We start from the raw sequence: 71,564 nt of genomic DNA, 5'->3' as shown, positions 1-71,564 counted from the left end.
AACCCACAACTGTGGTGTAGTGAGAACCAAGCACAGTGCTCCACAGTGTCATCAATGGGATCATTCTCTTATCAAATGGTTTGATTCCTAAATCAGATCACAACCTGATCCCCCAAGACATCAAATACAGTCAGAGTGGAGGAAGGCAACAACACACACGACTGGTTGGATTCTGACATACAGACAATTCTGACCTTCATTCAGTTGAGTCAATCTTCCAGGAAATCCAGATATTCCCACTGTCTTTAATACAACACAACAACACACTGAACCCCATGACAAGATCCACCAACAACACCTGACTCACCTCTAAAAACAACCAACTCTTTACAAATCTGGAAGATCCAACCAAGAAACTCTACCTCACTGAACCATCCAATCAGATTGACTGTTTTTCAGGCCAGACATCCAATAAGGAGGCAGGAATTGAGCGAGGAGACGTTGATGGGGGGGTGGGGGGTAATTTGGGGTCAATCAATAGAGCTGGCCTCCCTCTATCTTGTGGCTGCTCACCGTGCTAAAATCAATAGGAAAGCCAATAGTTCCCAGGCTGGGTCTAGATTAGTGAGCACACAACTAATCAGGCAGTCTGTGAAACTGACACCACGGCTATTAACCTATTGATACGCCAGGAGACACCAGTTGAAAATACACAGATGCGCCAACAGTGACACACGCATTCCACCACAGATTGACATTCTGTCAGACTCTGACTCCCTGTAAGAGAACTTCATACTACCGTTTAGTCTAAAGTGGCACTCCAGTCTCCTTTTCAGCTCATTTAACACCTGATCTTCTTAACAAAAGGCACATCTCAATAGGTGGTCCAGGTAAGTAATGACATGGTACAAGTGTGTGTGGGGGGGGGGGCTTTCCTCTCTTGTTCTCTATTGCGCCTCTATTATTCCTCAAGAAAGGGGGAGGCTGATGACATCAGAGGGCTTCATCAGACAAACTCCTCGAATGGCCTAATCCATAAAGTTACCACTTTCTTAGCTCAACACTATTTTCACCCCTGGGTGAGTGTACATTACTGTATTTACACGTAAGATAGTGTCTTTCAACAAGAAAAGTTCCAAAATAGCTGGAGTGCATCTTTAATACAGGTCCCATGTGGCTCAGTTGGTAGAGCATGGTGTTTACAACACCAGTGTCGTGGGTTTGATTCCCACGGGGGACCAGTATGGGGAGGGGGTTAGAAAATGTATGCACTCACTACTGCACGTTGTTCTGCATAAGAGCGTCTGCTAAATGACTGAGATGTTTGTCACGTTCTGACCATAGTTCTTGTGTGTTTTCCTTGTTTTAGTGTTGGTCAGGACGTGAGCTGGGTGGGCATTCTATGTTGTGTGTCTAGTTTGTCTGTTTCTGTGTTTGGCCTGATATGGTTCTCAGGTGTTAGTCATTGTCTCTGATTGGGAACCATATTTAGGTAGCTTGTTTTGTGTTGGGGTTTGTGGGTGATTGTTTCCTGTCTTTGTGTTTTCTGCACAAGTTAGGACTGTTTCGTTTTTGCCACGTTTATTGTTTTGTGTTCTGTTCATGTTTAGTTTCTCTTATTAAAGAACCATGAACTTTAACCCCGCTGCATTTTGGTCCTCCTCTCCTTCCCAGGAAGAAAGCCGTTACAATGTTTAAGTAAATCTAATGTATGTCTCCACCACCCCCCCCCCCCCCCCCCCCCGCAGGGTCAGAGAGGGGACTCAAAATGGCTGTGAGTAGATGGCAGTTTCACTCTAATGCAGGTGTCTCCGATTGGTGCACTGGCCTCCATTAAGGGGAATGAGAGTGGACCGTAAGTGTATTCTCATAAATAGATATCCATGGGTTATATTTCTATGGTAGTAACTCGATCAATGGTAATTCACACATTCATGCTTTTACCACTGAAATAAATATTTTGTGAATTATGTAATTGTCATTGACCATCAAACAACATAGACCTATATTTTAATCAAACTGATAGAAATGATGGTCATGACATACAAATTGCTCTGCAAAACTAGAAATATAGCATCTTTCAAATTTGTTACTACTGTGTTATTCAGTCTTCAACCAAAACTAGCCACAGTCTTCTCAAGTAGCAAAACATTATGTACCACTACCTGTCTCTTTAGGGCTGCACCACACAAGGATCATTTGTCAAAAAGAACAGCCGGACTAGCTTTCATCCTTTACTTTTTAAAGCCCTCTTGTTTTTATAGATTGCCTCTCCTTCCTCTGTTCCTCTTCCTCTCCTTCCTCTCCTCCCTCTCTCTCCCTCTCTCTCTCTCTCTCTCTCTCTCTCTCTCCTCTCTGTCATGTTTTAGTTTTCATATGTTGCTTTTGTTCTCTTCCTCATTTTCCCCTTGTGTAAAAAATGAAAGGCTGAAAACAGGAAGAGTTACAACAAACACAGCAGCTAGCCGCAGTACATCAGTGGGATCGCTCTGACAGACAGTTACAGGCTACATCTAACAGCACAGCCCAAAATCAAACTCATATACATGATATTTAAAAAGCTCAATCATATTCATATACATGGTATTCAAAGGGATAGCCATCTCCAGATAAACAGGGTTCATTTATGAATTAGTTTCAATCTACTGCATTAAATACATCCTACAAATCATATCTTCAAAGCTAAGTAGGATTCATGCATGTTTGGAAATAGATTTTCTGCAGATCTGTCAAATCATAAGGATATTCATGATAAAGACAAACATAAATCATTTTAAAACATGATATCTCCAAAGCGCAATAGGATCTGTGCATTTGTGTTGGGAATTTGATACTCATCCATACACATTGGACTGTGACAGCTCAGGCAAAGCACCCAACAGAGCTTTCTCTCTCTTTCTTTCCGACATCCTTTTCACCAATCCCTTTTCACATGTTTAACACACAGGGAAAATGAAAGTGAGAGGCGTATGAATTGAACTGGATTTATTTTCCAGTCAGATATACTTCCATGGTGTTGTCTATCCAGCATAGGTCCATCATGGACAGCATGCAGCTAGGGCATAACAAACATGATTCTGCTTTACAGCCTAATCATAACCCTTCCCTCTACGCTGCCATGGCTATGATGGGGAAGGAGATGTCAGGGGAAAGGGAAGAAGGAGAGAGAGAGAGAGAGAAAGGAGACAGGCAGGGGAGAGAGGGAGAGGGAGAAATGGTGGGGAGGCAGAGAAATGGAGAGAAAGAGAGAGATGGAAAAAGGGCCTACTGAGAAGAAGGGTAGAGTAGTCTGGATGCATTGGTTCCGTATAACAGACCTATTTCAGTCTGACAGACACGTGTTGCCATTATAAGGAAACGGAATCCAAATGTCTCGCATTAGGTCCAGTATCTGCACCATACAAAGTAGGAGGATATGGGAAATGATCCAGACTCAGTATTTGGCTCTCTCATCCCTCTCAGAGATATTTTCCCCTTAAGCGTCTTTCTCCGAAGCTCTTTCGTCTCGAGTCTTTCATTGCTTGCTTTACACAATGAAATGCTGCACTACTGAAACCACTGACAGGTTTTAAAAACAACATTCCATTTGATATGATAACCGACTGACAGAGCCACGGATCCCACCAAATCAATTTAAAAAGAGCTGAGGTATATGTTTAAATACAGTGTATTGGCACTAACCATAACCCTAACCCTTTTGAAGTGGCCATTTAGAAGAGTATAGACATTTAATCCCAATGATACATCTCTTATGTTCACATAATTGATTATATAAAGGTAAGAACACTGTAATATCAATAGTTATGTTTCTTTGTACCACAACAGAATCCAAACACAATAGAAAGAAACACTGGCCAACTGGAGAGACTGACGACTGCAGCCAAATCACAGAAAATTGAACACATTCTACAAAATGGCTGCAGAGTCTAAAATGGGTGTGAGCTCGATATTGCCAGGCCAAGACAAAAACACTCTCCCCTAGCAGGTACACTGAAGAGAATGAGGTTCAGACTGTGGTAACAAACTCTATAATAATGTATAAATGTTATAATTGGTTTGATTTAATTCACTTAAATAGCAACTGAGTCAATGGTGATTGTGGCATTTTTGTCACAGCCTAACAGAGTAATATGAACTACACGTAGAGAAACAGAAGAATACGAGAGGTAAGCAGCAGATGAGAAGAGACCAAAACAGTATGGATGAATGATGACAAAGAAGAAAATTAAAGACTGAAAGGAGTAGGCGGCAGAAGAGAGAGAGAAAGAAAAATAAAGAAATGTGGGAAAAATAGACTAATTAGTTTAGCACAGCAACATTAACTGCTGCTACACTACTAGTACAACTACCACACAAAAAAACATCATAATAACATATATGCAGTACTTGTACTATCCAATCATCAGCATCACTATATCTGAAGTGTTTAAAAGGGGTTATACTGAGAGGTGGCATGTTTGGGAGTGATAAGAGGAGGAGTAGAGAGAGGCAGAATCAGAACAATTGAGACAGGGGTGGTGAGAGAGATATATTTGGGATTAAGGAACAAGTGTGTGGAAAAGGACGAGGATTGGGGGAGTGAGAAAGAGAAGGACAAAGTAAGAGGAGGAGTGAAGGAAGAGACAGACAAAGAGCTTTGACAGAGAGGGCAGGGATAAAAATAGGTATTTTTCTGCTTCATCTATTTTCCTTCCTCTCCTCTGCGCTGCTCCCTACCTCTTTACTCCCTTCTCTGTCTAACTGGGAAGATCATTAGGAAACCCAACTGAGCCAGACCACCTGCTCTCTACTGCTACTCACAGGTCAGAGGCCGGTACTGCACCATGTAATGACCGAGGGACCGTTGGACCGTCTATCACACAGTGTAACCATCAGTCCAGCAGAAGAGAATGAGGTTAGGAGACTGGACTGGACTGGGGCTAGGGTTGGAGCAAGGGTATTGTCACACCCTGACCATAGTTTACTTTGTATATTTCTATGTTTTGGTTGGTCAGAGTGTGAGCTGAGTGGGCATTCTATGTTACATGTCTAGTTTGTCTAGTTCTATGTTTGGCCTGATATGGTTCTCAATCAGAGGCAGGTGTTCGTCATTGCCTCTGATTGGGAACCATATTTAGGTAGCCTGTTTGGTGTTGGGTTTTGTGGGTGATTGTCCTTAGTGTCTTGATGTCCTTGTTCTGTGTTAGTTTACACAAGTATAGGCTGTTTCAGTTTTTGTTACGTTTATTGTTTTTGTAGTGTTTTTGTAGTGTTTGTGTTTAGTGTGTTTTTCATTAAACATGAATCGCAATTGACACGCTGCATTTTGGTCCGACTCTCCTTCTCATACAGAAAACCGTGACAGGTATATTGAACCCAGGGCTTGAGCAAGGGACGGGACTTGGTCTAGTGCAAGGAATGGGTCTGGGGATGGGTTTGGGCTGGGGCTAGGGATGGGTCTGGGGCTAGGGTTTGAGCTGGGGCTAGGGATGGGTCTGGGGCTAGGGATGGGTCTGGGGCTGGTTTGTGGGGGTGACAGCTGCTTTACCTCTCTGGTCATTGTGTTGAGATAAGATTATTATTATTTCATGGTCATTATGATCTAAGGCAGTGACACTGAGATCTCTCAGGGTTGTGACTGTGGGATTAGAAGGCAGGATCTGGGGGCTGTGACTGTGGGATTAGAAGGCAGGATCTGGGGGTTGTGACTGTGGGATTAGAAGGCAGGATCTGGGGGTTGTGACTGTGGGATTAGAAGGCAGGATCTGGGGGTTGTGACTGTGGGATTAGAAGGCAGGATCTGGGGGCTGTGACTGGGATTAGAAGGCAGGATCTGGGGGTTGTGACTGTGGGATTAGAAGGCAGGATCTGGGGGTTGTGACTGTGGAATTGGAAGGCAGGATCTGGGGGTTGTGACTGTGGAATTGGAAGGCAGGATCTGGGGGTTGTGACTGTGGGATTGGAAGGCAGGATCTGGGGGTTGTGTGTAAAGAGAACCCTCCTCTTAATCCACTTCCTCATATATTCACTATGCAATTCACCACACTGTGTGCTAGTAAGTGTGTGTGTGTGTGTGTGTGTGTGTGTGTGTCCAGGCTAGATAACACACATTTGCTGCTGCTGGGGGTAGCTGTGTGTAGCAGTGGGAAGGGGAGTGGGGTCAGAATCCAGGGTCAGGTGTTAATTCACTGCATCTAGCAGCAGGAGGGACCACATCCAGACCAGACCGCTGCTGGAACATACATGGACAAACCAAGTTATAGTCAATGATCATCCCTGTGGGTGGATCTGTCTGTCTCTCTATCTGTCTCTCTCTCTCACCTCTCCCCTTCAACTCCCCATCTCGTTTCTTTCCCCCTCTCTCCTCATCTCCTTCACCCTGTCCCTGGGTCTCCTACCCTTTCCTCCTTCTCTCCTTTCCCTGTCCATCTCTCCTTCTCTGTTGTCCTCTCTCTCCTCCCACACCCCAGTTTAAACGCAGAGGTCACTGTCTTCCAGGGTCGTGTCTGTCTGGGATGATCCTGAACTCTGACCCCAGTATAGATCATATTCTAACCACACACAGACCACAGACACACTCACAGAAAGGGCATGTGTGTCCTCACAAGAGTCCGTTTCACTGTGGTCATTGTTGATCAATTTATCACTTCTTTCCTGTCACGTATTTAAAACCTATTGGTAGATAAAGCTCGTTTGGCAAGAAAGTCAACGCTTTTGCCAATGCGAAAATGTCGGATGATTACAAGGATTTATCAAGCCAATCGATCGAGCAATGATCGGGATTTAGTCACGAATTAGATAGGAATCGGATACTATTCAATAGTCCAACGCTGGACGGTTCATGACATTTCTATCATGTGGTGTGGAGTGGAAAAAAACAATCGGTATCTTGAACAACCGCAGCATCAAATTATCACAAAAACAAAAGCACCACGTTCAATAACATTAACATATATTACAATAGGCGAATAGTCTACATTCCCAAAAAATGTGCTTCATATTTCCACTGTTATTCATTCATCCACTTTACCTATTTAATATTTCCCGAAAAATATTTCCAACTAAAAACAATGATGGCCTACTGACTAGGGTATGTAGCAGCTTTTATAAAGGCATAGCCTACAACTTCTAAAATATATGCCTCTTTAAATAGACCTACTGCAGATATTTGATATTGCTAAATTACTTTATTGTAATGTATTGTAGTATATATATATATATATATATATATATATATATATATATATATATATATATATATATATATATATGTTAAATACAATCCAACCAAACTAATTGACTTAACCCATGTTTGAATGCATTTTTAAGTCGAACAAAGAGAAAAAGTATGGTGGGGAAAAAAAACGTACAGCAATATGGCACATATCCCGAGGTCTAACGGTCAACACTGGTCCCTTCTTGTCGCAGAAAGGCTACGACGTGCAATTGCAATTTTTCCGCTTTAATTGAGGGACTGACCAAGCGGCCTTTGACCCGCGGGTCATTACTGCATTGTGCTCCGGGCCGCGGAGAGACCCAACACCATTTGCTGGGAGAATCGTGCACAGAAAATTGATTCATTTTAGTACGGCCTGTGGTGCTGATAATGATCGGAACTATACGAAAAATCTATAGACAATGTATCCTCGTTTTATAAGGTATCTTAGCATATAAAGTTAAGACACTGAAAATAGTTGGTGCAATAAACCTATGAGGATTTGTGAAGTACACCTGCAAACTGAGCTCTAATCTATAAGGTCCCAAGAAACGATTTCGGACTTGGTTTCAGATATTAGGCTACATTGCATAGCCCAATCATTTTAGTCTACTCACCGACCATAACCACCATTTTAGATCAATTGAGGGTTTAGTTTTGAAACATCAAAAATAGCTTACTATACAATTGAAAGACTGTTTTAAAAACATGTGTAACCTCTAACACAACAGGCTACGTTTACCCTATATTTGGATAGGTAGCCGAAGCATTCTCTGACAGACAGTAAGCCTAGAGAACATATTTACAAAAGAACAGGCCAGGAAAATAGATTAACAACAGTTTGTTTCACATCACTTTGATTGAATATTGCATGTCGTATGGTAAGTATAACGACGTAGATTTGTAGGCTACACAGCTTTTCCTTATTGGAAGTATAATATCGTAGTTTATTTAATTCTGATCATTAGTTCACGTTCAAAGACATTTGGTCCGATAGCATCTATTGTAAACGACGTATCAACACATTTTAGTTAATGTTTGTGGTATAGGAGGTTTGTGTTTAAAACTCATAATCTCAGAGATTTTTTTAGATCGATTGTCTAGAGAATGAAGACTCTGACATTCCTTCCGAATTATTATTTTTTAATATGCAAGTTTCATTGCAATGTGGTTAAACTTTGTCCCGTTATGCATGGTGTATATCTTGAAATTCGAGCAACAATAAATTAGTACAAACTGTGTAATTTTCTCCATTAATATTGCACAGGGCAATATAAAATGAAAGCATTTAAAATATATATGTAGATTTGAATATTATGGATAAAACAATTCTCCATTCATCCTCCAAAAATGTTTTATTTTAAATATCTATCCTGTGTCATTATGCTAAACTAATGCAGATTCTTTCCAACATGTTATAGGCTTTTTTTACACGTGATAGGCTTTTTGCAGCATCTGAGCTTCATGCAATTATTTACGTCATGCAGGCTAAACTTAATAATTATAGGGAAGCCTATGTGAACAATCTGCTTTTTTAAGAGAAGTCCAATGTCTTTGAACGCGTGCGAAAGAACGCACACCAACAAACACATGGTGCAAAACACCTTGCAGATAGTGTCAAAGTTACAAAACGCAAATGAATAAGCAGAATGAAACGTAATGTAGCCCAGTGCACAATAAGAAATACATATAAATATACAAAACGAATATAGGCCTACATAGCTAATGCTAAGGAATATATATATTCATCTAACAGCAATAACATCGTTAAAGCCTTGTTTCATGTTTTTTAAATGTTCCAGATATAGGCATAAAAACACTGAAACTCAGAACAGCCCTACTGTGGTTGGAATCAGGGAATTGAATCACATTGCCTAAGCATTTTAAGACATGCTATGTGGAACATTTAGTGTTCCAGGGAAAAGGAGGGCTTTTTAAAACGCAATATCGTTCCATATTCACTGATACATGGGTATTTTACATGTCTGCATTAGGAAATACAGCCTGTTATAAAAGCATGATAGGGAAATCCTAACGTTCTCTGGTTTAGGGTTAGGTCGTCATTTTAGAGAGGCCTACTTTGATCCTATGACTTTCCTAAAACCACAATAATATGAACATTCTGAAAATTACCTCTGGAATTTCTGGGGGTTCTTAAAACTATATTACATCCAATGACTTTCCTTGTCTCATCTCTCATTTGCGTTCAAACAGGCCTGTCGTATTAAGAGCATTACATTCTGCATTCAATTATTATTATTATTATTATTATTATTATTATTATTATTATTATTATTATTATAGGGTAGTGTAATTGTAAGACTTTCCTTGTCTCATCTCTCATTTGCGTTCAAACAGGCCTGTCGTATTAAGAGCATTACATTCTGCATTCAATTATTATTATTATTATTATTATTATTATTATTATTATTATAGGGTAGTGTAATTGTAAGACTTTCCTTTCGTTTTTTGTATTACCAACTGAATTTTTAATGCAAATATGCCTATGTTGTTACATAACCATATTCAGCAAACCGTGTTTGTTGTATTCCAGTGCACATATTCAAGTGCTTTAACACACACACACACACACACACACACACACACACACACACACACACACACACACACACACACACACACACACACCATCGTTTTTCACTTGACGTTTAAACTTTGCATATTATATTCTTACTAGTTAAAAATAGATGTATAGCCTAATCAAACAACCAACACTCAAATTATCATCGTTAGTCAATTGACTGGATTAAGAACAGAGCTGAGTGGGCTTTCCCTTTACCGAATTTAAAAGAGATTGGGGAATAACGCTAACCAGATTTGCTTCATATGCTTATTGAATACATAGCCTATGTATCTGCAGGCTAACTGAATAGTTTTAAAACTCATCACCATCACGACTTTGAGATGTAAAACATGAGAGAGCTATACAGTATAGGCCTACTTTATGTGGAATGTATTAAATCACATTGGAATATTCTAGGTGCACACAATTATTTCTCCATTGTTACCAAATAACTAATACACTAATGCACTACACACGAACATTCAATATTTTTTACACCACATTATTATATAATATTGTAGGCCTATGTAGGCAGATAAAGAGATGTCAGCCCATAATATTAAAATAGCCTACACTGGACTGTAGACATGTGTATTGTGTGGACTTTACCGAAATATAGCCCATATCAGCAATACCGTTAATATTTAAACATTATATTCCAGCTAACAAACTATCACCCAATATCTGATTAAATGTGTGTTTGCGTGGTTGACAATTAGGCCTATCCTAATGCTTCTCTCTGTCTCGGCTCAAACCCTGTCTGAAACATCTATATCTGAACACTGACCAGTGTCTGTTGCTCATTAACCAGTGGACTACGGTTTGTGGGGGGGGGGGCTTCCTGGGGCATCTGGGGAATATTTTGTGTATCATGTCTTCCTGTGTCTTTTTCTCTCGTACCTGTCTGTCTGTCCCTCCAAGTTCTTGGTCCCTCTATTTACACCCAACGTTGTCCGTGAATCAACCACTGCACGTGGAGCCACATAATGGCCTCTAAATGGCAATAGGTTCTCCGAATGTTAGCGGCCCAACACCAGTAATATATGGACACTTGCACATGCACGCACACACATAGCAACTGGGCAGCAGAGGTGTGGTGTGTGTTGTAGACACACACTGCTGCCCAGTTGCTGTTATGTGTGAGAAGACTGTGTTTCAAATAGCAACGATTCCCAGGATGATGCAATCCTTAATATTACATTACATAAAAACACAAAACACAACTAGCCTACGTGACAATCACCATTTCAACACAGTGATCAACGCTGTATTTCATGAATAGATTTTGGTTAAAAGAGATAAGATCACACTGCCTTTGTTCAATTACATCACATGGATCGCTCAGTTTGCTAGAGTCAGGAGCGAGATGGAAGAGCAGAGCCGGGCGGACAGAGGATGAACCTCCGCCAGCCCTGCAGGATGAGGTGTCCGCCCGTCCCCAGCTCTCCTCCTCTGCGGGTGCTCTGTCTCAGTGCTCGGCCTTATAAAGGATAAATTCCCTCCTCTTAATTGATTTTCTCATAATTAACTCACTCTGTCCATCGATTTCCCTTCTGCGGCCTATCTGCCCTACAACCGCACTACCACTCTTACTGGCGGTGTAGGGGCCGTGTTATTGTGGTAGGTAGCCTATTATATGCGGCGATCGGGAAGCTGCCGAACAAATATCGACCACATTGATTAAAAATCCCACCCAATAACACTAAATACACATAGTCTTTATACTGTCACAGTCAAGGGCAAATAATAGCCTATTCGTGTCCATTGAGTGGGTGAACATATAGGCTTTTCTCTCATGGCAGACATTTGAAGACCATACACAATTAAACAACAAAAGGCTCATAGCGGTATCAAGGGATTCCACTGAATTCGGGTTGTAGCCTATTTCTAAAACGACTTTCAATAACCACTCACGGTTATGTAAACGTTCCGGCTGGACATCTGAACCAAATGACTCCTCGCAAACCCGTCATGAAAGCAAAAATAAAAATACTCTTGCTATGTAAATATACATTATAATCCCAGCACACAGCATATCATATCAATAAACGATAAGAGGAAACATTCTGTGCGTAACGTTCGCATTCAACGATTGCAAGCGCAGACAGACACATGATGCACGTGCATACATAATGTAGAGCGAACTCATATTCCAAATCAAATATTCGCGCGATTCACAACCAGAAATACAGCATGCAGAGCAGGTGAATGACAGCGCCATTCACCCACCGAGAGAAGGAGAGCGGGGGTATGAGAGGGACAGAGGGAAAAGGTTGCCCACATGAATTCATTTATTTTCTAATCAATAAAAATAAAAAAAATCCCTGCCCGCGCAAGAAATCATAAAGGCCGTTATTTCTCTGTCCATCTCCTTCTCTCTCTCCCTCTCTATGACACAGGCAAGTTTGCCACAAAATTGGACTTAGGTCTTTCTGGTTGTGAATTGAAACAAAAAAGCAATATACTTGAGAAGGTGGATGGTTTAGAGAGGATGGGAAGAGGCAGAGGGGAAACATGGGAGGAAGCAGAATGCAAAGATAAGTTATCATTATGCAAAGTTGAGCCCTTATATGAAATCTTTATCTTTTTTTGGAGGTGAAAATTTACCAGTGCTTCCATCGGTGAACGTCTCGATCCCCGCCATGCGAGCTGCCTGTCTGAACACGAGAGGGATGGAGTGCAAAGATGGGGAGAGGTGTGTGTATGGGGGGCCAGAGAAAAAGGGAGGAAGGAAGGGCATAAGGGGAACATAATCTGGGGTGGGGGCTGTGAATTAGAAATTGGGGAAAGGTTAGAGGTGAAGGGGGTTTGGCAGTGTTTTGGGGTGCGGGGTTGGGAGCACGCGCGCCCGCCCGCCCCGTATGGTAGGTAACACCCTAACCTACCATGTCTCCCTTGCTGTCCTCATTGTGTCCCCCTCTTTCTCCTCTGCCCTCATCTCTCGCTCTTTCTCCATCTATCCCCACAACTCGCGTTCCCCTTCCCATCTCTCACTCTCGACATCTCTCAGTGGTTTCCATGGCGACGTGGTGTTTGTGGCGCTGCTGCTGAGGAGAAAGAGGCGCGTGCATGTGAGACCGGGAGAGCAAGAGGGATAGTGTGTGTGTGTGTGAGAGAGAGAGAGATGCAGAGATTGTCGTTGTGAGGACAGATTTCCAAATTTCTAAGAAATCTCATTCAAAATGAACATTTCATAATATTGTAATAACACACAGTAAAATAATCAGTGTTGGCTGTATTCTACAGAATAGTATGATTTCATACAGTATAAAGACGGCATATAGAATAACAGGTATACGAAAAAGGTTTCCTGACATGCTTATGAGAGGTGACACATTTGTTGTCACAGATCATTTTGAAGGGCCAGTGGCTCTTAAAAGCTGATTAATTAATAGACAATAGCCTATTAATAGCATATCAATCAATTAATATTAAATTGTCAATATTCATGGACCATTAATTCCTAAAACGCAATGACCTGGAACAGAAGTTAGATCCACAGCTCCTATACCGGACATATAGGCCTAACTCTGGATATTCAGTGGGGTTTTTTCTCTATGCAGCTCTCTTCAAATGGACTATTCACCTCATGCTGCCATCTGCAGGACAGAAACAACATTATTTAACAGAAAAAAACAATGAATGAGCACCTTGTTTTTGGTGGATTTACTTATTTTTGTAAAATATTCCTTGATAATAATGATAATAATAATCTGTGTGCATGAACATAGACACAACAGAACTGACCTCCCAACTGGATGGGAGACAGCCTAGCCTGCTTCAGGTGGACATACAGTAATCCCTTCCCCAGAGAGCTTCAGCTCTATTATCTTTAGACCGTTGAAGACCTATCCCCCAACAATTGTGAGCCCGGTGTGAAAAAGCACATTAGGAACACCTGCTGTTTGCATGACATTACAGACCAAGTGAATCCAGGTGAAAGCTATGATCCTTTACTGATGTCACCTGTTAAATCCAGAAGGATTTTTAAGCTTTGAGACAATTGAGACATGGATTGTGTATGTGTCATTCAGAGGGTGAATAGGCAAGACAACAGATTTAAGTGCCATTGAACGGGGTATGGTAGTAGGTGCCAGGCGCACCGGTTTGTGTCAAGAACTGCAATGCTGCTGGGTTTTTGCCACTCAACAGTTTCCCGTGTGTTTCAAGAATGGTCCACCACCCAAAGGACATCCAGCCAACTTGACACAAGTTTGGCAAGCATTTGAGTCAACATGGTCCAGCATCCCTGTGGAATGCTTTCGACACCTTGTAGAGCCCATGCCCTGGCAAATTGAGGCTGTTCTGAGGGCAAAAGAGGTGCAACTCAATATTAGGAAGGTGTTCCTAATGTTCTGTACACTCAGTGTAAATCATACAGTATAAAAACACACAACAGATAGAAATGTTATCATGAAAACAAATACTGCTTTTTATTCATTGCTCTGTTTTGCTCGACATGCAAGAGAAGAAACAGCACCCTCCACTCCAACAGCGTCCAGGCTTCTCCTTCTTCTTCTCATCCCCCTCTTCCTCTCTCACTGCATTCTCTCGCTGTTCCATAACCAGCTGGCAGCACGACGACTGGGGCGCCATGGTCATCAGGCTCTGAAGCTCCTCCGCCTCCTCTCCTTCCACCTCTGTCACCATGACAACCACCTCATTGACCCCGGTGACATGGATGTGGATCTGGCTGGCATCCCTGGTGCTCATTGGCAGAGGGCTGCTGGGCTGGGAGAGCAGAGTGGTGGCGTCAGTGGGTTCCATGGGGTCGGAGAGATGCGCAGCGGCGGTGGTGGGAGCATCGAACTTTACCACCTGGGGCCAGGGGTGGGATGGGCTAAACCCTGGCTCAAAGATGGAGTCACGGCAGAGCTGAGAGCGCTGAGCCTGTTCCACCTGTGGCAGGGCATGCTGGGATAGTAGCGGTGTTGTCGGGGCTGAGTTCGGGTCCAGACTGAGGTTGTTCATAGAGCCCCTGTCGGGTCCATCATCGCCCTGGGTGGATCCACAGGCTGGTGAGTAACCAGGAGGGGGTGCGCTGGTAGGCAGCAGCAGGTCAGTGCTACTTATACCACAGCCTGGTCCGAACACTTCAGGGAACATCTGTGACTGGAAGAGCTCCTGAAGGGAAGGGGCAGTCTCAGCGGCCAGGTCCACAGGGAAGACAGTTGGCGGTTGGCTTGGAGAGTCAGGCCCAGGGGTGGTGGTCTCCAGGAGCATGGTGTTGGTCACAGCAGGCTGGGGCTCCTCCATGGTTGAATATGTTGCCCCAGAGTTCTCCAGGCCTAGATCCCCTAACTCTTTGAAAAAATTGTTTTTTAGAGAGACAGGGTCTTCATTAAGGAAGTCACTGCTCAGAGCTGGACCATCGAAGCAGCCTTTCAGTTGACCGTCCAGTTCTCTGCTGAAGTCAGAGTTGGTGCGCATGAGCCTGGGTGTCCCTGGTTCCTGGCTTGGTGTTGAGAAGGACAGGCCTCCAAACATCTCTCTGCTCATCAAGGGATTCCTCTGGCAGTCTGGCTGGCCATCGAATAATACCACCTCTGAGAAAGGCAGTGAAGGCCCAATCAAATTTTTCTCTGGGGGTTGGTCCCCCTTGCTGTTCTCCATTTCTGCTGATCAAACTATGAAGACATTTGAAAATTCCTAGGCTTTATTAAAGGTGGGCGTGGTCAGAACGCAACATTATTACCCATAACATTGTTACATCAAAGTTGTGATCCACAATAAAACAAGGTAGTCATCATAGCTGTGAACCGCGAAACACGTAATAATGTGTTTCACGGTTCTAAGACTTTTACCGTCATGGCGGGAATGGAGAGAACAGGAAAATAATGAATTATGTTTTCATGTTTTCAAGCCCATAGAAAGGTGGTTTTAGGCCAAATGCGGAGCTTTGGGTCTCTATTTATATGTAACCAAATTTACACCACATATTTTTTGTACAGTAAATTTGCACACAAAATGGATGGATCTTCCTACCTTTTCAAATTCACTAGTCACTCGCACAATGACCACAGGCCCACATGGAAGAGATGGGTAGATTATATTTGAACCTTGGTTGTTTATATTTGAACAGTGCATAATATAGATTTCAGTACCTTGAGTTAAGAATGCTGCAATATTATTTTAGTCTTTCTAACTTTAGATAGTAGCCTATGTTGAACATTAGAAACACCGTGGAACTAATTGACCATCATCAGTGAGTCCGCGCGGATTAATTGTATCGTTGTTGGACACCTGATATTATTCCTGCTGGCACCGTTCGAAAACCTAGATCCCAACCATTGTGAGCGCGGGCTGAAAAAGCCCACGTCCTTTCTGGAGATGAAAAGCGAGAACCAGAGTAGAAAGACCAAGCTTAATATCCAGAATAAGACCAAGAGGTGAGTTATGAAATATACATATACATGTATGTTTAGCTTATCCCTTTTTAAACATTGAAAACCTGTTAGCTCCAATTTGCATGCGTCTCGGCTCGGACCAAACATGTCCAGAACTGATTAAACAAAACAGCAACGCTTCCATTTCAGTTCAAGTTTGGGTATGAAATTAGAATTTATAAAATGGCAAGTTTGTAGGAAATTGCAGCCAACATTCATGTTTTAAGCACATCTGATTTTTAAGAAGACGTTTGGACACAGGCGCTCTGGATCCGTTGACGATGCCGACGATATCTCATCAAACAGTGGATGCCTTGGCACTAAAGAGTTTCTGTTTTAACTAAATTAGTTATGATTAAAGACCTTTACCTTTAGGTACAGTTGAAATCGGAAGTTTGCATACACTCAATTGGCTGTGCCTTTAAACAGCTTGGAAAAATACAGAAAATAATGTTATGGCTTTAGAAGCTTCTGATTAATTAATTTCTAATTTCTATTTCTGCTAATTTCCATAATTTGAGTCAATTGGAGGTGTACCTGTGGATGTATTTCAAGGCCTACCTTCAAACTCAGTGCCTCTTTGCTTGACATCATGGGAAATTCAAAAGAAATCAGTCAAGACCTCATAAAAAAAATTGTAGACCTCCACAAATCTGGTTCATCCTTGGGAGCAATTTCCAAACGCCTGAAAGTACCACGTTCATTTGTACAAACAATAGTCCCCAAGTATAAACACCATGGGACCACGCAGCCGTCATACCGCTCAGGAAGGAGACCCGTTCTGTCTCTTAGAGATGAAAGTCCTTTGGTGCAAAAAGTGCAAATCAATCCCAGAACAACAGCAAAGGACCTTGTGAAGATGCTGGAGGAAACAGCTACAAAATATCTATATCTATATCCACAGTAAAACGAGTCCTATATCGACATAACCTGAAAGGCCGCTCAGCAAGGAAGAAGTCACTGCTCCATAAAAAAGATAGACAACGGTTTGCAACTGCACATGGGGACAAATATCGTACTTTTTGGAGAAATGTGCTCTGGTCTGATGAAGCAAAAATATAACTGTTTGGCCATAATGACCATCGTTATGTTTGGAGGATAAATGGGGAGGCTTGCAAGCCGAAGAACACCATCCCAACCGTGAAGCATGGGGGTGGCCGCATCATGTGTGGGGGTGCTTTGCTGCAGGAGGGACTGGTGCACTTCACAAAATAGATGAAGCAGGAAAATTATGTGGATATATTGAAGCAACATCTCAAGACATCAGTCAGGAAGTTAAAGCTTGGTCGCAAATGGGTCTTCCAAATGGACAATGACCCCAAGCATACTTCCAAAGTTGAGGCAAAATGGCTTAAGGACAAGGTTTTAGAGTGGCCATCACAAAGCCCTGACCTCAATCCTATAGGAAATTTGTGGGCAGAACTGAAAAAGTGTGTGCGAGCAAGGAGGCCTACAAACTTGACTCAGTTACACCAGCTCTGTCATGCGGAATGGGCCAAAATTCACCCAACATATTGTGGGACGCTTGTGGAAGGCTACCCAAAACATTTGACCTCAGTTAAACAATTTAAAGGCAATGCTACCAAATAATAATTGAGTGTATGTAAACTTGTGACCCACTGGGAATGTGATGAAAGAAATAAAAGCTTAAATAAATCTTTCTCTCTTCTGTTATTCTGACATTTCACATTCTTAAAATAAAGTGGTGATCCTATCTGACCTAAGACAGGGAATTTTTACTAGGATTAAATGTCAGGAATTGTGAAAAACCGAGTTTAAATGCATTTGGCTAAGGTGTATGTCAACTTCTGACTTCAACTGTATACTCTACACATGCATCTAAATCTATTTACTTTGTTTTAGTCCAAAAGTCACCAGACGACTGAAAAGGTGTCTTTGGATTTTCCCACCTCTTGACCTGTGAGTAAGTGTGAATAGGCTACACGTGCCTGTACTGTACTGTTTTCTATATAAAAGGTAGACTCTGCAAAATGACCTTGGCACAAGCAGCACCACAGATATTGAGATGAGCCAGATGCAAGACTTTCCTCCCCATAGACATTAAAACCATTAGAGAGCGATAGCACCGATGTCATCCTCGTATCCCTATGGAAAAATCACAATGGCTCATGAAGCTGGAAATATTTGAATTTGAAACACCCCATATTGCTGAATGGGTCATGACTAGATGGTATCTGGCTTTTGTCAAATTAGCATCACAAGTTGAATCTTTTTGGATTTTAGATAACTAACCCGTTTCCTAACCTTACCTTAACCTATATATCCTAACCTGCTGTTAATTATCCTAACCTGCTGTGTAAGTTCTCCTAACCTGCTACGAAGTCAAATCTGATGTTAATTTGTCAAAAGCTGGATCCCTTCTAGTCATGACCTGCCTAATAGGGCTGAATGGCACCAACATTTCTAAAGATAATCGAGAAAGTGGCCAAAAGTAGCAAAGGACACATGCAAAGAGCTTGCACGAGGGCGCACACCTCTTCGTAGCCTGGCGGCCTGTGATTGGTCTGTGTCAGTACATTGGTCTGGTCTGTGTTGGGTTCCCGAGTGGTGCAGTGGTCAAGGCACTGCATGTCAGTGCTAGGGGTGTCGCTACAGACACCCTGGTTCGAATCGATGCTGTATCACAACCAGCCGTGCTTGGGAGTCCCATAGGGTGGCGCACAGTTGGCCAGTGAAGGCCGTCATTGTAAATAAGAATTTACGGGGGTCTGGCTCAGGGGACGGGGTCTGGCTCAGAGAGAGGGACTGGGTCTGGCTCAGAGAGAGGTACTGGGTCTGGCTCAGAGAGAGGGACTGGGTCTGGCTCAGAGAGAGGTACTGGGTCTGGCTCAGAGAGAGGGACTGGGTCTGGCTCAGAGAGAGGGACTGGATCTGGCTCAGAGAGAGGGACTGGATGTGGCTCAGAGAGAGGGACTGGGTCTGGCTCAGAGAAAGGGACTGGGTCTGGCTCAGAGAAAGGGACTGGGTCTGGCTCAGAGAGAGGGACTGGGTCTGGCTCAGAGAGAGGGACTGGTTCTGGCTCAGAGAGAGGGACTGGGTCTGGCTCAGAGAGAGGGACTGGGTCTGGCTCAAAGAGAGGGACTGGGTCTGGCTCAAAGAGAGGGACTGGGTCTGGCTCAGAGAGAGTGACTGGGACTGGCTCAGAGAGAGGGACTGGGTCTGGCTCAGAGAGAGGGACTGGGTCTGGCTCAGAGAGAGGGACTGGGTCTGGCTCAGAGAGAGGGACTGGGTCTGGCTCAGAGAAAGGGACTGGGTCTGGCTCAGAGAGAGGGACTGGGTCTGGCCCAGAGAGAGGGACTGGGTCTGGCTCAGAGAGAGGGAATGGGTCTGGCTCAGAGAGAGGGACTGGGTCTGGCTCAGAGAGAGGGACTGGGTCTGGCTCAGAGAGAGGGACTGGATCTGGCTCAGAGAGAGGTACTGGGTCTGGCTCAGAGAGAGGGACTGGGTCTGGCTCAGAGAGAGGGACTGGGTCTGACTCAGAGAGAGGGACTGGGTCTGACTCAGAAAGAGGGACTTGGTCTTGCTCAGAAAGAGGGACTGGGTCTGGCTCAGAGAGAGGGACTGGGTCTGGCTCAGAGAGAGGGACTGGGTCTGGCTCAGAGAGAGGGACTGGGTCTGGCTCAGAGAGAGGGACTGGGTCTGGCTCAGAGAGAAGGACTGGGTCTGGCTCAGAGAGAGGGACTGGGTCTGGCTCAGAGAGAGGGACTGGGTCTGGCCCAGAGAGAGGGACTTGGTCTGGCTCAGAGAGAGGGACTGGGTCTGGCTCAGAGAGAGGGATGGGGTCTGGCTCAGAGAGAGGGACTGGCTCCGGCTCAGAGAGAGGGACTGGGTCTGGCTCAGAGAAAGGGACTGGGTCTGGCTCAGGGAGAGGGACTGGGTCTGGCTCAGAGAGAGGGACTGGGTCTGTCCCTCTCTCTGAGCCAGACCCAGTCCCTCTCTATGAGCCAGACCCAGTCCCTCTCCCTGAGCCAGACCCAGTCCCTCTCTTTGAGCCAGACCCAGTCCCTCTCTCTGAGCCAGACCCAGTACCTCTCTCTGAGCCAGACCCAGTACCTATTTCTGAGCCAGACCCAGTCCCTCTTTCTGAGCCAGACCCAGTCCCTCTTTCTGAGCCAGACCCAGTCCCTCTTTCTGAGCCAGACCCAGTCCCTCTCTCTGAGCCAGACCCATTACTTCTCTCTGAGCCAGACCCAGTACCTCTCTCTGATCCAGCAGAGACCAGCAAGCCCCAGCAGAAGGCAGGAATCTTCAACCCACCTGCCACAAAGCGACTGAAGAGGACCAGGTCAGGTTACACTTTAGTCATAGTTATTTCATACTATATTCACGCCATTAGTTAGTTGAATCCCAATTTCTAATTCCACATTGTCAATATTGTTTTCTATTCTAAGATTTTATTTTGTGTCAATTGATTGAGAACCATATCAGGCCAAACATAGAAATAGACAAACCAGACACACAACATAGAATGCCCACCCAGCTCACGTCCTGACCAACACTAAAACAAGGAAAACACACACGAACGATGGTCAGAATGTGACAGTACCCCCCCTACAAGGTGCGGACTCCGAACGCACAACCTAAACCTATAGGGGAGGGTGTGGGTGGGCATCTGTCCGCAGTGGCGGCTATGGCGCTGGACGTGGACCCCACTCCATAATTGTCTTAGTCCACCTCCTTAGCGTCCCTAGATAGGCGACCCTCGCCGCCGACCTTGGCCTAGTAGTCCTCACCAAGGGCCCCACTGGACTGAGGGGCAGCTCGGGACTGAGGTAGCTCGGGACTGAGGGGTAGCTCGGGACTGAGGGGAAGCTCGGGACTGAGGGGAAGCTCGGGACTGAGAGGAAGCTCGGGACTGAGAGGAAGCTCAGCACTGAGAGGAAGCTCAGGCAGGTAGTTGGCTCTGGCAGATCCTGGCTGGCTGGCAGTTCTGGCAGATCCTGGCTGACTGGCGGATCCTGGCTGAATGGCGGATCCTGGCTGACTGGCGGATCTGGAAGATCCTGGCTGAATGGCGGATCCTGGCTAAATAGCGGATCCTGGCTGACTGGCGGATCTGGAAGATCCTGGCTGACTGGCAGCTCTGGCTGCTCCATGCAGACTGGCAGCTCTGGCTGCTCCATGCTGACTGGCTGCTCCATGCTGACTGGCGACTCTGGCTGCTCCATGCTGACTGGCGGCTCTGGCTGCTCCATGCTGACTGCCGGCTCTGGCTGCTCCATGCTGACTGGCGGCTCTGGCTGCTCCATGCTGACTGGCGGCTCTGGCTGCTCCATGCTGACTGGCGGCTCTGGCTGCTCCATGCTGACTGGCGGCTCTGGCGGCTTCTTGCAGACTGGCAGCTCTGGCGGCTCCTTGCAGACTGGCAGCTCTGGCGGCTCCTTGCAGACTGGCAGCTGCTTGCAGACTGGCAGCTCCTTGCAGACTGGCAGCTCCTTGTAGACTGGCAGCTCTGGACAGGTGGGAGACTCCAGCAGCGCTGTGAGGCGGAAGGCTCTGGCAGCGCTAAACAGGCGAGGCGCACTGTAGGCCTGATGCGTGGTGCTGGCACTGGTGGTACTGGGCCGAGAACACGCACAGGAAGCCTGGTGCGGGGAGCTGCCACCGGAGGGCTGATGCGTGGAGGTGGTACTGGATAGACCGGACCATGCAGGCGCACTGGAGCTCTTGAGCACCGAGCCTGCCCAACCTTACCTGGTTGAATGCTCCCGGTCGCCCTGCCAGTGCGGCGAGGTGGAATAGCCCGCACTGGGCTATGCAGGCGAACCGGAGACACCGAGCGCAAGGCTGGTGCCATGTAAGCCGGCCCAAGGAGACGCACTGGAGACCAGATGCGTAGACCCGGTTTCATGGCACTTGGCTCGATGCTCACTCTAGCCCAGCCGATACGCAGAGCTGGAATGTACCGCACCGGGCTATGCACCCGCACTGGAGACACCATGCGCACCACAGCATAACACGGTGCCTGCCCGGTCTCTCTAGCCCCCCGGTAAGCACAGGGAGTTTGCGCAGGTCTCCTACCTGGCGTAGCCATACTCCCTGTGAGCCCCCCCCCCAAGACATTTTTGGGGCTGACTCTCGGGCTTCCGTCCGTGCCGCCGTGCTTGCTTCGCCAACTCCATTCTCCGATAACCTTCCGCGTACTGCTCCATCGAATCCCAGGCGGGCTCCGGCACTCTCCCTGGGTCGACCGCCCACCTGTCTATCTCCTCCCAAGTAGTATAGTCCATACTCTTGCTGTCCATAACGTCCTCCCATGTCCATTCCTCCTTTCGCTGCTGTTGCCCGTTACCACGCCGCTTGGTCCTGTTGTGGTGGGTGATTCTGTAACGGTTTTCTTTAGGTGAAGGAGAGTCGGACCAAAACGCAGCGTTGTGATGATTCATGTTTGTTTAATAAAGGAAAAATGATACATGAATAAACTACAAAATAATGAAATGAAAACCTAACAGGCCTATCTGGTGCAAACACAGAGACAGGAACAATCACCCACAAAACCCAACACCAAACAGGCTACCGAAATATGGTTCCCAATCAGAGACAATGACTAACACCTGCCTCTGATTGAGAACCATATCAGGCCAAACATAGAAATAGACAAACCAGACACACAACATAGAATGCCCACCCAGCTCACGTCCTGACCAACACTAAAACAAGGAAAACACACACGAACGATGGTCAGAACGTGACACCAGGCCTTCTCTCTGAGCCACCAGAGAGCATGAAGTCAAAGGAAATGGAGATCCCAGGTCCACCTGCCCAAAGAGACTTAAGAGGACCAGGTCACTCTCCAGTTCTCATATTATAGTCACACTATTATGTTGTCAGTTGAATCTCAATTTCTTATTTTCAGATTATATTGTCCACATTGTTTTCTGTTCTAAGATATCTGTTTAATTTGTGTCTGTTCTATCATGTTCTACCTCAGGAAGTTGAAGCCAGCCCCTCTCTCTGAACTTCCAGACACCAGGAAGTCAAAGAAGAAGAAAATAATCCTTGGCCCACCTGCCACTCAGCAGGTGAAGAGATCCAGATTTCCTCCCAGCCCCTGACCACTAACCCAGTGAAGACTAGACGTAGGCCACCTTCAGCCACACCCCCTACCTGTGAGATAGGTGTAACTACGTTTACCTTGAGATCGAAGGTAGCGACAAGCCCTACCTTGATGTCAGGTGTAGTCACATCCCCATCTAGCGGTGAAGCATTTTCCACATCCCCTGAGAGGAAGAAGATGAGGAAGAAGAACCGGAAGAGGGCTAGGTGCTGTCATGACGTTGGCCTCTTTGGGTATAGCAAGCCCATCCCCCTCTCCCTGCCTCCCCCTTTCCTCCTTCAACTAGGTTGCTGTGGTCAGAGAGACGTCGTAAATTCCTGAGAATCTCCTCATGGACACACAGTATAGAGAGAGTAGATTTTCACGGAGAACAAAGGAAATCATTCCACCTCACAGAACTTGAGGTACAAACAAATGTCATGTTCCGGAGTAAGTATAAAAGATCGGTGAAGAATCCAGCCACAAACTAGTCTGTTTGTCGCAACTTGGGGTAGCTCATGGGAGACGGTGTGGCCACATTACCATAACGCTGTTTATATAATAGCCTCAGATATGAGGTTTACATCTAATTGTTGTATAAGATGAATGAGTGAGTATGATACTGTTTGTATAATGGTGTAATATGATTTTGGACTGTTTAATGAAGAAAAATACAATTCCCTTTTGATTTGAACTAAATCAGAGGACCGCCCCTGAGCCCAGTTAGGGTCAGACATCCTGGGACAGACCCTTTTCTGCCATTCTGAATAAAAACCAATTTTGAGAAATTATCAGCAGACCGAGCTTACCTCAATTACGAGATGGCTAAAGGTTGCAGACCATGTTTTTCTCCATTAGGAGGACAAAGGTTGTAGACCATTGATGAATCTTTTAACCATACCACGTGGTTAAACTCTTAGACTATCGATACCAACAGAATAAGAACAAGTCTTTGATATTAATTACTAGTCTGCAGCTAGGAATTCGGTATCATTGAACGCGAAGAACGACAACCGCCAAAACATCCATTCTATAACGAATGTCACTCTGAACAATCCCCTCTAACCACAACCGAGAGAGCGAGGGAGAGAGACGGACAATTCTACAAAATAAATGAACTTTTCACCAGCGATCAAGACGACACACTGAGCGTAAATATATATATTGATTGCAATTGTTCCCGAATGAGTGAGCGTTCATGTGCAAAGGATTAGCATTTCAATTGTTATAATGATAACTCTGTAGTGACTTCTTAGTCGACCCCCACTTCCCCTTTTGTCTAACAAGCCGCCATGCCGGTTTAGCCCACTAGGGCACATTCTCCTATAATTTCATGTAACCACATTTACCTTTGTTTGTTTATGCATTTCTGTGAATTACTTAGTTAGTAATAAATAAATGATTTAAGACAATTGATGTATGGATGACTCATAGTGAAGACTGGGTTCGTGCAGATTACGACGTTTGGAATGAGACTAACGTGAGGTAAAGTAAATAATTAATTAATTCGAAGACTAATTGATCAGATAAAATATCTGAAAAGTTATTTTAGGAAATGATAACTTTGTAATCTGAATATTTTTCCTTGGTGCCCCGACTTCCTAGTAATTACGGTTACATGATTAATCAGTCTAATCGCATAATAACTAATTACAGAGAATCTTTGATAAAAACTATCTTCAGTTAATGATAGTAAAGACACGACAGTGCAGTGGTGCGGTCCCCCTGAGAGGAAGATTAAGAAGAGGGCGAGGTGCTGCCCTGTCCCGTTGAACAACCCCTTGTCTGTCTGTCGGTTGCAGAGGGCCACCCAGGGCAGGAAGTGTGTGGTGTAAACGGGAGAAAGAGTGGATGAACACCATCTGGCAGTGTGAGGCCTGTCAGGTGGCCCTCTGTCTCATACCGGGCAGAAACTGCTTCAGGGCCTGGCACAAGACTCACAAGTGGAACGAGGAAGTCATCTTCAGTCTGTTTTCTTAAATGTTGTCAAATATGTGGGTCTGGAGCCTCAGCATGAGATGTTAGTGGTTTGTGGTCAAAAAGGCCCACTTTTGTTTTTGCAAAAAAAGGAAGTTTGAAAAGTTTGCTACATTTTCTTAAAAGCCTTTTTCCTCATGTTGTTTAAGTTGACATATTAAATACATTGTTACAAAACAAATATGCCTCTTTCAAATGTGTGCACTTTGTACATTACTTTACAGTTCTTGTTCCTACAGCTAACCGTGGTCCAAACAGTATCTTTCAATGCTACTTACAAAGACAAGGGAACCCAAAAAACAACCATGCGCAGTGCCTTCAGAAAGTATTCATACCCCTCGACTTATTCCACATTTTGTTGTTACAGCCTGAATTCAACATGGAATAAATCATTTTCTCACCCATCTACACACAATACCACATAATGACGAAATGTGTTGTACTCCGTGATGTGTTGGATTTTCCCCAAACATAACACTTTGTATTCATGGCAAAGTTAATTTCGTTGCCACTTTTACTTTAGTGCCTTATTTCAAACAGAATGCATGTTTTGGAATATTTGTATTCTGTAATTGTTCGTATTGTGGAGTAACTACAATGCACATCCTCAGTTCTCCCAGACATTAAACTCAGTAACTGTTTTAAAGTCACCATTGGCCTCATGGTAAAATCCCTGAGTAGTTTCCTTCCTCTCTGGCACCTGAGTTAGGAAGCATCTTTGTAGTGACTGGGTGTATTGATACACCGTCCAAAGTGTAATAACTTAATCATGCTCAAAGGGATATTCAATGTCTGCATTTATTTTTAACCCATCTACCAATTGGAAAACCTCCCTGGTCTTTGTGGTTGAATCTCTGCTCGACTGAGGGACCTTACAGATAAATGTGTGTGTGATACAGAGATGAGGTAGTCATTCAAAAGTCATGTTAAACACTTGCATTATTCTTTTTTGTTTTACTCCTTAACTTATTTAGGTCTGCCATAATAAAGGGGTTAAATACTTGTGGACAAGACATTTCAGCTTTTCATTTTTAATACATTTGTAAAAACCATTATCCCACTTTGACATTATGGGGTATTGTGTGTAGGCCAGAGACACGTCTCAATTTAATGCATTTAAAATTCAGGTTGTAACAACAAAATATGGAAAAAGTCAAGGGGTGTGAATATGTTCTGAAGGCACGGGTACATCAGACACAAGAAACCTTCGATAAATCATTTATTTTTATTTGAAATAATTCCAACTTTCCACTGATATATTAAACTAATATACAGCACTTTTGCAGTGCCTAAATAAAAATATCCAGCTACTTAAACAAAAGTTCACCCTAAGTTAATGAACTAGAACACACAGTATTTTTGTTATTTTCTCTTATGGACAATACAAAGCTACACTAACGAATCCATATATCAAAACACAGAAAAAGCAAACACTACTAAGGTTTTCCTGAGTGCCTCCCTAGTCCTCCATCTCTGGTCCCATAGGGCTGTGTGAACCAGACACAGTGCTGTAGCAGACCAGGCAGCCTGGTTGTATCAGGGGACTTATCCTCCAGAGGATGAGGCGGCTGTCCAGGAGCTGAAAGGCGGGATGGAGGTGGGGATCCTTCTCCCTCTTCCTCTCTTTCCTTCTACCTCTCCTCTCTTTTCCCTTCTACCTCTCCCCCTTACTCTTTCTCCTCCCATGGTGGTGGTGGAGAGACAGAGGGGGTTATTGATCCCACTCAGAAGAGTTCAGGCATTAGTTCCACCAGGGTGAGTAGACTAGAGACAGACAGCGCTCTGTGAGCCACTAGTGGGGCCTACAAGTCAGGGCTGAGTGGAACTAGGATGTATCCTTCTGATATTGATCTCCTCTACATCAGTTTTATTGACTGAAGCACTGTCCTGTGCTTCAGTTCCAATGGGAAAGGCAGTGGCCTTGCCTTGCTGGAAGCCGGGGTGAGCACAGCCTAGTGTGTTATCCCAGCTGCTGTTCAACAACTTGTGGTGATGAGTTCTCCATGGTTGGCTGAGGTTGAGAGGTAATCACTCCTATCATCTACTGGCATCTGAGATGAGATGGCCCCTGACCACAGCCATCAGGCCCTGGGTTAGCATGATGGGACTACCAGTGGCTTGTGATCATGGTGTGTGTGTGGACTGGAGTTCTCGAAGGACCAGCTATTTGTCCACTACACTGTCCTCAGGTAGTCTTCCCTTCGCTATCTATTTCTAAATCTCTCCCAAAAGGTCAAAACATAATCTTTAGTAATTTCCCCATCATCTCTCCCTCGGTGTCTGAGAGTTGCAGTCTCGCTCATCTTTTCAAAATCATACATTTCAATGGAAACACAAACTAATATTAAGATGGGTGAAGTTCGCCTTGCAGGGCATCTCACACGCTCCTCAAACATAACCAGGGATGCTCAGCATTAGCGCAGTCTAGTTGGTATCTGGGCTGTCACTGTTAGCAAGAAATGTCTCTTGGCTTCAATGAGTCTTACAGGCAGCGCTGATGGTTCATCGTGTGGATGATTTTAAGAGTGTTTATGTTAGATACAGTGGTAGTTTGTGTGTGTGTGTGCTACAGTGGAAGTTTAGTTTGTCTCTGTGTGTGTGTGTGTGTGTGTGTGTGTGTGTGTGTGTGTGTGTGTGACAAAGGCAGTCTCTTCCTCAGTGCCCTGAGGGCATCTAGGCTCAGCGCAACTTGTGTTATCAATTCCAAACAGAACAGTGTGTCAAGTCTTTTAGTCCAGTTTGCCTTTGCTCCAAGTTTGGCTGTTTTCCCTGGGGACTATTCATTCCCCTGAACTAGGAGTGGCTGTATCCTCTATTCTCAGCATGAGAGACTTAAAAAGGAGAGAAAAAAGAAAAATGTTCCTCTTCATATTTTATTCTCCTTTTCATTCCTCTATCCTTGGGCTCATGACCTGCAGAGGGAGCATAGTGGAGGACGGTGGTTAGAATTACAACTATTATTCATTGTCTCTGAGGATTCTAGAACTGTTGTGTGAACTGACGTGAGCCGGAAATGATTAACACAACCTCGCACAGCTGCCTGTCTGTCTGTCAGAGCCGAACGTCCATAACCAGCTTTCTCAGGTTGGGTCTAGGAAGTATGACAACGTGAGACCAGGTAGTGTATTTGGCTCTGATGCCTGTGGGCAAAGTTTGCCATCTAGTGGTTATTGGTGGCATTACATAGCTATTCCAATTCATGACCACCAGTCAAGTCCACATCTATGACCCCCATCCCCTGTAGCGGTCACCATGGCCCCAATACATACCACAGTGTAGATAAGTACTTTAATCAACCAGCTTACTAACACAGTATAACAGAACCAGAATGGAGAGAGCAGTGAGGCTCACCTGTCTCGTCCCCAGCAGCCGGCCTGTTGTTCCTGTGCATCCAGCAGCAGTCTGCGACCCTCCTCGTAGTCATCCTGGTCCACACTGATCAGCAGCCGGACCCCCTCACTCCCCGCCGCCCTCCGCAGAGAGTCTGTGATGAACACCCCCTTCAGGGCCTCTAGCAGCGCTCCACTCAGATAGTCCCCCCAGAAGGCCTCCAGGTTGTCCAGCTCAGAGAACTTGATGTCGCAGATGATGGAGCCCAGGTCGCGGGCGCGCAGCACGGAGGTGGCACGACTGAACAGCTCAAACTGCCGCTCCAGGGGCTGCTGCTTGTCCGAGGAGACGCTGCCACGCAGAGCCGACTCATGCTCCCAGTATTCTGCTCGCACACGCAGACGAATGTCTGCAGGGAGGGGGAGGGTGAGGAGAGGAGATGGAGGGAGGTAGGGGAAGAGTGAAGGGAGGAAAGGGGACAGAGAGAGAGTGCAGAGGAATGGGTAGTAGAGGGAGGGTGGTGGAGGGGAAGATGGAGGGAGGTAGGGGAAGAGTGAAGGGAGGAAAGGGGACAGAGAGAGAGTGCAGAGGAATGGGTAGTAGAGGGAGGGTGGTGGAGGGGAAGATGTAGGGGATCAGAGAAGAGTGGTAGATGTAGAGTAGGAAACAGGTGGCAAAGAGGTGAAACAATCAAAAAGGGACAGAGGGAAATGGTGGAAGCAGGAGATTGAGCGGGGTGAGATATCATGTACACATGAGAGTGAAAACCAAATAGGAGGAGGGTGGGATCATTGAGTCAGAACAAAGGGAAGAGAGATGGAGGGACAAAAACACAAAAGAAAATGAAGAGAAAACTTTTCAAATAAAGCCGTAATCACAGAATATTATCCGAAAAAAATGGTCAAGAACAGGCTATGGGAGGGTTGATAGACAAGTGCCAAAGTAAAGAATATTTAAGGGGAGCATACTACATTCAACAGGACTGTATCTGACATTAAACTAGTGATTAGAGTAGGATACCACATAGAAATACTTACTGGTGAAGGACACTGCTGTATCATTAACTACAGTTGATAACAAAAGTCTGTCTTTAAGAGTGATACAGGTGAGGCAGAACTGAAGACAGCTGTGGAGCACAGAGGTGAATGTAATACCAACCAGGCCGTCTACCATCACTAACCTGACAGTGGGAACAAATATGACCTGTTCGTTCGGGTCCAGAAGAGCATCACTCAGGATTTACTGTATGACTAAACAGATCTATTTTTCACAACACCCACTAAAAAAAGCTGCTGTTGTAGTACTAGAGTGAAATCAGAGGATGGATAACAAGCATATTCATCAGGGAAGAACACCACCACACCAATCTGTACAGTTCTAATAGTCCACTCCCCATCATTATTCACCCAGGAGATTTCAGCCAGGCACTGTAATCTACACAAAACCTCTACACACTGAAAGCTAGAGCTATAACTATGTAATCCATTTCTCTGAGTAATTACAAAGCTTGTTACACTGTACTTACAGTAATAATTAGTTATAGGTGGCACAAAACAGGCATAAATAAAATGCTATTTGTTGCAAGTGTTGTAGGATTTTGTTAGGTCACTAACACTGTAAACAGCCCTTGGGATGGATAGCAACCTTTCAGTGACATGTTTTTGTCCTGTTTCAGCAACAGGATAATTAGCGGTCATGCAGCAACAGCACAGTGAGAAGGGTCAGGAGATACATACTGTACTGAGCAAAGGCAAGCAGACCTCTGTCTCATCCTCCTCTACTGCCATTATTCACCAAGCGCCCAGCAGAACCAGCGTCCTTCCGACTTTGCTGCAACAAAAAATCCAAACCTTCCCAGTCCCACACTACCCCACCCCACCAGAGATGTGCATAGATTGGCAAACTTTGTTTGAGATACATTAGTTTCACGGCAACATGTTAGCACCAAGCTAAAAAATATATATTCAAATTAGAATATTCTTGTCAAATAATGTTTGTCGCCAACATGGAGGATAGTTTGTCAAACTGTATATCTGGATTTACCCCACCCACCTTGCCCTCCCCAACTTCATGTAACAGAAAATGGAGGAACGATAAAGAGTAGAACTGGATTTAAAAAGAGAGAGAGAAGGAATATGGAACAGAAAGGGCAGAAAGGATGGGGGGGACCAGAGGTCCAAAAGCTCACATTGAAAATTAGACCACAGTCTTATCTCTCAAAACACCTGTGGATGTGAATAAGAGGGAAAGCTATGTGTAGTACCATACACAGGGAACCGGGTACCTACACATACCTTGGTCTCTGAAGACACCGAGACAGGTTGGGGTAAAGGAGAAACTGACAAATAGTTGCTTCCTCTAACGAGGACACAAGAAATAGAACCAGACAATTTAAACTAGAATGTTGTACCAAATGAACCAGGGACATGACTGTGCCTTAGAATATGTGATTCATTTGAGTTCTTTGTCTCCATCCACATTATTGTTCAGGCCCATGGGGGACAGCCCCTGGAGGGGGCAGCTTTGGAAAATGCCAACATTAGAAATGCAAATGTTGAATTGATTATGAATTTCTTAACATTTGTAAGAGAGAAAACCAAACACTGGATCCTTCTTTCTTTGCTTCATAAGGTTGTATTGAGGAGGCTATACAAACACATACCACTTGGACCATCGGGGAGGTTAGACGGCAGGTAGCCTAGTAGTCAGAGCGTTGGACTAGTAACCCAAAGGTTGCCAGATTGAATCCTCGAGCTGACAAGGTAAAAATCTGTCGTTCTGTCCCTGAACTACAGGCCGTCATTGTAAATAAGAATCTGTTCTTAACTGACTTGCCTGGTTAAATAAAGGTAAAATAAAAAAAGACATCCTCAGGTTAGACAGATCTCCTACATTTACTGCCAACATTGAAAACATGCTCTGATGTACAACACAGTGTATCAAAAATGTATCTTAAGATCAACTGCAAGTAGATTTGTAGATAGCTAAAATGTGTTATATCACATCAGGCCAAATATGATAATCATGATCATATTTCATGAAGGTCAACTGTTAGTTTGCACACAAAGAAATCGGATACAGAAGGTGTTTGGAATTTTTTTTTTCTTCCAGGAGGCAAAGTTATGGTACAAGGAACATTTCTGTCTCTATTGATACAGCAGCTCTTAGGACATTTGTCAATGAGGTTGATAGAGAACAGTAAGACGCATACAGTCCCGAAAATAAGACTAAATCCACACAGCCCCATAATCTGACATGTTGTGAAAAAATAGTTGAAGGGTTGCCTTCCCTCATCACTACTCCAATGTCTCACCAACATCTCCACATTGTTACTCTGGGGAGATGTTTCTGCGTGTAAAATCATGGACCATTTCAGGAAATACAGATACCTCTCGTCTAAATTGTCAATTTGGGGGCATTTCGTATCATAAAATACATAGTTTGTCCTTAAGGCAGTGTTTCCAAACTCGATCCAGGGGACCCTAAGGGGTGCACGTTTTGGTTTTTGACCAAGCACTATACAGCTGACACAAATAATCAAAGCTTGATGATTAGTTGATTATTTGAATCAGCTGTGTAGTGCTAGGGCAGAAACCTACATGTGCACCCAGGGGGGGCCCCAGGACCCAGTTTGGGAAACCCTGCTCTAGGGGATACATTTCTCTCTCCCTGCCAGCAGGGTGTCAAATCAGCTAAAACAGGATGTGCAGCTGACAAGGCACAGTACTGCTCTGAGAGGAAACTGAAAGTCAGCTTCAAGCTAATAACATCTGAAAGTTACCAGGACTACATAATACCCCTGTCAATTGTCAATATGGTAAAACATGTCAGATAAATAATAAACTGAGTAAAACTGGAACAATTGTGCACTTTTGCAATGTACAAGTCTAGTGACATGGGTCATATACTGTGTGGGGACTGTGACATCAACACCTACTACACAATGTCCCCATACTTCTAAATGACTGCTCCTTCCTACCTACTTGTGAAAAATGGACTTGCTGAGAGCACCAGGAAAGGAAGGCCCTTAAAAACAATGGGAACATAGTGATTTTGTTAAGGTTACAGAGTCCTTTACACTTCATCAGAGACAGATAGATCCATTTAGACAGAACATTAGGAGGGACAACTTTCATTTTCTCCCTTTAAAACAAGGAGTTGGTTAGATTCTCCATTCACCCCACAGAAAAGTACCCATTTACGAGGAGTCACTTGGTGCGAAGAGCTTCAACTCTTTATCGATCCGTTTTTCTGCTGAACGACAGACCAAGAGAGGGAGGGAGGGAGAGAGGGAGGGGTAGAGAGAGACAGGTAGAGAGACCTCTCTCTATTCCCCTTTGACCAAAGCTCTTTCTTTTTTTGGTTTGTGTGGTTTGAGCGTTTAGTGTTCGTTCTCTCCCTCTCAGTGTGTGTGAGAGGATGTTTTTTCCTGACACACGAGTCGGTCTGTTTTGAACTGCGAACATAGAGAAAGGAGAGAAAGAGAGAGAAAGAGACAAGCACAGTTGGATTGGATATCTGTCAATTTGGTTGTTTCTCAAGATCAAGCAGGCAAGCTTAACACTGGTTCAAAGGCAATCACTTGGAGTTTGAATTGTTTTTGATGTCTCCAAGTCCACTGTACAACATTACGGCTTACGTGGACTGTTTTACGTCGCTTCTAAATCGTAAGTTACAGTTTGGCATAAGAAATTGTAACCACAAATAACTGAAATACTGTAACTGAAACGCTTGAACTGAGAAAAGGAACTGATTATGTGAAAACAAACTGACTGGTAAGATAGTAGAGGTAGTAATGGGTTTGGTCTGAATGCTGTGAGGCAGCATTGGACTGGACTGCCCCATCTATCTCTGCTCCCCACACTGGGAGCTCATTCAGGGGTCAGAGATGAGATACAGCATGCGGTTACACAGCCCTTAACACAACACTGTTGGGTCATTTTCCTCAGAACTGCTCGAGCAAAGGTTCCAGAGAAGCTGTCGGCGGCCATTTTATGTTCATATAAAGGATAGATTTCGAGTTCAGACTGACAAGAGGACTGAGATCAATGGATCTCTGAGACCAGTTTGACATTTTTAAATTGAGATTCCAGAATGGTTTTGGTCTCTTTTTGTTTTAGTAAACCAGAATCAGTTGGGTTGTTTGAATTCTGAGAAAGGTATTTGTGATCACTGACCAGAGGTATCTACTGAAGTTGATGCCACAAGAACCACTGGGACTCAGTTAAAAGGCTCCATTTTGATGGCTGCTTTAGAAGAGTAGTTTACCCCCAAACTAAAGTTAATCAGATGTTTTCAATATGCATGTAGTGGGATATACACCAGACTAGACAGTGTGGAATATGCACTCAGTTATCACTTTTGAGGAAAACATCTGTCAAACTTTGGCTTTGAAGTGAACTACCCCTTTAAGAAAAAAATGTTCAGGTCAGTTTGAGCTTTGAGTCATTTGGAGAGTCAGAGCATGGTATTCAGAAGAGGGGTCAGGTTCAAGGTTGCATTACGCTGATTAAGAAACTTCTGGAATATTCTATGCATATTTCCGAGGACACTTTGGTCAGTTCTGTGAAACACTGAGGCCAACACCCCTCTTTAGAGTAATAGACACAAAAAAAAATCATGGAACATTCCAGAACACTTTGTGGAGAGCACACTTTTTTTCTGAATGGGGTAAGGAGGAACAGGATAGCTAGAATAATACACAGGCATTGAACACAGAGCAGAGTGGCAGCCCCCCCTCGTTCTGAGGGGGAGGGCCTCTTTACCTTGGGCATCGGGCCAGACTGACGAGAGAGAGAGCGACTGAGGTGAGCACACACTGCAGATCGTACGGACAGAGTGAAAGGCCAGACCAGACTTTTTTTTTTTGTCCAGCCTTTCTCTCCGCTCTCTAGGTCCGCTCTCTAGGTTACTCGATCTGAGTCACAATCCTGAGTCAACCTGGTGGGGATCAAATGCGGAGTCAAGACAGCAACATGTTCAGAGGCAAAGCAACAACACTGTGTATGGTACATGGCTGGGACTGTGAGGGCAAGGCTACTGCAGGGGGCAAGGGGCAGGTATCCCTCTGTAGATTGATCACTGGGCACTTAGTGCAGTTGATTTAGAGAAGGCTGTTCTGATCGACGGGGACAAAATGGCACATTTGAAAGGGTTGCAGTGTTATGTTGGAGCACTACGAAGTCAGTGTAAAATCATAAGAAGAGACTTCATGGATTGTGAAAAGTTGTTGAAATCAGATCATGTTGATAAATAAGCAGTATCACTCATCAGTATGTGTCAGGCTGTGGGAGTGGCTGTGTCTGGGATAGCCACAGTATAAGGGGTTAGTTGGCTGTCAGGTAGGCTAGGTACAGCAACAGAACTGGAAGGGCTAAGGGCCTATTGACCTGGGCCCGGTTTCCTGATAGCGATTGAACTTAGGCTTACGAGTGTTTTAACGATGCATCTTTCCTATAACGGCCAAAGATGTAACGTGTTTGCCATGTAGAGAGAACGGTCGCTAAGCGCGTCTTGTGTCGATACTGACAGGATCGAAAGAAAAGCAACGCTGCTCTCGGATCAGCTCTTTCTCCATTCAAATCTTACCTTAACATCCAAATTATTCCACAATACTGAAGACGGATCAGCTCCTAGAAGCTTATCACCTATGGCTTCCAATATTTAGGAGGCTGATTCTAATCCTTACCCTGTAATGCACTCAACCACTATATGGCACATTATTGCACACATTAGGCTGCACAGCATGAAATAAATACAGACAAATTACAGACTGTAGCCTACAAGTACAGTAGCCAAATAGAACTCAATGATTCAAAAAGCCATTTAGCCTACTGTATATATATTTTAATGTACACGTCTGTTTTAATTTCAAGCATATTTTTATACGCTGCTTGTTTGTATCAATTGCAAAGACATTGCCAACTTGTATTGGTTATCTGAAGTGATCAGTGGTCACAGAGGCGGAGAAGCCATGTGATTCTATGTTTAGCGGAGCTCTTCTGTGTGTAAAGTGACGCGGGAGGGCAAAAAAAAAGCATCTAACGACCCACTTAGCGGTTCTATGAGTGGTCTGAGACAGGCGTTAGATTACAAGTGTAACGTTAATAACAAAGGTTTTGGGAAACAGCTCTGAGATTTAATAAATGCCCCGACGAAGGTTCTAACAAACTTAGCTTTAAGATGCTTTTGGGAAACCGGACCCTGGTCTGGGAAGATGTCAGCAAGTGTGAGGCTATCAATTCAACTTATATGTTCAGTACACATTCAGAAATTCAGCGGGACTTTCTCTAAACTTTATGTTTGGGATCGGAGAAGACAGACAGTACTACCAACATAAGAGACAGGAGACCTACCAGGCAGGGTTCTTAAGAACAGGAGCTGAAAAAAACTGGGTAAGAGAGAGAGAGGGAGATACGTGGGGGGAGATGAAAAGTGAGAGAAGGAAAAGAAAAATGGAGAAAGGGATAGGAATCTCTCTTTTTGGAACACCAGCCTGTTTGAGGTATCATTCCACTCGTTGTCATGCCAAATGAGTGACAAGGAGTGGCATGATCACACAAGCAGATCTGGGACCAGGCTAGTAGTTATGCTATATGAAGAAGAAAGACAAGCTCGGCTGACAAGCGTATAGCAGACGTATAAGTGAAAGACAGGTGGTTTACTGTCTTCTACACTCTAACGGTCCTTCCCCTGGGCCTCAGTCTGGACAACAGGCTAGTTATTACGAGGCAGCATTCCAACCATGTGGCAGCTATAGTATGTAGGTCTAAAGCATACATTTTCCCCACAAGTATTGTCACAAAAGAGCAAGACAGCGTAACATTATTTTTGCCTGCACAGAACAGACTAAATTGCTCTGTTTAATGAGCTTGTGGGTTGACGCAGAAACGTTCCATTGAAACATAACACACTTGTGAGTTTAAGGTTGAATGCCACATTGAAATGCCATGTCCTACTACTACACAAAGCCTGCTGTGCTGTGTGGAGCTCAGACAGAAACGCTGACTCACACTGCTGTGCATTGGGTGTGTGAATTCCTCTCAGGGTACATCTCAATAGCCTAAAGAGGCTTCCTTCCATTGTTTCCTCCCCTTTATCAGAATGGCCAGGATAGGTAAAAGTAATAAGGCTGGATGCTTATTTAGTTTGCGACAGTAGTGGGTAATGGTGAAGACAATGGCTGACATAGGCATAGTATATTTGATAGATGGAAGTTGTAGGCGAGCCAACCCAATTCCCCTCTGTGCTAAGGTCATCATGAAACAGAACAGATAGATTTCATTTCATTCCGTTTCAGGTTGTTGTCTTTTGCTTGGCCGTGCAAGCAGACTATCCTTGTGTGGACGTCTACAGAATCCCTCCATTGTGAGGATGTTAGTGTGGCAGGAAGCACACAATCAAAGACCCCGGGAGTGTGTAAAACGCTGTCTGAAACCCTGGTGATAATGATTGAGTGTGAGACAGTTTGACCACCACAGAGAGCATATGATGACCAGGTTGAGGGGTTAAGTCAGGTCAAACACAGCCAGTCAGTATGGGTTGTATTTACTGATGAGCGGTCACTCATTCACACATGCTCTGCTCTGACAGTATTGTTACAGCACACTCAGTCCAACATGCCTGCAGGATAGTATTGATCTCCCAGGAGGCCCATGCAAACCATTCTCAAACCAGCAAGGGTGGGACAGTCAACTTATGGTCAGGATATAAGCTGAGCAGAGGGAGCAAACTGAATTCGTTATCTTATGTGAGGACATGAACACGGCACTGGCTGGATTTAAGGTTGCTTGATATGGGTATTTTAAGTTTAAACTTACTGGTGAGACAAGGTGGTGACTGGGACATTCTGATATGGCAGAGATTTTTAGTATCATCACTGTTAAGGGCTGTTGGGGTGATGGTGCTTACAGCTTCTCATTAGAAGTGATATAGAAAATGGATGTAAGCCAGAGAGAGAGAGACTCAGACACATGTATAATGGCAAGAGAGGAACCCAGAGAGAGTGTGGTGAATGAGCAAGTGGGTTAAAGAGAGAGATGGAAAGAAAATAGAGAAAAAGAGATGGAAGGGAAACTAGAGAGAAAGAGAATGGCATGGAGGCGGGTCTTACCGCAGGTCACTTTCTCAGATATAGGTGGGGGAGGAGTTTCAGGGATGCCCGTTCTTCTCCTGTGGGCAGTGGGCTTGCTGGTCCAGCGGCGGCCTTTACCCCTCTTCTTCCGTAGGGGGGCGGGCGTTGGCCTGGCAGAGTCAACACCTATTGGACAGACACAAATCCAGCAATGCTTAACTGGTGCAAATCCAGACAATTTCAGAAACAGTCACTGACATTTCTTAGAGACAAGTTCAGGCATGCACAGATTGTACCGGAGTGTAGCTTACCCCCCCTCCATTGCTGTGTGGCGTGTTCGTCGTGTGATTCTGTCTGTGCACAGGGGTCAGTCAGTCCAGATGTGCACACCTGTTTTTTGTCCTCTGTCCCGTAGTCCACTCTGAAACGTTCTGGTGATACTGAGAGGTAGATTAAGGTCAGACACAGACACAGCAGAGTGTAGACAGACAGGCAGATAACACACAGCTGGGAGGAGTAGGCCTACAGGTGATTATGACAATATTGTCTCTATTACTGCATGTTGGCTTCCAGTTATGAACAGCACTCTGTTACAGTCCCTTACCTGTCCTCCTTTTCTTGCGGGACACCAAAGGCAGGAGGTCGTGTCGCGTCAGGACTCGTAGCAGCTGCAACAGGGGCTCCAGGTTACCCTCACTGAGGTACCCACGTCTCTCCAGCTCCAGCAGCAGTTCTAGCCCACTCTTGGGCTTGTGGCGGGCAGCGGTAGGGCAGGCCAAGGCAGGAACCTTGGGCTGTAACCGCCGCCAGGCCTCCAGGAGCACTGGGCTGGGGGAGACTCCTTTACTGGCCTCAGGGTCTTCCTCACCGGGCTCGCTGGTCCAGCCAGCTGGGTCCAAGGGGTGCCCTCCAGCCGGATAGGTCTCATCCAAGAGGAACGACAGCACCTCAACGTCTGTCTCTGTCAGTTGAGAACCGACAACTTCAAACATCTCGTGTAGAGAGAGCATCCCATAGTACGTCAGGCACTCAGTCTCGTCCCAGTACAGAGAGTCTCGGAGAGAGTACCTTGGACGACGCATGGTTGCCATTGTTAACAAGCTAGCTGGCTATCCTTTCCCAATGCACCTAGGCCATTGTGATAAGAATAAAGTTAATTAGACAATGTGGGTAGCAATGAAGTAACGACTCAAAATGTCAAACTAAACAACAGGACTGGCTAGGTTTATCAGTTTATCAAATAACAAGCCAGCCAGCAGCCACAACGCGAATGGACCACGAGATATTGACATGCACTGTTACAGGCTTTAAAATGCAACCAACTGTCTAATAATAACCGATTTAGCGGTGAACACAAAGCTACTTCGTTTTCGTTGTGGCTACGTTGGAGAGCTCGAGATCTCGCCGAGCCACCATACCTTGCAAGTACAAACTGTGTTGACAGTGCAACAAATTACGTTACGTAACAGACGTTCCACTGCTAGAAGAAAAAAAACTGCACTTCACATTTAGATTGACAGCCCTTGAAAACGGTCAAAAATAGAGATGGTCCCTCATACATTGCTACATTTGTCTCGATTTGATAGTAAGCTAGATGGAAACATCAAAATAATTAGTTGCAGCTGGATGAACCATTTGGGTAGCTAGCTAGCTAACGTTAGCTACGAAATTATCGCTAGCTAGCAACAACAACAGCTGACTATACCATGAAGATGAATCAAGACGTTCAAATACACGTAAAGACTAAAAATGCGGTTATTCATTGTCAATATAATATTGTTAATCGTTGCAACAAGCTAAATAATATGTTATTTTGTGAAACTCACCTTCGTTGTTCGACGATGGTCAGTGTTGTCAACACAGCTGGGGTGTATTCATTAGTCAGGTTCGGTTCTAAAACGTTTTGTCTGTTGCAAAACGGAAACCGTTTACTCTCGGAAGCAAACAGAAAAAATGGAACAGAAACGGAACGAAGCGGGGAGGGACCTGCCTAAATGTGTCCAATATAAACTCTAGTTTTCGTTGCAAAACGTTTATCAACAGACAAAACGTTTTGCAACTAAATCAACTAATGAATACGCCTCGTCTCGCACGCAGAGCTGGCAGTAGAACAACAACAAGCAGTAACCAATCACTGCACTTATTTTTAGGACGTGTGGCGAGGAGACGAGGATGATGCTGTAGTCAGAGGCCTACTCATTCTATACATGAAGAACGCGAATGAGGCAGTATTGCAGATTCAAAACAGTATAGTGACCTATCAGATAATTTCCCCCAGAATATCTAATACATATCCTCTTATGTACATGTCGTTTTCACCATTTACTATGACCAGCACCGCTATGCTATTGCCACAAGAAATCACGCTCTATCGTGTATTAATGCTATTTTAACGGAGGATTTTAAGGCTACATATAAATGTGCTCTGTGCATGCGTGTGTCTATATGGCAATGCTGACTATATGAGCGCTGAGCTCCCACAGATCCATCCGGACATGATGCTGCAGGTCTCTTCTCCAGCTCTGAGAAGGGTTGGTCTCTCTGATGGTGGAGGCACACACTGTCTCCCCTCACATTCACAGCACTGGGCTCTTTCTACCTGGGAGAGTCCACAGAGATACATTGATTTTCTATACATCCAATGGCCATAATCTATGCGTATTATATCCTGTATTATTACAAGAGTAAAGATTGTCTTGGGGCCCAACCACCTTGCACCATAGATCTAACCCACCTCTGCGCATCTCCAATACAATGTCTCTCACCTGTTCCTCTGGACTGTCAATGACCACCAGATCTCCGCCCCCTGTTGAACACAGTCAACTCGACCGCTGCTCCAGCTCCTCCTCAGTGGAGAAGAAGTAACACCTGGAGGAGAAAATCTTCCAGCCCTTAAGACAAGGTGTGTGAGGTGAATGTACACAAACACACACACACACGCACACACATAAGAACACATTCATGCACGTTGCACACACACATGCACTAACATACAGAAACAAGCATACACAGACAATAACATATACATGCACATTTCACAAACACACACAATAACATATTCATGCACATTGCACACACACACAAACACGCAGTATATAGTGCATATAGATGTAGAAGGACAGATAAATCAAGACACTGCTGACCTTGGGTGATCTGGTCTCTGAGTGGACAGTGTCGGTCCACAGGCAGGAAGTTGACCAGCTCTGTAGGCATCTTCTGAAGGGAATTCCTTTCCCTCACCGTGACAACAAAGTCTCTGTTCAAAATCGCCTCAGTTTCAAAGAGACTTATGAGATCTAACTGAAGTTGGTTTTTAGTCTCTGCGACCCTCACATGCTCTCACCTCAACTGGTCATAACGCTTTGATCACACCAACAGTGTCTTTGTGCAAAATGTTATGCAGCATCATCTGGATATGTTTGCAACAAAATTCAACATTTACCTTCCGCTACCATTTCTGTCAAGCCATCGAGGCATACAGTTTGATCATTCCAACGTATGCACCACACAGAACGCACTGCAACTGCCTCTGCAATGCTGGAAGGCAAAAGTAGCATTCCATTGGAAATGAATGTACTTCTGGTGTACCAAAATGCAATGACGCTGTCGGTGTGATCGAGACGTTAAGCTGCACTGATGTTCAGGTGTTGTCTCTGTGACCATTCCCTGGTTCATGTGAGATCTTTTATCTCTCTCTGTAGTTGGTTTTTAGATACTGTTGGTTTTTAGATGCTGTCAGGTCTATGTAGTTTCTTTTTTTACAATTGGTTGTTGGATGTCAGTAGGCCTTCATACTCTCTTTCTAATTCGTTATGAGAAGCAGCAAGATCTCTGTGTTGCCTCTCTGACTGGTCCTTGGTTGCGACAAGTTACATGTAGTCTCTCTCCAGTTGGTCCTCAACCACAGCCACATAGCTGTTAATTTTCTGTAGCTCAGCTTGAGTTGAAGTCAAAGCATCATTTTGGATCCAGACCTGGTTCTTGGATGTGAGGACGGTGTCGTAGTTGTCCCTCATAACCTGAAATTATGCCTTCAGTCAGGTGCAACTGAGAGAAGCTGTGTAATCTGGTGAGATGGACACAAAGTGTGAGTGTTAACAATTAGAGTATAGTATACCGTCTTAGTATATGCTGCCTTTAAGGTTATAGTGTGGCACAGAGCCATGTATTTAGATTTTCTAAATACATGGCTCTGGAGTGGCCAAGGTCCATAAGGATGTGATGAAGAATATGCCTATTGTGTACTCTTGTAATCATAGACCTGAGATGGTTAGGATTGATAAAAGCAGTATCCAGGGGCTTGAGGCGTCACTACAGACCCGGGTTCGATCGGGAATCCCATAGGGTGGCGCACAATTGCCCCAGTGTCATCCGGGTTGGGAGAGGGTTTGACCAGGGGGCTTTACTTGGCTCATCACGCTCTAGAGACTCCTTGTGGCGGGCCGGGCGGTTGTAGGCTGACTTCGGTCGTCAGTTGAACAGTGTTTCCTCAGACACATGGGTGCAGGTGGCTTCCGGGTTAAGCGGGCAGGTGTTAAAAAGCGCGGTTTGGCGGGTCATGTTTCGGAGGATGTATGACTCGACCTTCGCTTCTCCCGGGCCTGTTGGGGAGTTACAGCGATGAGACAAAATCGTAATTGGATCGCAATTGGATATCACAAAATTGGGGAGAAAAAAGGGTGTACATTTAAAAAAAAATAAAAAAGAATAATGCATTATCCAGGGGCAACACTGACCTATTCAAATAAGAATCATTATACAGGTCATTGTTTGAAAAATCAAGGTAGTCTAGCTGTTAAGTGGGTTGGTCCAGTACCCAAAAGGTTGTTGGTTCGAATCCTCGAGCCGGCAAGGTGGAAAAAGCTGCTGTTCTGCCCTTGAGCAAGGCAATTAACCCCCAACAACTGCTCCCCCTTACAAAAAATTACTGCGGTTTTGAAAGTGCAGAAAGTGCAGTTCACTGTGGTATTTTGGATGCAGAATAACTGAACTGTAGTTATACAGCACTCTAACTGCAATTACACTGCTACATTTCTGCAGTAAAAATAAAGCTGTTGTTTTGGACGCAGTACTGCACTCTGACTGCAGTCTTTTTCTGAAAAATTCAGTTGAGAATGTAAACATGATATTTTCGAGGACGGGTGAAATAATGGATGTTGAAATGAAAAACCAAACAATTGAAAGCAAAATGTATAGAATTGTAAACAAAGACATGAAAAGCAAAAGCCAAATCATTTGTTATAGAGTTTTGCTCTCGCTTTAAAATTACTTGCTTACAAGTTGAGAGCAAAACTCTACGAGAAATGATAAAAAATATATATATGAAAACGAATGCAAAAATAATTTCCGGTTAAACTTTCCCAGCAACCAATGCAATTGAATACATTTTGCCTACGCTCTTGCCTGCATTAACTACCTTTTGGTTACGCTACTCATATCTTTGCTTTCGATGTCTGTTTCTTTGCTTTCACTGCCAGTCTTTTCGATTGCGAGTTTTGGCATTATTTTCCGTGAAGGGTGTAAACAATGAGTCTCCATTGGTCCGCTAGTTTTGGAGTGACGGTTGTGACTGTCACCACGGATAAATCCACTATAATTGAACATTTCAATAAGCATTTTTCTACGGCTGGCTATGCTTTCAACCTGGCTACCCCTACCCCGGTCAACTGCCCTGTACCCCTCACAGCAACTCGCCCAATCCTTTCCCATTTCTCCTTCTCCCAAATCCAGTCAGCTGATGTTCTGAAAGAGCTGCAAAATCTGGACCCCTAAAAATCAGCCGGGCTAGACAATCTGGACCCTTTCTTTCTAAAATGATCTGCCGAAATTGTTGCAACCCCTATTACTAGCCTGGTCAACCTCTCTTTCGTGTCGTCTGAGATTTCCAAAGATTGGAAAGCAGCTGCGGTTATCCCCCTCTTCAAAGGGAGGGACACTCTAGACCCAAACTCCTACAGACCTATATCTATCCTACCCTGCCTTTCTAAGGTCTTCGAAAGCCAAGTCAACAAACAGATTACCGACCATTTCGAATCCCACCGCACCTTCTCCGCTATGCAATCTGGTTTCAGAGCTGGTCATGGGTGCACCTCAGCCACGCTCAAGGTCCTAAATTATATCTTAACCGCCATCGATAAGAAACAATACTGTGCAGCCGTATTCATTGACCTGGCCAAGGCTTTCGACTCTGTCAATCACCACATCCTCATCGGCAGACTCGATAGGCTTGGTTTCTCAAATGATTGCCTCGCCTGATTCACCAACTACTTCTCTGATAGAGTTCGGAGGGGCTGTTGTCCGGGCCTCTGGCAGTCTCTATGGGGGTGCCACAGGGTTCAATTCTTGGGCCGACTCTCTTCTCTGTGTACATCAATGATGTCGCTCCTGCTGCTGGTGAGTCTCTGATCCACCTCTACGCAGACGACACCATTCTGTATACTTCTGGCCCTTCTTTGGACACTGTGTTAACAACCCTCCAGGTGAGCTTCAATGCCATACAACTCTCCTTCCGTGGCCTCCAACTGCTCTTAAATACAAGTAAACGAAATGCATGCTCTTCAACCGATTGCTGCCTGCACCTGCCCGCCTGTCCAGCATCACTACTCTGGACGGTTCTGACTGAATACCTAGGTGTCTGGTTAGACTGTAAACTCTCCTTCCAGACTCACATCAAACATCTCCAATCCAAAGTTAAATGTAGATGTTAAAACAGACCATCCTACCGATCCTCGATTTCGGCGATGTCATTTACAAAATAGCCTCTCATACCCTACTCAATAAATTGGTTGCAGTCTATCACAGTACCAACCATATTGTCACCAAAGCCCCATATACTACCCACCACTGCGACCTGTACACTCTCGTTGGCTGGCCCTCGCTTCATACTCGTCGCCAAACCCACTGGCTCCAGGTCATCTACAAGACCCTGCTAGGTAAAGTCCCCCCTTATCTCAGCTCGCTGGTCACCATAGCAGCACCCACCTGTAGCACGCGTTCCAGCAGGTACAGTATATCTCTCTGGTCACCCCCAAAACCAATTCTTCCTTTGGCCGCCTCTCCTTCCAGTTCTCTGCTGCCAATGATTGGAACGAACTACAAAAATCTCTGAAACTGGAAACACTTATCTCCCTCACTAGCTTTAAGCACCAGCTGTCAGAGCAGCTCACAGATTACTGCACCTGTACATAGCCCATCTATAATTTAGCCCAAACAACTACCACTTCCCCTACTGTATTTATTTATTTTGCTCCTTCGCACCCCATTATTTTTATTTCTACTTTGCACATTCTTCCACTGCAAATCTAATATTCCAGTGTTTTACTTGCTATATTGTATTTACTTCGCCACCATGGCCTTTTTTTTGCCTTTACCTCCCTTATCTCACCTAATTTGCTCACATCATATATAGACTTATTTTTCTACTGTATTATTGACTGTATGTTTGTTTTAACTCTGTAACTCTGTATGTGTCGAACTGCTTTGCTTTATCCTGGCCAGGTCGCAGTTGTAAATGAGAACTTGTTCTCAACTTTCCTACCTGGTTAAATAAAAATAAAAAATGGAGACTCATTGTTTATGTCTTCCTCTAAAACACGCCCTTCACGTAAAAATAATGCCAAAACTCGCAATCGAAAAGACTGTCAGTGAAAGCAAAGAAACAGACATCGAAAGCAAAGATACGAGTTAGCGTAACCAAAACGTAGTCCGTGTAGGCAAGAGCGTAGGCAAAATGTATTCAATACAATTGGTTGCTGGGAAAGTTTAACAGAAAACGATTTTTGCATTCGTTTTCAAATATATATATATATATTTTTGTATAATTTGTCATAGAGTTTTGCTCTCGCTTTAAAATTATTTGCTTACACGTTTTGGGGTTTTGCTTTTGATGTCGGATTTTTGTTTACAATGATATACATTTTGCTTTCAATTGTTTGTTTTTTGATTTCAACGTCCATTATTTCACCCGTCCTCGAAAATATGTTTACATTCTCAACTTTATGTTTAATGTTCACGATTTATTTATTTTTATTTCAATACATATGGCGTGACATTGACCCCATACAACTGACTGACTATGTTTCCTGTTCCAAAAGGACAACAATTTGAAGCACCGAAGTCGCATTCCGTTCCAGCAGGTGGCGATAGTGCAAAATGTGTTTGCCGCCGTGCTCAAAGGAACGCCCTCCTTTGTTAACCGCATACAGTGTCTACGCTATGTTGTTGTAAATGTTCCTGTCATTATCCATTAGCAAGCTGACACAACTTTTTTCCCCAAAAAAATGTCTAATATACAGTTATTGAGAGTGTTTCTCAGCCAGAGATTGACAATGGCAGCTGAGGAGATATTCGGCGTCATTGAAGAAACGATAGCAGAGTACCAGGAAGAGAACAGCCGTCTGCGTAGCATGCTCGATGTAGTTATTAAACCAGATATACTATTACACAGAATAGGTGTGTGACTGAGGCTGCTTGCTGTTATATTTTAAACGTTCTTTGCATATGTCAAGTGATCAATGTCATGATTTATCGACAAATGACAATGTAGCTAGCAAGCTATGTTAGTATCTATCTAAATACCTAGCTAGCTGTCTAACTAGAATACTATTCATGTCAACATTTTAGATGTTTTATTTAATTCTCTATCCTTCCCTCCAGACATCCAACAGTCCACCCACCACCCTGTATCTGAAAAGGAGGTTCTCCCTGAGCAGCAACACTGTGAGCAGGAGTGGAGCCCCAGGCTGGGGCAGGAAGACCCACATTACATACAGATAAAAGAGGAACCGGAGGAACTAGAGTCATCTTTGAAAAATGACTACAACCACCAGGACCTGACTCAGTCCTCACTTCTTTATGAAACCCAAAGTGAAGACTACGAAGAGACGTACTGTCTTCCCAGCACCTCAACTGCACAGAGGAACTACTCCCTACCCAGCACCTTAACTGAACAGAACATGATACAGATCAAATCAGAACTTGATGCAGAAGACAATGGAGTATCAGAACCATCCCGTGAGCCTCGGCCCCTATTTGCAGAAAATCTAGAGTCTTCTGCAGCTCAGAGTAAAAACATGAAATGTGTCAAAGGGGTAGAGAGTAGACCTCTGTCAGGTTCAAAGCCACTTAAACCCAAGAGATCACCATCAAAGAGATTACAGACAGTAAGAAAACAAAGTGCCTATATCCACTGTAAATTTTGCGGAATGTATTTCTCCTACTTAGCTTCTTTAGTGAATCATGCAAGAAAGCATGCACAGGACAAAGAATGTCTATGTGGTGTGTGTGGAATACACTTAGAGTCCACAGAAAGTATGTTAGATCATCTAGAAACCCACGTTGGAGCTAGAGTTTGTCATGTTTGTGGTACATTTTTCCCTGGGAGTGCTGAGCTGAATGATCATATGAAGGTTCACCCAGGGGAGAAATCGTTTCGCTGTCCTGATTGTGGCAAGTGTTTCAGAAAAAATCCAGATCTCACAGCGCACAAGAGGATTCATACAGGGGAGAGACCGTACCGCTGCCAGTTTTGTGGCAAAGGATTCAGAGTGGAAACCTGGCTGTGCATATGAAGAGCCACTCTGGGGAGAAACCGCATTGCTGCCCTGTTTGTGGGAAATGTTTCAGCAGTAAATCTTATATGAACACACACATGAAGATTCACACAGGGGAGAGGCCATTTTGCTGTCGTGTATGCGGAAAATGTTTCATAAGAAACCCTGATCTGACAGTCCACATGAGGACTCATACAGGGGTGAAACCATATAAGTGCCAGTATTGTGGCCAAGGATTCAAGCAGAATTATCACCGGAAACTACACATGAAGATTCACATGGGAAAAACCATATCATTGCCATCTTTGTGACATGTATTTCAGCACTAGCACCCAGTCAACCGGGCTTGAGATTTCACATGGAAGAGAAGGTGTCACTGCCATGACTGGCAGAGGCTTTGCATAGACTGGAAGTTTGGTAGGACATATAATGACAATGCACAGAATACTTTAGTGTAGAAAATACTGACTGTAGACCTGGTTCGTGATACATGTTTCACTCAGCCGCTTTATTGAGGAAATATGTTACTCGCAGTGAGTATTAATGTGGTTGTTTTACCTGTTTTGAAATCACTAATTGTAAGTTGCTCTGGGTAAGAGTGTCAACTAAATGACCAAAATGTAAATGCAGGAAGTCCAATTGACACAGGACAGAATCCATATAATTGTTTTATGAAAAACATACATAATGCAATGATTGCTGCTAAATGCTTAAAATGGATGAACTCCCCTAGAAGATACGAGAAGAACATTCACAAGAGGGAGAAAACATAATGACAACCCGACAAAAAACCTCATGACAACGTGACAGTCGTCCCGTGTAGGCAGAGTCTTTCAGACAATACAAGAAGTGCATTAAAACATCTAATTCCCTAAATCTGCTGTCATTCTTTATTTCTATGAAATATATCCCTCTTCTCTTTCTTTAATTAATTGCAGACATGAGAATGTTGGATTAGTGATAGCATTATGGTGTATTCTATTTTTTGTGTACTTTTGTGATCAAGGGAGGAAATGATTGATCTAAACTTCAGATTTGCACCAGTAGTGCTGGAGCAGTGCCACCAGCTCTGCAGTCTTTCACATTTAGTTCTATTTGCAGGATTAGAATATAAATGTACAGACACTGGAGGAACAACAATAGATTGGGATATACTTATTCAATCTGATTAATGACGAGAGATTCATTAATTTTGCTCAGTAGTCAGTGTCCTCTTCTCAAAGGCAGAATAGACTCTGGTGCAAACTGCAGGAGCTTCACGACCTGCGCCTTCCGCTCCAGCAGGGGACGACAGTGCAAAATGTATTATGTCGTGCACGCACAAAGACTATATAATGACGAGATGCTCATGTCTCCGCCCTAACAATGGGAAGGTAGGCGACGACCTTGGGTATAAAAAAAAAATAAGCCCATGTAAGCGTATTGGGCTTGTTTTGGACAGAGTTAAAGGAAAGTGAAACCTCTCGCTTCGCCTCAGCGCTCTTTATATTTTCGACTTGGTAGCTATCTAGCCAACTTTCCTTCTCTACAAATGTCTAAAATAGAGTTATTGAGAATGTTTCTAAACCAGAGATTGATAGCGGCAGCTGATGAGATATTTGGTGTCGTTGAAGAAACCCTAGCAAGGTACCAGGAAGAGGTTTCTCGCACAAGGGAGGAGAACAGTCGTCTACGGCTCACGCTCGATATCCGTACTAAACCAGATATCAAGTTACATAGACAAGGTGTGTTTGTATTTTCATTTAATATGAGACACGATAAGCTATCAATGTAATAAAAGGTTGAGTGTAGATGGTTCCAATATCTGTAAGAAGAATACTCAATCTTAAACCCATCTAACTACCCGGCTAACAATTATAGGGAGATTATTTTTTTTATGTTACCCGTAATCGTCCCAAATTTGATTGTCTAGTTTTCCTTTAGTTATGGAAACATTCTATCTTTGTTAGCAAAGACATTCTGAGAACCCATTAGCATGTTTTGGTGTTAAAGTTAGAACATTCTCTTTTTAATGTCACACAGATCTTATCAAGAACATCGTTACAATATTATCAGAATATATAACAATGTTCTAGACGCGCTTTATGGTCCGTTTCAAAAATATTTCTGTCCGGTTTTCGGATGGTTAGGAAACTATTCCAGCAACGTCCCACAAATTCTACACAGGACATGGTGCCAAGTTCTCAGAATGTAAGATGTTCATGTTCTAGACACATTTCATGGGAACATTGCAATAACATTTCTGTGTATCAGTTGTCAGTATGTCGCCTGATTTGTCCAGAAAGAAACGTTCTCCCCTCCCAAAAACCATTACACATCACACCTTGTTACTGTTGCCAAGCCCATTAAGACCCTGATTGGTAATCCATTCACAGCTCTTTGTCTGTTGGCAAAGTTACTCACACACCCACAGTGCTTTTAACACACTTTTCAACTACCACATTTGACATGCATGATTACATTGTGCATGTTGATTTGTAGTAATTATTATGCAACATGTGGGATTTGAACTGGCAACCGATTTGTTCATGGCAATCAGATCATCCTGCTACGCCACCATGTCTGTGTCAGTTATCAGTTAATTGGAATATTCTCTCATTGATTTGATTGACTTATTTCAACAATTGAAGGGCTTTCTATATTATCTAATGTTTGTGCAGCATATTAACCTGTTTTAATGATACTCCTCAATCACTAGGATCAATACGTTTGTATTGAGTGTACTTCAAAGTCAATTCACCCTATTGCTTACACATATCAAGTTGTTTCAGGTCTACTCAAGTGTCTAGGGGGGAGGGTTAGGGTTTCTTCTTGACAGGGCCTAACTATTGATGAGTGTTGAGTCAGTAACTAAAAGGTTGCTGGATCGAATCCCTGAGCTGACAAGGTAAAAGTCTGTCTTTCTGCCCCTGAGCAAGGCAGATAACCCACTGTTCCCTGGGCACCAAAGACCTGGATGTCGATTAAGGCAGCCCCCCGCACCTCTCTGATTCAGAGGGGTTGAGTTAAATGCGGAATACACATTTCAGTTGAAGGCATTCAATTGTACAACTGACTAGGAATCCCCCTTTCCCAATGAGCTCATGCCCTAGAGCATGGCTATCCAGCTCTGTTCCTAGAGAGCTACCATCCTGTAGGTTTTCACTCAAACAATAATATAGCACACCTGATTATCCTAATTAGCTGGTGGATACACTGAATCAGGTTAGTTACAACTGGGGTTGGAGTGAAAACCTAGCGGAGGGCAGGGCTCTCCAGGAACAGGGTTGGAGAGCCCTGCCCTAGAAATAACCCTCATTGGGACAGTCGTTAGGTTGTTCCTCATTGGTGCTAGTGGCCTTGGTTTGAGACCCGCAGGAAGAGGCAACCTACTGTCACATTCTTAGCAATATGTTAGTCTTTATTTAGCAACAGTTACAACACACCAGTGTTTGAAGTAAATCTCTGTTAAAAGTACACCCAAGAAAATAATTTATTGATCATAGTGATTCAGAAGTATCATTCAAACAGGATAATATGACCCATCAATATTCGACAACTATAGAGAAAGCACTTAAATTGCTGGAGTAAAAAAATAAATAAGAGATCAATCAGATTAACTGACAGCCTACTTTACACAGACATGATGGCGTAGCAGGAAGATTGGAGGGGTTGAGAGTTCAAATCCCAGGTGTGGACATGTTGAATAATACTTACTGATTAATTGAACATGCACAATGTAATTATGTATGTCAAATATGGAAGTTTAAAACACAGTGTTTTAAAAGTACTCTGTGTATGAGTTTCCCTAACCTTGCCAACAGACAAAGATTTGAAGGAATCAGTTGTTCACCAATCAGGGCCTTAATTGGCTTGGCAACAGTAACAAGACGTGATGTGTAAAACATTTTATTTTGTGGACACAAATGTTTTTGCAAGGTTCCTATTAAACATGTCTCGAGCATTCATATCTCATGTTCTGAGAACATGACAACCATGTTCTGTGTATGTTTGGTGGGACATTGATGAAATATTCTCCTAACCAGCAGAAAACTGGAGACATGAATGTTCTTGCAAAATTCCCATGAAACATGTCTAGAACATTAATATATTACGTTCTGAGAACATGGTAACCATGTTCTGGGTATGTTCTATTTGACATTAAGGGAATGGTCTCTTAGAAACATGCCTTGTACATCCCAGGAACATTCCTAAGAAAACATTAGTTAATGACCGAATGAGACGCTTAAGGAAATATTCAAATAAAGTTGTGGGAACATTTTGTTGTTAGCTAGGTACGTCAATTCAGCTCTTGAATTTTCTATTTCATCCCTCTCTCCTCTCCAGATCTCCAGCAGCTAACTGTCACCGTGTCTGATGAGGTGGTTTCCCCTGAGCAGCAGGAGTGGAGCCCCAGTCTGGGGCAGAAGGACCCAGAACCCACACGGATGAAAGATGAACAGAATGAACCAAGGACCAGTCAGGAGGATGATAATCATTTCAATGAGTTTATCAATTCTTACGGCTGTGTATCAAGTGACTATTATCAGGACCCAACTCAGCCCTCACATGGAGAGAGATACTCTCTACCCAGCACCTCAACTGAACAGATCAAAACAGAACCTTATGTAGAAGACTATGGTGTATCAGAACCAACCAGAGAGTCTCAGCCCTTCTCTGCAGTAGATACGGAGTGTTCTGCAGCTCAGAGTGAAAACAGAGGACATATTGACATGATGGAGTGTGGAGGACCTCTGTCAGGTCTAATGTTAAAGCCTCTCAAATCAAAGAGAACAAAGACAGTAAAAGGACAAAGTTCTCATAGTGTTAAGGACAGGAAATTGAACCATCTAAAATCACACTCGAGACCCAGTGTAAGCTGGGATGCTGCTCCTAGTTGTAAGGTATGTGGAAAGCAATTTGACTCCATGGCGTCTTTATTAAATCATGTGCAAACGCACACACAGGATAAAGAACATCTTTGTGGTGTGTGTGGAAAATTCTGTCAGTCTACAGAAAGTATGATGGATCACCTACAAACTCACATCGGAGCAAAGTCTTGTCATATTTGTGGTAAATATTTTGCTTGGGATGCTTTCCTGAAAAGGCATTTGAGGAGTCATACAGGGGAGAAGCCGTTTCACTGTCATGATTGTGGCAAAGGATTCAGTCAGAGTGGAAACCTGGCGGTGCATATGAAGAGCCACTCTGGGGAGAAACCACATCGCTGCCCTGTTTGTGGGAAATGTTTCAGCAGAAACCCTGATCTGACAGTCCACATGAGGACTCATACAGGGGTGAAACCATATAAGTGCCAGTATTGTGGCCAAGGATTCAAGCAGAATTATCACCGGAAACTACACATGAAGATCCACATGGGAAAAACCATATCATTGCCATCTTTGTGACATGTATTTCAGCACTAGCACCCAGTCAACCGGGCTTGAGATTTCACATGGAAGAGAAGGTGTCACTGCCATGACTGGCAGAGGCTTTGCATAGACTGGAAGTTTGGTAGGACATATAATGACAATGCACAGAATACTTTAGTGTAGAAAATACTGACTGTAGACCTGGTTTGTGATACATGTTTCACTCAGCCGCTTTATTGAGGAAATATTTTTCTTCCAGTGACTGTTAATATGTGGTTGTTTTACCTGTTTTGAATACACTGACTGTAAGTTGCTCTGGGTAAGACAGTGCAATTATGTTTCACTGTTAGTCTACACCTGTTGCTTACAAAGCGTGTCACAAAAAGATTGATTTGATTTGATTGCTGCTAAATGCTTCAAATGGATGAAGTCCCCTAGAAGGTCTGAGAACATTCACAAGAGGGAGAAACCATAATAACAACCCGCTGAAAAACCTCCTGACAACGCGGCAGTAGTTTCCTGTGTAGGGAGAGTGTTTCAGACCGTACAAGAGGTGCATTAAAACATGTAGTTCTCTGAATCGACTGGCTTTATTTCTATGAAATACAGTGCCTTCAGAAAGTATTCATACCCCTTGACTTATTCCACATTTTGTTCTGTTACAGCCTGTATTCAAAGTTGATTCATATTTTTCCTCACCCATCTACACACAATACCCCATAATAACGAAGTGAAAACATGTTTTAAGAAATTAATTACAGAAATATCTCATTGACGTATGCACACCCCTTAGCTCAGGTGCATCCAATTTCCTTTGATCATCCTTGAACTGTGGCTACAACTTGATTGGAGTCCAGCTGTGGCCAATTCAATTGTTCAGACATGATTTAGAAGGAAACACACCTGTCTATATAAGGTAACACAGTTGACAGTGCATGGCAGAGAGGGCAGATAGGCAATCTAGGGCACTCAGGCTGTGCGATGGTGCATTTTAAAACTACACCGGTTGAGGCTTTACAAGTATTTAATAGGGAAATGCCACTAACCCTTAGAGTTAAGTGTACCCTGGCGTACTGGGCAAGACTGAAGGGTAGTATGGGAGATCATCCTACACTGACAGTATTGGAAGACTGCTGGTAATATGAAAGATATCAAAAGAGGGGTTTTGACCCAGAGATTTGGAAAAGGGGTTTATAAAGATGGACACCAGGGAGCTTGTTATAGAGCCATCTGTGGCAATAGGACATGTGTTACTGTGGTTTTATACAAGACCACATGTCGATTTTAGCCTGATCGAAGAAAAGAAACGGTGGTACGAAGACGATCATGTAGCAACAACAGTGGATCAGTATATTACTGATCAGTTTTATTCTTGTCTTGCAGTGCATACAGATGGTTCAAAGGATCCCATGAATGGGAAGACAGGAGCAGGAGCATTTATTATTGCGTTCGATGTTAATCTCTGCAAGAGGCTAACAAATGATTTATCTGTAGATTCAACAGAAATAGTTGTGATAATTGTTGGATTGCAATGGAAGATTAGCAATATGTTCGGACTCTACGTCTGTTTTGTGTAGTTTAAGATCTGGAAAGCATTTCGCTACATCCACAATAACGTGCTAAATGTGTGTTTGTGACAAATAAAATTTGATTTTGATTTGAAAGTCAGAACATGAGGATTTATGGGTAGAAATAATGCTGCTGTTGTTGGGCTTAAATAAATGGTATTGACATGCAGTTCTGTTGGATTCCAGCTCATAAAGGAGTTAAATGGAAATTATATAGTAGATATAATAGCCAAAAAAGCAGTGAAAATAATATTGTGGATATACAGGTGCAGTTGGGTAGAGATGAAATTAAAACATTGATTCGGAAAAATGGGTTAGATTGCTGGCAGAGACAATGGGATGAAAGTAGTAAGGGCAGACATTTTATAGTACAAGGAAATCTGTACGGGAGATAGTGTCATATAATGGGAACAGAAGGGAGGAAGTTATGTTGTGTAGGATCAGATTAGGGCATACGGAATTGAATTCCTCTTGGAAATTGATAGGGAAGCATGGTACTGGAATGTGTAATGGATGTATGGTAGAGGAAATGGAACATATTATTTTGTGAAATGTGTGATGTAGAAAGGGAGAGGTTGTTTGACAGGGTCAGAAAGGTTGGACGGGAATAGGGAGAAGGTGGTATTTTATGTGGGGATGACGGGAGTAGTGAGGTTTGTAGGGAATTATTTTATTTTATTAGAAGTTCAGGGTTAGTTGAGAGAATATAGTGGTATATATAGGTTGTGACCGGCCTCACACTCCAGAACAGTAGGAGGGTTAGTTGAGAGAATATAGTGGTATATATAGGTCGTGACCGGCCTCACACTCCAGAACAGTAGGAGGGTTAGTTGAGAGAATATAGTGGTATATATAGGTCGTGACCGGCCTCACACTCCAGAACAGTAGGAGGGTTAGTTGAGAGAATATAGTGGTATATATAGGTTGTGACCGGCCTCACACTCCAGAACAGTAGGAGGGTTAGTTGAGAGAATATAGTGGTATATATAGGTCATGACCGGCCTCACACTCCAGAACAGTAGGAGGGTTAGTTGAGAGAATATAGTGGTATATATAGGTCGTGACCGGCCTCACACTCCAGAACAGTAGGAGGGTTAGTTGAGAGAATATAGTGGTATATATAGGTCGTGACCGGCCTCACACTCCAGAACAGTAGGAGGGTTAGTTGAGAGAATATAGTGGTATATATAGGTTGTGACCGGCCTCACACTCCAGAACAGTAGGAGGGTTAGTTGAGAGAATATAGTGGTATATATAGGTCGTGACCGGCCTCACACTCCAGAACAGTAGGAGGGTTAGTTGAGAGAATATAGTGGTATATATAGGTTGTGACCGGCCTCACACTCCAGAACAGTAGGAGGGTTAGTTGAGAGAATATAGTGGTATATATAGGTCGTGACCGGCCTCACACTCCAGAACAGTAGGAGGGTTAGTTGAGAGAATATAGTGGTATATATAGGTTGTGACCGGCCTCACACTCCAGAACAGTAGGAGGGTTAGTTGAGAGAATATAGTGGTATATATAGGTTGTGACCGGCCTCACACTCCAGAACAGTAGGAGGGTTAGTTGAGAGAATATAGTGGTATATATAGGTCGTGACCGGCCTCACACTCCAGAACAGTAGGAGGGTTAGTTGAGAGAATATAGTGGTATATATAGGTCGTGACCGGCCTCACACTCCAGAACAGTAGGAGGGTTAGTTGAGAGAATATAGTGGTATATATAGGTCGTGACCGGCCTCACACTCCAGAACAGTAGGAGGGTTAGTTGAGAGAATATAGTGGTATATATAGGTTGTGACCGGCCTCACACTCCAGAACAGTAGGAGGGTTAGTTGAGAGAATATAGTGGTATATATAGGTCGTGACCGGCCTCACACTCCAGAACAGTAGGAGGGTTAGTTGAGAGAATATAGTGGTATATATAGGTTGTGACCGGCCTCACACTCCAGAACAGTAGGAGGGTTAGTTGAGAGAATATAGTGGTATATATAGGTCGTGACCGGCCTCACACTCCAGAACAGTAGGAGGGTTAGTTGAGAGAATATAGTGGTATATATAGGTTGTGACCGGCCTCACACTCCAGAACAGTAGGAGGGTTAGTTGAGAGAATATAGTGGTATATATAGGTTGTGACCGGCCTCACACTCCAGAACAGTAGGAGGGTTAGTTGAGAGAATATAGTGGTATATATAGGTCGTGACCGGCCTCACACTCCAGAACAGTAGGAGGGTTAGTTGAGAGAATATAGTGGTATATATAGGTTGTGACCGGCCTCACACTCCAGAACAGTAGGAGGGTTAGTTGAGAGAATATAGTGGTATATATAGGTCGTGACCGGCCTCACACTCCAGAACAGTAGGAGGGTTAGTTGAGAGAATATAGTGGTATATATAGGTCGTGACCGGCCTCACACTCCAGAACAGTAGGTGGTGGTGTATGCACCTGCCAGTTGGTTGCGATTTGCCAATAAAAACTTAAAGAAAAAGTGAGTGTCAAAGCAGAATCTATACCATGAAGTCCAAGGAACTCTGTAGTTCTCTGAGATACAATTGTGATGAGGCATATAGCTGGGGAAGGGTATAAAACAATGTCTAGAGTGTTGAAAGTTTCTGAGAGCTCAATGGTCTCCATCGTTGGGAAATTGAAAAGAATGTGGAACTACCCAGACTCTGCCTAGAGCTTGCCTTCTGACCAAACGGAGCAACCGGACAAGTAGGACCTTGGTCAGGGAGGTGACCAAGAACGCAATGACCTTGGCTGTGATGGGAGAAACTGCCAGAAGGACAACAGTCTCTACAGCACTTCGCCAATCTGGGCTTTATGGGAGAGTGGCCAGATGGAAGCCACTCCTGAGAAAAAGGCACATGACGGCATGCCTGGAGTTAGCAAAAAAAGGAATGTGAAAGACAGATCATAAGGCAAAAGATTCTGTGGTCTGGTGAGACAAATTGAACACTTTGGCCTGAATGCAAAGCTCTATGTCTGGAGAAAACCAGACACAGCTCATCACCCGTCTAACACCATCCCTACTGTGAAGCATGGTGGGGGCAACATCATGCTATGGGGATGCTTTTCAGCAGCAGGGACTGGAAGACTGGCAAGGATAGATGAAACAATGAATGGAGCCAAATACAGGCAAATAATTAATGAGAACCTGATCAGAGTGCAAATGACTTTGGACTGGGGTGAAAATTTGCATTCCAACAGGACAGTGAACCTAAGAATACAGCCAAAGCAACATTGGAATGGCATCAAAACAATAAAAGTTATTGAGTCACCCAGCCGAAGCCCAAACTTGAATCCCATTGAAAATCTGTGGAAAGACTTGAAGATTGCTGTTCATCGCCGCTCCCCATCTAACTAAACAGAGCTTGAGAAAATCCCCAAATCCAGATGTACAAAGCTGATACAGAAATACCCAAGACAACTCAAATTTGTAATCACCTCCAAAGGTGCTTCTACAAAGTATTGACTCAGTGGTGTGAATATTTATTTAAATGAGATATTTATGTATTTCTAAAAACATATTTTCACTTTGTCATTATGAGGTACTGTGTGTAGATGGGTGAGATTTTACTTTTTTAGATACATTTTGAATTCAGACTAACAACAAAATGTGGAATAAGTCAAGGGTTATGAATACTTTCTGAAGGCACTGTACATCACTCCTCTTCTCTTCCTTGAATTAATTGCAGACATGAGAATGTTGAATTAGTGATAACATTATGGTGTATTTTATTTTTTGTGTACTTTTGTGATCTAGGGAGGCAATGATTGATCTAAACTTCAGATTTGCACCAGTAGTGCTGTAGCAGCACCACCAGCTCTGCAGTCTATTACATGTAGGTCTATGTGCTGGGCTTTAATATAAATACACACACTGGAGGACCTCCAAGAATAGATTGGGAAATACTTATTCAATCTGATCAATGATTAGTATGAAAAGGGATTAGAGATGAATTCATTTTGCCTATTAATAATCAGCCCTCTTCTCAAAAGCAGCACAGCCGGGGTCACCTGCAGGATCGCGACGACCTGTGCCTGCCGCTCCAGTAGGGGGCGACAATGCAAAATGTATTATACCGTACACGTACAAAGACTGACAGCGCTCTTTGTCTTGTTTACTTTGTTTACGTTGGTAGCTCGCTGGCTAACTTGGCTAGCAAGACAGCTTTTCTTCTCAAAAATGTCTAAAATTGAGTACTTGAGAGTGTTTCTCAACCAGAAATTAATAGCGGCAGCTGAAGAGATATTTGGTGTCGTTGAAGAAACGATAGCAGAGTACCAGGAAGAGGTTTCTCACACAAAGGAGGAGAACAGGCGTCTACGGAGCATGCTGGATATTCGTTCTAAGCCACAGATCAAGTTACACAGACGGGCAGGTGTTTGTTTTAATAACGTTAATTTCATATGAATTACGATTAGCTTTCAATTTAATTAATGTTGTAGAGTATTTACAAAACCAAGTTCTGTAAAAATATAATTATTGCAAGCCTAGCTACGTCTCAAGTCAGCTTTTGAGTTTCCCCCCCCCCCCCATTATCTCCAGACCCCCAGCAGCTCACTGTCACCGTGTCTGATGAGCAGCAGGAGTGGAGCCCCAGTCTGGGGCAGAAGGACCCAGAACCCACACGGATGAAAGATGAACAGGGTGAACCAAGGACCAGTCAGGAGGATGATAATCATTTCAATGAGTTTATCAATTCTTACGGCTGTGTATCAAGTGACTATTATCAGGACCCAACTCAGCCCTCACATGGAGAGAGATACTCTCTACCCAGCACCTCAACTGAACAGATCAAAACAGAACCTTATGTAGAAGACTATGGTGTATCAGAACCAACCAGAGAGTCTCAGCCCTTTTCTGGAGTAGATAGAGAGTGTTCTGCAGCTCAGAGTGAAAACAGAGGACATATTGACATGATGGAGTGTAGAGGACCTCTGTCAGGTCTAATGTTAAAGCCTCTCAAATCAAAGAGAACAAAGACAGTAAAAGGACAAAGTTCTCATAGTGTTAAGGACAGGAAATTGAACCATCTAAAATCACACTCGAGACCCAGTGTAAGCTGGGATGCTGCTCCTAGTTGTAAGGTATGTGGAAAGCAATTTGACTCCATGGCGTCTTTATTAAATCATGTGCAAACGCACACACAGGATAAAGAACATCTTTGTGGTGTGTGTGGAAAATTCTGTCAGTCCACAGAAAGTATGATGGATCACCTACAAACTCACATCGGAGCAAAGTGTTGTCATATTTGTGGTAAATATTTTGCTTGGGATACTTTCCTGAAAAGGCATTTGAGGAGTCATACAGGGGAGAAGCCGTTTCACTGTCATGATTGTGGCAAAGGATTTACTCAGCGTGGACACCTAAACTTACATATGAGGAGCCACACAGGGGAGAAACCACATCAATGCCAGGATTGTGGCAAATGTTTCAGCCAGAATACATCTCTGATAGTGCACATGAGGACTCACACAGGGGAGAAGCCATACATGTGTCCTGTGTGTAGAAAATGCTTTACCACATCAAGTATGTTAAAGAAGCATCACACAGCTCACAAACATATAGGTGTCTTGAACGTGGCCAATGCCACAATGGATACAGACCATACGGAGCCACATGAAGAGGGTTTACAAAGAGGAGAACACATGACTGTTCCCTGTGTGGGGGGAGAGAATCAGACAGCAGACTGAGAGACACGTGAGAGGAGAATCAGGACATAGCCCTCCTCAGGACACTGCTCTCTGATTAATATCATGTTCTAACAGAGAGCAGTTAGTGGGTTTCTGAGTAACAGGAGTCCCTGCTCATTAGTTATAGGATGACACAGAGGACATGGTGTGATCCACTGTTCTCTGTCTGTATATAAACTTTGCATTGGTCTTTAGAGTAATATGTCTTGTTCATATATGGTAATATGTCACAATACATCTGCCCTGATGTTGCAAACAGCCTAGTATTCAGAATGTTTGTTCCCTTGTGTTTAGTGTGGCAAGATCTTCCATACACCAAATGACACACTTACCTCGGAGCCTAATGCCAAAATGCACCAAGGGAAAAAATATATATTTCATTTCATGTGTATTTACATGTATTGAGAATTGGTATGATACAGTTACGCTATGTTCAATGGGAACTAAATATACCACCTGAAATGAGAGCTGCTTCTTTCAACCAACCCAGATATTGTACATTCCCAGACATCCATAAAGTATTACAGAATAAATGGCTGATAATGTGTTCATTGAAGTGTCTTTTTTTTTAGCTTCTCTCTTCTCTGGCAGCATTGCGGGATCATGTTGGGAACCAACCATGCAACCATTATCTGATGAAATCAATACAAGTGTTAGGAAAAGGACACAGGCTCCAAACTTTAAATAAAAGCCCTTTTAATTCTCTGTAAAGGCAGTGGAAATATCTCTGAGCTGTATATCAAATGGCTGCATCTACACACTAATCATTTAGTGAGTTATACTGGTGTGGACACAGACCCTGTTGCACGAAGAGAAGCTCCATGGGGTAATGACGACCCAAGAGGAGTTCGGTCAGCTGGAGGAGGAAGCGCTCGCTTGGAGGTTGTGTTGTGATGCACAAGATTTGAGGTTTGTTTGAATGACTTCGTGCCTGGAGAACTGTGTGGAGTCAGAACTGGGTGAATGAGTTGCTGATGCGTGAGAAGTTTGGAAGTCTGACAGCCGGAAAGGAGGCAAGTAGTGAGGACGAAATTGAGAAAAGTTTGGAGAAGGAACAGCTGTGCTGGAATGCGAACAGAATGGTTGTCAGTTCTGATGGTCTGGAGTGGGAGGATGCGGGTCAAGGAATGGTCAGTAGTGGAAAGACAGGGAGAATAGAGCTGACACTGAAAGCAGTGGTTGGTCTAGTAAAGAAAGCATAAAGAGGGCCAAGGTAAGAAGCAAGAGTAATAATGTGTGGGAGTGGAAAGTGGTGATTGTGTTTGATGAGACCACAGGGCCTCATTTACACCCTATCCAACTAACCAATGCAGTACAGAAAGAGATGGGTGAAGTCAGATTAGCCAGATTAGCCAGATTAGCCCAGCTCATTGGAAATGGTAGATTCTTCATATTTTGTTGTAGCCTGATGGAAAAGCTTAATGGGAAGAATATTAAAAGTAATGTCCCTGGTGCCAATACTAGGTTGAGGGGAGTGATTGAGGAGTGAGAGTGATTGAGGGCAAAAGGTTGATCGGTAGGAAAGAGGGTCAAAGAAGTGAATGCTTATCAATGCTGCTGACTTTTGAGAAGGTTTTACCTAGACAAGTACAGAAAGGATTCATCAGGTTCAATGTCAGAGAATTTGTCCCATACACATTGCTGTGTTTTAAATGCAGAAGAATGGGACATGTTGGTGCTCAGTGTAAAGGACAGAAAATATGTGGGGAACATGGTTACGGTGAATGTGAGAGCAATGTGAAGGTAATTCTTGGGGGGCATAGTGCAGCATTTGGTGGATCCCAGGTGCAGAGAGAGGCTCAGAGCTATAGAATCAGTCATGATGTATCATATGCAGAGGCTGTAAAACAGATTAGTGGAACTACAGTGTGGAATGATGGAGCTTTCATGGTGGAGCTTACTGCACTAAGTGGACCTAATGTCCTGGTGCTTCTACTGGACCTGGCATGGTTTCGAGACCTGTTCAGAAATCTTGTGCTTATGAATATGCTGGGTCAAAGGACACTTTGATAGTGAATGAAGTTGACTTCATAGCTTTCATTGGTAAGGTTATCAACACGACTCAGGTTGTGGAAAGCAGAAATGCCAAGTTGAAGGTTATTGTGGATGCGGCAAAAGTTGTTATTGGGAGTAACAGATGTTACTGTTGAAATGGTTGTAGACATAGACATAGCTGAATAAACTTAAGGGTGGATTGTTTCAGTGTAGCCGATGTGAAATGACTAGCTAGTTAGCGGTGGTGCGCACTAGTGGCGTTTCAATCGGTGACGTCACTTGCTCTGAGACCTTGAAGTAGTGGTTACCCTTGCTCTGCAAGGGCCGTGGCTTTTGTGGAGCGATGGGTAACGATGCTTCGAGGGTGACTGTTGACGTGTGCAGAGCGTACCTGGTTCGCTCCCAGTTCGGGGCGAGGGGACTTGTTACATCAGCATGATATAGATCAAGTTTAATGGGTTGTGGTGGCGTAGTAGTTTTTTTGGGGGGTAGAAGTTAGTAGGGATCTATTGTTTTATTGAATTTAATTTGCTTGGTAGTACAGAATTAGGCAGACCATGATTGATCGCATTCTCCAGCACAGTAGGTGAGGACATGCACTTTAAACGGTTGTTTTCGCGGACCGCCATGATATCATAGAAGAAAACTGTCGCATTCCACTCCAGCAGAGGGCGATAGTCAATCATTTGTGATGCCCTACACAGAGGGACATGCGCTTCTGTGTTTATATTCTGCAGAAGTGCATGCTAATTTTGCATGGAAGAAAATAAACAATAAAAACTAAAAGAGAGTTGAAGAGAGAATTTCTCAACCAGAAATTAATAGCGGCTGCTGAGGAGATATTTGGGGTCGTTGAAAAAACGATAACAGAGTACCAGCTAGACGTTTTCCATACGAAAGAGGAGAACGAACGTCTTCGTGGGCTGTTGATGTTGCACAAAGGAGGTATGTAGCTTCATTCAGTCAATTGTTTGTAGCGTCTAACCACATACAAAATGGGAGGGGTAGCTACACGGGTGTCTATCTAATAACGTTAGCAAGCTTTCTACCCAGATCAAAAATGTTTGTCAATGGTGAGTCTTCATTGAAAGTGCTGGTTACAAAACCTAAATGTACAGTGAAGTCCGGGGAACTGGCCTTAGAGCTGAGATCCTCAACATGTGAAACAGCGCCACTGCATTTGTTCCCAGTTTTGTTTTTGAAAAGGAGGAGACGAGCATCCAGCAACGCAACCTGGTATCAACGTTTCATATTATTCTGTACTTAATTCCGAAGCTTTCCATTTAGTATTTGTTACGTTTCATATGGTATGTATTCATTTGTGGATGTCCATCACCCATTTTGTGTATGTTACTAATTACAATTTGTGTGATGTTATAAATTTGCTAAATGTACAATATGTTATGCATTTGCAAAACGTTGTTACGAATTCCAATTAGTTTTGGCTAAAGTTAGCTAGGTGGCTAACGCTAATTTTATCTAGCTGGCTAACGTTAGCTAGGATAGGTGTTAGGGTTAAGAGTTAGGTTAAAGAGTTAAGGTTAGGGGAGGGGTTAGCTAAGTAGTTGCAAAGTAGTAAGTAGTTGAAAAGTTGCTACACACTACCTTTGGGTTACTAGACGTTTCCATTATACACCCATCCATCCACCCTGACCAACCACCCTCCTTTCATTTTTGCCTTAAAGTAACCTTCTGTCTTATGTAACCATACCAAACGTAACATATCATACTTATTTGAACATGCAGGACGTACTTTTACTATGTTACGTCTAGTCTGAGACCAGGCTGAGCAAAGTAATACAACAAAAATAGTAGAAGTTACATACACTGCTGTTCTACGCATGCAATGATGTCTGAGGGAATAAAACATTGTTTGTTGTTTGAAGTGACAACTTTGTCGTTGTCATATTCCAAACAGATGTGTCAGTTTTACCAAAACGTATTCCAACTTTAACAGATCTACATGTGCAACTGTTTCTCATTCCCTCCAGTGTAAAGAGGAAGAGGATACCCACTGGATCAGTGAGGTTGAAGAACACATTCAAAAGCTGGAGTCTGATTCCAAAGAATATCCAGACCAAGTATCCACTTCTGAAGGTGGGTTCACTGACAAGCTCTCAACACATATCACCAAGCCATAACGTTGGTCAGTGGGCATATAGCTATCCCTTTCAGCAAACAATTTATTGTAACACAGTCGTGCGGTTGTTGTTAGTTGTATTTGAGGTAATACTCTTTGAAATCAAGGGGCATTTTATTCGTGGAAATGATATGGAAATCGTACAGTCTGTGGCTTTAAGTTCTGTTGACGCTGTGTCCTTTCTTTTCTTCAGATTTCACATTCCAAATGGAGACAGAAGGGTCTGTAAATGAAGCCATCAAACTGAAAGTCATCCTCAACGACAACAGAATAGAGAAAGTGATTCTGCCCTCTCAACCTGACTCACTGAATGAGCTGATATCAACGCTCAAGGAGAAACTGCATCTGAAGTTTGATTTCAGTCTTCTTTATGAAGACCCTGATTTCAACAACGAGCTCTTCAACTTAGAGACCATTGAAGACTTGCCTTCTCCTAGGGCTACGGGAAAGTTTTGCGAATACCACGTGATACAGACCTCAGTTTAACCGGACTCTCAGCCACCGAGTTACAGGCCGCCCCACCAGAGCGGTTAGGAAGGTGGCCTGAGGTATTTGTCATACTCACTTTCTCAATGGAAGTTGAGTTTGCTCTGAGAGAGGGCTATTGTGCATATCTGAGACAGGAAACGGTGCTGAAAATAACGAAGGATCAAAAACACAACATTCTTGATAGGATGGCTTGGACAATCTTCAATTCCAAAGCGTACCCAAGTGACAGGCATTTTGGCAGCTGAGGCCCTTGTAACCAAGCACCAATGTTTGAAAGAGCCTGGCTCAAAAGCAGGCTGTGATGGCTGGAAGAACAGCCTGAAATTCAAAACGGGAAACTACAGGCAGAAGTTACGCCATGTTGGGTTCCCAGAGGTTGCTGTGAACGGGGGGAGGAGGAGCAAGCATCGTCCTGACAATGAACAGCTCGAAGCAACATTAAACAAGCACGCCGGGCAGAGGGGAACTTCCTGCCCAACTTCCCTCAAGGAGAAGACGAGGCCAGCCTGGAGAAACAGAGACTGGAGATGGTCCACGAGATGACAAAAGAAAACTGAGACTTGCTGGGTCCCACAGTGGCACATTGTAAACAGGAAGAGGATACACACTGGATCAGTGAGGTTGAAGAATACATTGAAAGGCTGGAGTCTGATCCCAAAGACCCTGACCAAGTATCCACTTCTGAAGGTGGGTTCACTGACAAGCTCTCAACACATATCACCAAGCCATAACATTGGTCAGTGGTTATACAGTGCATTCGGAAAGTATTCAGACCCCTCCACATTTAGTTAAATTACAACCTTATTCTAAAATTGATTAAATAGTTTTCCCCCTCAATCTACACACAATACCCCATAATGACAAAGCAAAAACAGTTATTTTTTAGAAATGTTTGCAATTAATTTTTATATTGTTTAACTTATTTACATAAATATTCAGACCCTTTACTCAGTACTTTGTTGAAGCACCTTTGTCAGTGAATACAGCCTTAAGTATGATGCTACAAGCTTGGTACATCTGTATTTGGGGAGTTTCCCCCATTCTTTGCAGATCCTCTCAAGCTCTCAGGTTGGATGAGGAGCGTCGGTTGCACTGCTATTTTCAGATCTTTCCAGAGATGTTAGATCGGATTCAAGTCCAGGCTCTGGCTGGGCCCCTCAAGGACATTCAGAGACTTGTCCCGAAGCCACTCCTGCGTTGTCTTGGCTGTGTGCTTAGGGTCATTGTCCTGTTGGAAGGTGAACCTTCACCCCAGTCTGAGATGACGTGAGGCTTGGTATTCAGACCAAAGAGTTATATCTTGGATTCATCAGACCAGAGAATCTTGTTTCTCATGGTAAACTCCAAGTGGGCCTTTTACTGAGGAGTTGCTTCTATCTGACCACTCTACCATAAATACCTGATTGGTAGAGTGCTGCAGAGATGGTTGTCTTTCTGGGAGGTTCTCCCATCTCCTCAGAGGAGCTCTGTCAGTGACCATTGGGATCTTGGTCACCGACAAGACCAAGACCCTTATCCCCCCGATTGCTCTGTTTTGCCGAGTGGCCAGCTCTAGGAAGAGTCTTGGTGGTTCCAAACTTCTTCCATTTAAGAATGATGAAGGCTACTGGTACCCTTCCCCAGATCTGTACCTCGACACAATCCTGTCTGAGCTCTACGGACAATTCCTTAGACCTCATGGCTTGGTTTTTGCTCTGACATGCACTGTCAACCTTGTGACTTTATATAGACAGGTATGTGCCTTTCCAAATCATGTCCAATCAATTGAATTTACCACAGGTGGACTCCAATCAAGTTGTAGAAACATCTCAAGGATGATCAAGGGAAACAAGATGCACCTGAGGACAATTTTGAGTCACATAGCAAAGGGTCTGTAAATAAGTTATTTCTGTTTCTTATTTTTAATACGTTTGCAAACATTTTTAAAGCTGTTTTCACTTTGTCATTATGGGGTATTGTGTGTTAATTGATGAGGAAAAATATTATTTAATCCATTTTAGGATAAGGCTATATCGTAACAAAATGTGGTCAAGGGGTCTGAATCCTTTCCAAATGCACTGAACATCCCTTTGAGCACATACAGGGCCTTCAGAAAGTATTCACACCCCTTGACTTTTTTCACATATTGTTGCGTTACAGCCTGAATTTAAAATGGATTACATTGAGATGTGTCACTGGCTTACACACAATACCCCATAATGTCAAAGTAGAATTATGTTTTTAGATATTTTTACAAATCAATTAAAAATGAAAATCTGAAATGTCTTGAGTCAATAAATATTCAACCCTTTTGTTATGACAAGCCCAAATAAGTTCAGGAATAAAAATGTGCTTAACAAGTCACATAATAAGTTGCATGGACTCACTCTGTGTGCAATAATAGTGTTGTACATCATTTTTGAATGACTACCTCATCTCTGTCCCCCACGCATACATTATCTGTAAGGTCCTTCAGTTGGGCAGTGAATTTCAAACACAGATTCAACCACAAAGACCAGGGAGGTTGTCCAATGCCTCGCTAATAAAGACACCTATTAGTAGATGGGTAACATTTTAAAAAGCAGACGTTGAATATCCCTTTGAGCATGGTGAAGTTTTTAATTACACTTTGGATGGTGTATCAATACACCCATTCACTACAAATATACAGGTGTCCTTCCTAACTCAGTTGCTGGAGAGGAAGGAAACTGCTCAGTGATTTCACCATGAGGCCAATGGTAACTTTATAACAGTTAGAGTTTAATGGCTATGATAGGAGAACTGAGGATGGATCGACAACATTGTAGTTCGTCCACAATACTAATCTAAATGACAATGTGAAAAGAAGGAAGCCTGTACAGAATAAAAATATTCCAAAACATGCATCCTGTTTCCAACAAGGCACTAAAGTAAAACTGCAAAAAATGTGACTAAGAAATTAACTTTATGTCCTGAATACAAAGTGTTATGTTTGGGGCAAATCCAACACAACACATCACTGAGTACCACCTTCCATATTTTCAAGCGTGGTGTAGGCTACATCATGTTATGGGTTTGCTTGTCATCGGCAAAGACTAGGGAGGTTTTTCTGGATACAAATAAACTGAATAGAGTTAAACACAGGCAAGATCATATAGGAAAACCTGGTTCAGTCTGCTTTTCAACAGACACTGGGAGAGAAATTCACCTTTCAGCAGGAAAATAACCTTAAACACTAGGCCAAATGTGCATTGGAGTTGGTTACCAAGACGACATTGAATGTTCTTTAATGTCGTTTGAAAATCTATGGTAAAGACTTGAAAATATCTGTCTAGCAATGATCAACAACCAACTTGACAGAGTTTAATAACACAAATCAATAATAATGGGCAAATATTGTACAATCAATGTGTGCAAAGCTCTGAGAGACTTACCCAGAAAGACCACCAAAGTTGGTTCTAACACGCATTGACTCGGATGTGAATAGTAATGTAAATGAGATATACCTGTATTTTAATTTTCAATAAATTAGCAAACATTTCTACAAATGTTTTTACTTTGTCATTATGGGGTAATGTGTCAGGGGAAAAAAACATTTTTAATTCAGGCTATAATATAATTGTTTTGGAGTACTGTAAGTCAATGAGTTACTGAAGGCACTACCTTATTATAACACGTGTGCAGTTGTATTTATAGGTCATGCTCTTTGAAATCAGTGGTCATTTTATTAGTTGAAAGCCCTGGTGACACTGTGTCCTTTCTCAGGGATTGACATTAAGCGTTGCCCTATTGCCTGGGGCAAGTGAACTGAGGAGTTGTACAAGTTTAGCTTGCTCTGAGGTTGCTCCATTGAGAACAATTTCATTTTTTATTTTAAGTGAAAACTATCAAACTGTATAGAATCCCAGTAGCCTAAAACTGATCTTTCTGGTTTCTTCCTATTAATTAATTAAAAGACAGAAAATGTATGACAGACAGGCAAGTTAAGCCTGCCCAGAGAATTTTGTTACTGATAACCAGCAAAATAAAAAATAATTCCAATACGGATCTTTCTGATTTCTGCACTATGTGTAAGGGAAAGGCAGACAATAGATGGCACCTCTGCGTGTAAATAGCTCATTTACATTTTTGGGCAGGTGATAAGAAACATTTCTGACTCTAATTTGAATCCCTGCCTTTCTGTTCAGCAGATTCACATTCCAAATGGAGACAGAAGGGTCAGTGAAGCCATCAAACTGAAAGTCATCCTCAACGACAACAGAATAGAGAAAGTGATTCTGCCCTCTCAACCTGACTCACTGAATGAGCTGATATCAACACTCAAGGAGAAACTGCATCTGAAGTTTGATTTCAGTCTTCTTTATAAAGACCCTGATTTCAACAACGAGCTCTTCAACTTAGAGACCATTGAAGACTTGCCTTCTCCTAGGGCTACGGGGAAGTTTTGCGAATACCACGTGATACAGACCTCGGTTTAACCGGACTCTCAGCCACCGAGTTACAGGCCGCCCCACCAGAGCGGCTAGGCAGGTGGCCTGAGGTATTTGTCATACCCACTTTCTCGATGGAAGTTGAGTTTGTTCTGAGAGATGCTATTGTGTATATCTGAGACAGGAAACAGTGCTGAAAATAACGAAGGATCAAAAACACAACATTCTTTGTAGGATGGCTTGGACAATCTTCAATTTAATAGCGTCCCCAAGTGACAGAGAAACAGAGGCTGGAGATGGTCCACGAGATGATGAAAGAAAACCGAGACCTGCCACTCATCAATCAACACATGCAGAAGACATTTGCTCTCCGACACCAAGAAATAGTTCAATCCAGTCCCACGGTAGAGCATCTCAGAACACGCTGGCCAGCACTCTTCCTCGAAGCCCAGGTTAAACAGACTAAGAAAAGTTGTCTTTGTCCAGTCATGTGCTCATAACAATCTACATTTCCATTGCAGTTCAGACCTTTTTTGATGCATGTCACATGGGCTTCTGGTTGTACTCACAAGTCATGGTTATCAGTAACAACATTCTCAGGGCAGGCTCAACTTGCCTGACTGACATAAATTGGGATGTTCTGTGTGCTTTGTCTTTTCCTTTAGGTACATGCTGAGTTTCAGAGAATCACCAACCAGAGCCTGCAGCAGACGTTCTACTCTGCCTTGGACCACCACACACCCCGCCTGCTGACCCTGTTCAGGGAGGAGGAGGGGAAGTCCACCACCCATGGAGGGAAGTTCTCAAGCATCCTGAGAGTGTACAACGAGCAGGTCAGTGGGATTCACTTGATCAGGGATGGACAGTCTTGGTGTGGCTGCAGACTCTTGTTTCAACCAAGCAGTGACACACCTGGTTCACTTGATCAACTAATCTTAAACCAATACTTTGTTTACTGCTTGGTTGGAACAAAAGCCTGTACCTGCTTTTTGTGCATAAGATTGGCCACCCATGTGCTACATGGACATGTGCTTCAGCTATTAGCTGTGACTGGAACCAGATTAGATTACTCCTATGTTGCGGTTGACGAGCGCAATTTGCTGGATTATTTAAATGCTAAATGACATTGTGACATTGTGACATCACCGTCATCACCGTGGCCCGTTCTGCAGTCCTGGCTGGTCTCCCTATGTTGTTACGTGAGGTTAGTTCTGCGAGGTACTCACCTGGTTTTACAGCCTGTACCATTATGAATGCATTCTTTCGTATTGTGTTTTTTAAACTTTTTTCCTCTGTCATTAAAGTGGGAGAACTCAGCAACCCTGGTATAGTGGATGGAGTTTCCATTCTCTCAGTGGTGGGCCAGCACAATGAGGTGGTGGGTGGTATGCCCATCAGACCGGCCCATGTATCCATTGTCCTTGAGGATAAGATCGTCATGACTAACTCCCGCTCCTGGCCAGACGCTCTCGTGGTTGTTTTTGGGTTACTCTACTCCCTCCATCTGAACTACCCCAAAGCCCTGGGCAGCACCTTTGAGTTCATGCAGAAAGTCTTCCTGAACCTCGACGATGGAAAACTGAAGCCCAAGCGGCTAGCGCTGAAATATGAACTGTTGGCCTAATTCTGTAGTGATGAGATGGAATTTTACTTTGAGTGACCTCCTATATGCCGAGCGAGTGGTTTGAAAACAATGGTTATTTTTGTTTGGTTTGCTTTTATATTTTTGTACGTTTTTTGTGCAAGTAATGGATTTGATATTGTATTTCAATTCACTTATAACCCTTTAATGTGAAAAGAAGACACAGGTCAGTCAACACATTAACTTGCCACACACAGTCGATCTGCGACCCAGTTCTCTACCTTTGTTATACAGCTGCAGAAAACCCCCAAACGTTTTCTAGAAGGTTTCACCTTTGCAGACATTCCGACTGGCACATAATACATGTTGATAAGATGTTTATGAAAGTGTCTTTACCTGCTATTGTCTATCTTCTCTGGCAGTGTTGCGTGATCCTGGCCTTCTATCTGAATTCTAAATGCTCACCAAGACACAGGACTATGTCTTAACTGTTGTAACACACTGAGTATACGCTGAGTGTACATTATTGTGTTGCACCCCCTTTTGCACTCAGAACAGCCTCAATTCGTCAGGCATGGGCTCTACAAGATGTCAAAGCGTTTCACAGGGATGATGGCCCATGTTGACTCCAATGTGTCCAACAGTTGTGTCAAGTTGGCGCGATGTCCTTTAGGTAATGGACTGTTCAGAGATGACGTCTGTGTGTGTTCCGTCTGACTCCTGTCCAGCTGAGGTTTCTCCACACTGCCGGCACAGCTCCATGTCAACTTGATGCAAACACTGGTGAGACGGTTTCTCTGTCAACACAGCTCACTGGTTTGTCTGTCTGTCTCGTTGGTCTGCCTGTCGCTGGTATGTGTGTCTGTTGCTAGTCTGGGAGGTAGTGTTGGTCGCCTTCACAGTTCTCTCAGACACAAAGGTCTCTGTGTGTGTGTTTTTGTGTGTGCGCACATGCAAGTGAGTCTGTTCTTAATTACATGGAGCACCATGTCAGCATATTTCTCAGCTTGTGAATAGATGAGTGAGTTAATGAGTGAGGGTTTATATGTGTGTTTTCCTACGACTAAGGGAGTAGTTATTAGATTTCATTGTCATGCAGCCTGAGCCCTCCCCCTTTGACTGACACTGAGAATACTTCACCAGATTGGCAAAAACAAGAAACTATGAAACGCCTGTGACTCCAATTAGTATATAATCAAGGCAGACTGTCAGTCAGTCCATGGCTCTGTGATCACATAAGTAGTTCACTTACCGGTAG

General features: G+C 43.6%; 4 protein-coding genes, 1 long non-coding RNA gene and 1 other non-coding gene across 9 annotated transcripts; 5 read left to right on the top strand and 1 right to left on the bottom strand.

Moving 5' to 3' along the window:
* Positions 1-1,105: 1,105 nt before the first annotated feature.
* trnav-uac (transfer RNA valine (anticodon UAC)) lies at positions 1,106-1,181 on the top strand. Its single transcript has one exon. It is a non-coding gene; the product is annotated as a tRNA-Val (tRNA).
* Positions 1,182-26,345: 25,164 nt separating this feature from the next.
* LOC110537492 (DNA-binding death effector domain-containing protein 2) lies at positions 26,346-42,144 on the bottom strand. Of its 4 annotated transcripts, none has more exons than XM_090191996.1 (9): positions 40,686-42,127; positions 40,308-40,410; positions 39,369-40,141; positions 38,147-38,670; positions 37,854-37,982; positions 37,582-37,728; positions 34,235-34,409; positions 28,491-28,878; positions 26,346-28,051 (listed from the first exon to the last, which is right to left on the bottom strand). In XM_090191996.1, exons 4-7 carry the CDS (start codon positions 38,631-38,633, stop codon positions 34,405-34,407), a joined length of 768 nt encoding a protein of 255 aa, XP_090048122.1. In that variant the 5' UTR covers positions 38,634-38,670; positions 39,369-40,141; positions 40,308-40,410; positions 40,686-42,127; the 3' UTR covers positions 26,346-28,051; positions 28,491-28,878; positions 34,235-34,404. The 4 variants fall into 4 exon arrangements, with proteins under 4 accessions (XP_090048122.1, XP_090048114.1, XP_021479253.1 ...); XM_090191988.1 differs by lacking the exon at positions 34,235-34,409 and adding an exon at positions 28,167-28,279; XM_021623578.3 differs by lacking the exon at positions 34,235-34,409.
* A 3,560-nt stretch (positions 42,145-45,704) lies between these two features.
* On the top strand, positions 45,705-47,969 carry LOC110537483 (uncharacterized). Its single transcript, XM_021623558.3, has 2 exons — positions 45,705-45,993; positions 46,198-47,969. Exons 1-2 carry the CDS (start codon positions 45,822-45,824, stop codon positions 47,109-47,111), a joined length of 1,086 nt encoding a protein of 361 aa, XP_021479233.2. The 5' UTR covers positions 45,705-45,821; the 3' UTR covers positions 47,112-47,969.
* A 507-nt stretch (positions 47,970-48,476) lies between these two features.
* Positions 48,477-53,024, top strand: LOC110537475 (uncharacterized). Its single transcript, XM_021623547.3, has 2 exons — positions 48,477-48,817; positions 51,420-53,024. The coding sequence occupies exons 1-2, from the start codon at positions 48,625-48,627 to the stop codon at positions 52,478-52,480; spliced, it is 1,254 nt and encodes a 417-aa protein (XP_021479222.3). The 5' UTR covers positions 48,477-48,624; the 3' UTR covers positions 52,481-53,024.
* Positions 53,025-55,912: 2,888 nt separating this feature from the next.
* LOC110537468 (uncharacterized) lies at positions 55,913-60,257 on the top strand. The gene is made up of 2 exons (XM_021623535.3): positions 55,913-58,397; positions 58,565-60,257. Exons 1-2 carry the CDS (start codon positions 57,971-57,973, stop codon positions 59,710-59,712), a joined length of 1,575 nt encoding a protein of 524 aa, XP_021479210.3. The 5' UTR covers positions 55,913-57,970; the 3' UTR covers positions 59,713-60,257.
* A 1,805-nt stretch (positions 60,258-62,062) lies between these two features.
* LOC110537462 (uncharacterized) lies at positions 62,063-64,889 on the top strand. Its single transcript, XR_002475629.3, has 3 exons — positions 62,063-62,652; positions 63,699-63,804; positions 64,041-64,889. It is a non-coding gene; the product is annotated as an uncharacterized LOC110537462 (long non-coding RNA).
* The last annotated feature ends 6,675 nt before the right edge of the window (positions 64,890-71,564 follow it).

This window comes from Oncorhynchus mykiss, chromosome 2 (assembly GCF_057628025.1).
Source record: "Oncorhynchus mykiss isolate SJ-2025 chromosome 2, ASM5762802v1, whole genome shotgun sequence".
Lineage (NCBI taxonomy): Eukaryota > Metazoa > Chordata > Actinopteri > Salmoniformes > Salmonidae > Oncorhynchus > Oncorhynchus mykiss.
The sequence above is the reverse complement of the archived record's forward strand: the minus strand, read 5'-3'. Positions and strand labels throughout refer to the sequence as shown.

Coding starts and splice junctions, on each gene's coding strand:
- LOC110537483 (XM_021623558.3), top strand. CDS start 45,822: ATGTCTAATATACAGTTATTGAGAGTGTTTCTCAGCCAGAGATTGACA. Junction 45,994..46,197: donor TATACTATTACACAGAATAG/GTGTGTGACTGA, acceptor CCTTCCCTCCAG/ACATCCAACAGTCCACCCAC.
- LOC110537475 (XM_021623547.3), top strand. CDS start 48,625: ATGTCTAAAATAGAGTTATTGAGAATGTTTCTAAACCAGAGATTGATA. Junction 48,818..51,419: donor TATCAAGTTACATAGACAAG/GTGTGTTTGTAT, acceptor TCTCCTCTCCAG/ATCTCCAGCAGCTAACTGTC.
- LOC110537468 (XM_021623535.3), top strand. CDS start 57,971: ATGAATTCATTTTGCCTATTAATAATCAGCCCTCTTCTCAAAAGCAGC. Junction 58,398..58,564: donor CAAGTTACACAGACGGGCAG/GTGTTTGTTTTA, acceptor CATTATCTCCAG/ACCCCCAGCAGCTCACTGTC.
- LOC110537492 (XM_090191988.1), bottom strand. CDS start 38,633: ATGGCAACCATGCGTCGTCCAAGGTACTCTCTCCGAGACTCTCTGTAC. Junction 37,983..38,146: donor CCGCAAGAAAAGGAGGACAG/GTAAGGGACTGT, acceptor TCTACCTCTCAG/TATCACCAGAACGTTTCAGA. Junction 28,280..28,490: donor GGCTGCTGGGGACGAGACAG/GTGAGCCTCACT, acceptor CTTTGCCCACAG/GCATCAGAGCCAAATACACT.